Source organism: Oncorhynchus clarkii, chromosome 10 (genome assembly GCF_045791955.1).
Source record: "Oncorhynchus clarkii lewisi isolate Uvic-CL-2024 chromosome 10, UVic_Ocla_1.0, whole genome shotgun sequence".
In the NCBI taxonomy this organism is placed as follows: domain Eukaryota; kingdom Metazoa; phylum Chordata; class Actinopteri; order Salmoniformes; family Salmonidae; genus Oncorhynchus; species Oncorhynchus clarkii.
This window is the reverse complement of record NC_092156.1, coordinates 43,391,247-43,450,449: the sequence shown is the minus strand read 5'-3', so window position 1 is coordinate 43,450,449 and position 59,203 is coordinate 43,391,247. Positions and strand designations below refer to the sequence as shown.

The window sequence follows — 59,203 nt, the reverse complement described above, 5'->3', positions numbered from 1 at the left end:
CCACTGTTAATTGAAATTCATGCTTGAGTATCTGGATTTTCCAACGTAGTTTTTTCTTTCTTGGATTTTAAGGCTATCTCGCATTTAAATTGTTACACTTGGCCTCAGGTTTGGTACTGAAATAAAGCAATCCATTGAGAATGTTGTGACTTATGTTTTTCAAATGGATTTTAGTATGATTTTTTTTCTTCTGACAATGCTTTGAATCTGTGAAGAAAACCATTGTCCTTTAGGAATTGTTACACCATTACTGAATTGACATACTCCCCTCTTAAGTATCTCACCTACATTATTTGTCAGAGATTCTGCAGACTGTTCACTCTCCCAAACAAATGTTCTAGGTTTATAATGTACCCATTAATTTCTGTTCTTCATGGCTGTGGATGTTTGCATTTGACGTTTTGATTTGTGACTATTTTAATTCTGTTTTTTTTCTGTTTTTTTTCTTCAATTTAACAGTAGCATTAGGTGCCAATTGGCTCAACTCTGTTCTATATCTTGCGATCTGATTTGTTCTTTGTTCAATCATTATTTTGTCATTTTGTTTCTCAAAGGCGACTTGGAATTTTTGAAAATGTGTAAACAAACATGGATGCCTGGGTCCAGTTTAAGAAAGTTGTAAAACAAAATATCTAAATGTTTGTGTCAATAATAACTAATATAAAAATACAAAGGTAGTGTTTTCAGAAGGATACACATTATGTAATGTCACTTTGTCTGTCATATATAGGTACGGTTCGGGAGGCATTTTGTCTGTCATATATAGGTATGGTTCGGGAGGCATTTTGTCTGTCATATATAGATACGGTTCGGGAGGCATTTAGAGTATCACAATTTAGAGGATGTAAAATCATTGGTGGTTGTTGTAAAATGAGCAATACAAGAAATTACCAAAACTCTGTTTCACATTTCCTTGTATAGTCACAATGTAAATTCAACATAAACAGTAATAATAATAATAATGACATTTAATAGTAGTACTAAAGCTTATAACATGGAAAAGTTCAAATCAATATTTGTATTTTTAAAAAATACTGTATTTAAAAGATTAAATTCTATTTTTTACTCAATTTGCTGATATTTGTTGATACTCATTTGATATTTTGTGTGGGTTTAAGTCAAATGGCTGTGAATGTCTGTGTATGTATGTACTGTTTTTCAGTAAGCTACAATAGTTATTTTGATGTGACTGTCCAAACAAAATTATTAAATTACAGGTGCATTATTACTATGAAGAAAAGACAAATGCTACACTGAAGTAAACAAGGGGTAGATTAAAATATTGTAGGTGCTTTGTGTTTTGTAATAAATTAACACACACCATCACATTTCATTGGTCTCGTACGTCTTCTGTCATGATTTGTTTGTTAGAATGTTTGTCTGTCTGCTGCTGTCCTGTTTCCCAGTCATGTTATAAACTGTTTCCTGTCCTGCTCAGCAAAGTTCATATATAAACACAGAGATCCTCTTAAATGAGTTATAATATGCAATTCTATGGATTGTGCCTTCAGAAAGTAGTCATACCCCCTTGATTTACTTTTGGTTGTGGTACAGCCTGAATTCAAAATGGATTACATTCTACACACAATACCTCATAAGTAAAAAATACGTTTTTAGAAATGCTTCTGAATACAGAAATATCTAAGTATTAACACCCCTGAGTCAATACTTTGTAGAAGCATCTTTGTCAGTGATTACAGCTGTGAGTCTTTCTGGGTAAGTCTCTCAGACTTTTCCACATCTAGATTGTGTTACGTTTGGGAACAATCCAATACAACACATCACTGAGTACCACTCTCCATATTTGAATTCACCTTTCAGCAGGATAATAACCTAAAAAACAAAGCCAAATCTACACTGGAGTTGCTTAGTAAGAAAACGGTGAACATTCCTGAGTGGCTGAGTTACAGTTTTGGCTTAAATCTATTTAAAAATATATGGCAAGACCTGAAAATAGTTGTCTGGCAATGATCAATAACCAATTTGACAAGAGTTTGAAGAATTTTGAAAATAATAATGGGCAATTGTTGCAGATTACAGGTGTGGAACGCTCTTAGATACATACCCAGACTCACAGCTGTAATCACTGCCAAAGGTGCTTCTACAAAGTATTGTGTGAATATCAGTGTGAATACTTATTTAATTAGATATTTCTGTATTTCATTGTCAATAAATTTGAAAAAAAAATCTAAAAACATGTTTTCACTGTCATTATGGGGCATTGTCTGTAGATGGGTGAGAAAAAAATATATTTTATCAATTTTCAATGTGGAATAAGTCAAGGGGTGCACCTGAGTTCAATTTTGAGTCTCCTAGCAAGGGTCTGAATACTTATGTAAATAAGGTAATTCAGTTTTATTTTATTTGATAAATTAACCAAAATGTCCAAAAACCTGTTTTCGCTTTGTCATTATGATGTATTTTGTGTAGATTGATGAGGATTTTTTATTTATTTAATCAATTCTAGTATAAGGCTGTAACACAACAAATGTGAAATAAGTCAAGGGGTATGAATACTTTCCGAAGACACATTTGGAAACTGTTCAGACCCCTTCACTTTTTCCAAATTATGTTACTTTACAGCCTTATTCTAAAATTGATTGAATGTAGTTTTTTTCTCATCAACCTACACACAATAACCCATAATGACACAGCAAAAACCTGTTTTTAGAAATGTTTGCAAATGTCTTCAAAATAAAAAAACTTAAATAATTATTCATCCCCTTTACTTAGGACTTTGTTGAAGCACCTTTGGCAGTGATTACACCCTCGAGTCTTCCTAGGTATGACGCTACAACCTTGGAACACCTGTATTTGGAGAGTTTCTCCCATTCTTCTCTGCAGATCCTCTCAAGCTCTGTCAGGTTGGATGGGGAGTGTCGCTCACAGCTATTTTCAGGTCTCTCCAGAGATGTTTGTTCAAGTTCAAGTCCATGCTCTGGCTGGGCCAATCAAGGACATTCAGAGACTTTTCCCGAAGCCACTCCTGCATTGTCTTGGCTGTTTGCTTAAGGTTGTATTCCTGTTGGAAGGTCAACCTTCGCCCCAGTCTGAGGTCCTGAGCGCTCTGGAGCAGGTTTTCATCGAGGATCTCTCTGTACTTTGCTCCGTTCATCTTGTCATCAAACCTGACTAGTCTCCCAGTCCCTTCCGCTGAAAAATATCCCCACAGCATGATGCTGCCACCACCATGCTTCACCGTAGGGATGGTAGCAGGTTTCCTCCAGATGTGACGCTTGGCATTCAGGCCAAGGAGTTCAATCTTCGTTTCAGCAGACCAGAGCATTTTGTTTCTCATGAGCTAAGAGTCCTTTAGTTGCCTTTAGGCAAACTCCAAGCGGCTGCCTTTTACTGAGGAGTGGCTTCCGTCTGGCCACTCTACCATAAAGGCCTGATTGGTGGAGTGCTGCAGAGATGGTTGTCCTTCTGGAAGGTTCTCCCATCTCCACAGAAGAACTCTGGAGCTCTGTCAGAGGGACCATCGGGTTTTGGTCACCTCCCTGACCAAGCTCCTTCTCCCCTGATTGCTTAGTTTGGCTGGGCAACCAGCACTAGGAAGGGTGTTGGTGGTTCCAAACATCTTCCATTTTAAAATGATGGAGGCCACTGTGTTCTTGGGGACCTTAAATGCTGCAGAAATGTTTTGGTACCCTTCCCCGGATCTGTGCCTCGACACAACCCTGTCTCGGAGCTCTACGGACAATTCCTTTGACCTCATGGCTTTTTTTTTGCTCTAACATGCACGGTCAACTGTGGGACCTTATATAGACAGGTGTGTGCTTTTTCAAATCATGTCCAATCAATTGAATTTACCACAAGTGGACTACAATCAAGTTGTAGAGACATCTCAAGGATGATCAATGGAAACAGGATGCACCTGACCTCAATTTTGAGTCTCATAGCAAAGGGTCTGATTACTTATGTAAATAATTTCCAAAAACTTGTTTTTGCTTTGTCATTATGGAGTATTGTGTGTCGTTTGATGAGGGGAAAAAAGTATTTAATCAATTTTAGCATGGTGAACATTATCTATCTATGTGGATATTAGAGCAGCGGTAACTCACCAGAACTACCAGCATTACAACCAAGAATATGATTTCCCTGGAGCAGATCCTTTGTTCGCTCTCCCCAGAGCAATTGAACTTATTCCAGAGGCCAACTCAAAACATCACCGGTCGAGGAGAGGCACACGAGGTGGCCAGCTAATTCGACTTTGGAGGCGGGCACACCACCCACCGCTTCCGAGTATATTACTTGCTAATGTTCAGTCTTTGGATAACAACGTTTATGAGCTCAGAGCAAGGATTTCTTTCCAGAGAAACATTGGGGCCTGTAACATACTTTGTTTCACCAATACATCGTGCAGACTGTAATAAATATCTTTCCAGGAAGCAGAAGGGCGGAGGGGTGTGTTTCATGATTAAAGACTAATGGTGTAATTCTAGGAACATACAGGAACTCAAGTCCTTTTGTTCACCCAACTTAGAATACCTCACAATCAAATGTGATCTCCCAAGATCCCAAGAGAATTCTCCTCCGTCATTGCCATGGCCGTTTACATCACTCCTCAAGCCGATACCACGACGGCCCTCAAAAAACTTCACTGGACTTTATGCAAACTGGAAACCGCATATCCTGAGGCTGCATTAATTGTGGCTGGGATTTTAACCAAGCAAATTTGAGGACTAGGCTGCTGAAGTTCTATCAACATATTGACTGTACTACTCGCGCTGCTAAGACTCTCAACCATTGCTATTCAAATTTCCAGAATGCTTACAAGGCCCTCCCCCGCCCTCCTTTCATCAAATCTGACCACGACTCCATCTTGCTCATCCCTTCCTATAGGCAGAAACTCAAACAGGAAGTACCCGTGCTAAGGACTATTCAACGCTGGTCTGACCAATCGGAATCCACGATTCAGGATTATTTTGATCACGTGGACTGGGATATGCTTGGGTAGCTTGCGAAAATAATCTAGATGCATACACGGATACAGTGACTGAGTTTATAAGGAAGTGTATTGGAGATGTAGTTCCCACTGTGACTATGAAAACCTACCCTAACCACAGTAGCATTCGCGCGAAACTGAAAGCGCGAACCACCTCATTTAACCATGGCAAGGTGACTGGGAATATGGCAGGATATAAACAGTGTAGTTATTCACTCCGCAAGCTAACAAGCTAAACGTCATTATAGAGATAAACTGGAGTCGCAATTCAACGGCTCAGACAGTATGTGGCGTCGACTACAGACAATCACAGACTACAAAAGGAAAACCAGCAACGTCGCAGAGGCTGACATCTTGCTTCCGGACAAGTTAACCACATTCCTTGCTCGCTTTGAGGATAACACAGTGCCACGGACGTGGCCCGCTACCAAGGACTGTGGGCTCTCCTTCTCCGTGGCCGACGTGAGTAAAACATTTAAATGTGTTAACCCTCACAAGGCTGCCGGTCCAGACGGCATCCCAGTCGCGTCTTCAGAGCATGCGCACACCAGCTGGCTGGTGTGTTTACGGGCATATTCAATCTCTCCCTCTCCCAGTCTGCTGTCCCCACATGCTTCAAGAAGGCCACCATTGTTCCTGTACCCATGAAGGCAAAGGTAATTGAACTTAATGACTATCGCCCCGTAGCACTCACCTCTGTCATCATGAAGTGCTTTGAGAGACTAGTCAAGGATCATATCACCTCTATTTTACCTGCCGCCCTAGACCCACTTCAATTTGCTTACCGCCCCAATAGATCCACAGATGATGCAATCACCATCACTCTGCACACTGCCCTATCCCATCTGGACAAGAGGAATACCTATGTAAGAATGCTGTTTATTGACTATAGCTCAGCATTCAACACCATAGTACCCTCCAAACTCATCATTAAGCTTGAGGCCCTGGGTCTGAACCCCGCCCTGTGAAACTGGGTCCTGAACTTCCTGACGTGCCGCCCCCAGGTGGTGAAGGTAGGAAACATCACCTCCACTCCGCTGATCCTCAACACTGGGGCCCCACAAGGGTGCGTGCTCAGCCCCCTCCTGTAGTCCCTGTTCACTCATGACTGCGTGGCCAAACACGCTTCCAACTCAATCATCAAGTTTTAGACCCAAGCCACCCCCTGTACCCGGACATTGAACTACTCCCCTTTGGGCGCAAGTATAGGGCACCCCTCAGCAGGAAAAACAGAACTAGACAATCATTTGTGCAAGATGTGATATCCCTCCTAAATAGCTTGGGCTAATGTTCCTATAAACTCAGTAAGGCACGCAGGCTAGTCTTTTTTTTTTAATTACAAATGTTTTATTGGTATTTAACAGTTAATAAAGTTGTATTGTCAATTTTGTTTTGTATTTAAACACCACTTTAAACGTGTACATGACACTGCAACAAAATTTCCCCATGGGGACAATAAAGTCAGTAAGTAAGTAAGTAAGTAAGACGACACAACAGTAGTAGACTTGATTACCAACGATGACGAGACAGCCTACAGGGAGGAGGTGAGGGCTCTGGGAGTGTGGTGCCTGGAAAACAACCTCTCACTCAATATCAACAAAATAAAGGAGATGATCGTGGACTTCAGGAAACAGCAGAGGGTGCACCCCCACCCCTGATTTCTACATCGACGGGACAGCAGCGGAGAAGGTGGAAAGCTTCAAGTTCATTGGTGTACACACCACTGACAAACTGAAATGGACCACCCACACTGTGGTGAAGAAGGCGCAACATAGCCTCTTCAAACTCAGGAGGCTAAAGAAATGTGGCTTGTTACCTAAAACCCTCACAAACTTTTACAGATGCACAATTGAAAGCATCCTGTCAGGCTGTATCGCTGCCTGGAACGGCAACTGCACCGCCCGCAACCGCAAAGCTCTCCAGAGGGCAGTGAGGTCTGCCCAACGCATTACCGGGGCAAACTACCCGCCCTCCAGGACACAGGATGATGATGTCACAGGAAGGCCGAAAAGATCAGCAAGGACATCAACAACCACTCACCCCACTATCATACAGAAGGCGAGGTCAGTACAGGTGCATCAAAGCTGGGACAGAGACTCAAAAACAGCTTATATCTCAAAGCCATCAGACTGTTAAACAGCCATCACTAACACATTAGAGGCTACTGCCTATGGGCATAGACTAGAAACCACTGGCCACTTTAAGGAATGGAACACTAGTCACATTAATAATGTTTACATACCTGGCATTAGTCATCTCATACAGTGCCTTGCGAAAGTATTCGGCCCCCTTGAACTTTGCGACCTTTTGCCACATTTCAGGCTTCAAACATAAAGATATAAAACTGTATTTTTTTGTGAAGAATCAACAACAAGTGGGACACAATCATGAAGTGGAACGACATTTATTGGATATTTCAAACTTTTTTAACAAATCAAAAACTGAAAAATTGGGCGTGCAAAATTATTCAGCCCCTTTACTTTCAGTGCAGCAAACTCTCTCCAGACGTTCAGTGAGGATCTCTGAATGATCCAATGTTGACCTAAATGACTAATGATGATAAATACAATCCACCTGTGTGTAATGAAGACTCCGTATAAATGCACCTGCACTGTGATAGTCTCAGAGGTCCGTTAAAAGCGCAGAGAGCATCATGAAGAACAAGGAACACACCAGGCAGGTCCGAGATACTGTTGTGAAGAAGTTTAAAGCCGGATTTGGATACAAAAAGATTTCCCAAGCTTTAAACATCCCAAGGAGCACTGTGCAAGCGATAATATTGAAATGGAAGGAGTATCAGACCACTGCAAATCTACCAAGACCTGGCCGTCCCTCTAAACTTTCAGCTCATACAAGGAGAAGACTGATCAGAGATGCAGCCAAGAGGCCCATGATCACTCTGGATGAACTGCAGAGATCTACAGCTGAGGTGAGAGACTCTGTCCATAGGACAACAATCAGTCGTATATTGCACAAATCTGGCCTTTATGGAAGAGTGGCAAGAAGAAAGTCATTTCTTAAAGATATCCATAAAAAGTGTTGTTTAAAGTTTGCCACAAGCCACCTGGGAGACACACCAAACATGTGGAAGAAGGTGCTCTGGTCAGATTAAACCAAAATTGAACTTTTTGGCAACAATGCAAAACGTTATGTTTGGCGTAAAAGCAACACAGCTGAACACACCATCCCCACTGTCAAACATGGTGGTGGCAGCATCATGGTTTGGGCCTGCTTTTCTTCAGCAGGGACAGGGAAGATGGTTAAAATTGATGGGAAGATGGATGGAGCCAAATACAGGACCATTCTGGAAGAAAACCTGATGGAGTCTGCAAAAGACCTGAGACTGGGACGGAGATTTGTCTTCCAACAAGACAATGATCCAAAACATAAAGCAAAATCTACAATGGAATGGTTCAAAAATAAACATATCCAGGTGTTAGAATGGCCAAGTCAAAGTCCAGACCTGAATCCAATCGAGAATCTGTGGAAAGAACTGAAAACTGCTGTCCACAAATGCTCTCCATCCAACCTCACTGAGCTCGAGCTGTTTTGCAAGGAGGAATGGGAAAAAATTTCAGTCTCTCGATGTGCAAAACTGATAGAGACATACCCCAAGCGACTTACAGCTGTAATCGCAGCAAAAGGTTTGCGCTACAAAGTATTAACTTAAGGGGGCTGAATAATTTTGCACGCCCAATTTTTCAGTTTTTGATTTGTTAAAAAAGTTTGAAATATTCAATAAATGTCGTTCCACTTCATGATTGTGTCCCACTTGTTGTTGATTCTTCACAAAAAAATACAGTTTTATATCTTTATGTTTGAAGCCTGAAATGTGGCAAAAGGTCGCAAAGTTCAAGGGGGCCGAATACTTTCGCAAGGAACTGTATAAACACCATGGGACCACGCAGCCGTCATACCGCTCAGGAAGGAGACTTGTTCTGTCCACTAGAGATTAACTTACTTTGGTGTGAAAAGGGCAAATCAATCCCAGAACAACAGCAAAGGACCTTCGGAAGATGCTAGAGGAAACCGGTACAAAAGTATCTGTATCCACAGTAAAACGAGTCCCATATCGACATAACATGAAAGGCCGCTCAGCAAGGAAGAAGCCACTGCTCCAAAATCGACATAAAAAAAGCCAGACACGGTTGCAACTGCACATGGGGACAAAGATTGTAATTTTGGAGAAATGTCCACTGGTCTGATGAAACAAAAATAGAACTGTTTGGCCATAATGACCATTGCTATGTTTGTAGGAAAAAGGGGGACGCCTGCAGGTCGAAGAACACCATCCCAACCGTGAAGCACGAGGGTGGCAGCATCATGTTGTGGGGGTGCTTTGCTGCAGGAGGGAATGGTGCACTTCACAAAATAGATGACATCATGAGGAAGGAACATTATGTGGATATATTGAAGTAACATCTCAAGACATCTGTCAGGAAGTTAAAGCTTAGTTGCGAATGGGTCTTCCAAATGAACAATGACCCCAAGCATACTTCCAAAGTTGTGGCAAAATGGCTGAAGGACAACAACGTCAAGGTATTGGAGTGGACATCACAAAGCCCTGACCTCAATACCATTGAACATTTGTGGGCAGAACTGAAAAAAACGTGTGCGAGCAAGGAGGCCTACAAACCTGAATCAGTTACACCAGCTCTGTCAGAAGGAATGGGCCAAAATTCACCCAACTTATTGTGGGAAGCTTGTGGAAGGCTACCCGTTAAAGTTAAACAATTTAAAGGCAATGCTACCAAATACTAATTGAGTGTATGTAAATGTCTGACCCACTGGGAATGTGATGAAAGAAATAAAAGCTAAAATAAATAATTCACTCTAATATTATTCTGACATTTCACATTCTTAAAATAAAGTGGTGATCCTAACTGACCTAAAACAGGGAATTCTTTACTTGGATTAAATGTCAGGAATTGTGAAAAACTGAGTTGAAATGTCTTTGGCTAAGGTGTATGTAAACTTCTGGCTTCAACTGTATATAGTCTTATATGTATATAGTCTTAAATGTTGTGTAATTTGTTAGATATTACTTGTTAGATATTTCCTCCCTGTCGGAGTGTGTTAGCCATCTGAGCTAAAAATCAAGGCATATTTTCACTAACACCAATGAAACCGAAATATGTGCAATGGTTAAGTCTCTCGGGTTTGATTGGTTGGATCAGAGAGGACCCTGCTGAGACTGTCCTCTCATTGGAACGCTGGAAGAAGTGCAACAGCTTTTGCTTCCCCTTTGCAGTGCTTTAATGACATTTAGTTCTGCATTTTAAAAAGGTATAATGGAAAGGGGGATAGCTCGTCAGTTGTCCAACTGAACGCATTCAACTGAGATGTGTCTTCCGCATATAACCCAACCCATCAGAATCGGTATAATTTGTAATGATCCTATAAATATAATTTATCATTGTGTTAAGTGATTCACATGTAATGTAAGGTTTAGTGTAGTATTTATATGTGCTTGTTTCAATTTCATGAAATAAAAATAGTTAAATGGGTAAAACAGTTCATAGCGGTTGAAAAGGTAGTGTCAGGTTCCTGCCAGGTGGAGAGGCGGAAGCTTTTAGTAAATTCCTTGCAACCAGACAGACGCTCGAGTTAAACCTGAGGTAATATCGAAGATTTTTTATAACTAAACCAAGATAGACCACAGCCTGTCGTTTCCAACGGGAACAAATGAGTCATAGTGGGCAGAACAATCTATGAGTTTGGCAGAGCCAAGCAAGAGTTAGCGAGATCCTATTGGCCCGTTCTAGTGACATCCCGTTAGGGAACGACTACTTAAAACGTTGACAAAGGGAAAAGTCTACAAAACTCAGTGCACTCTGTTAATAACAGAATTCTCGTTTTGGGAAAAGAAAATTGAGATCAACTATTTCATCGATGAGAACATTTGCAGAATATCGGCCATCTTCTTCCATATTCTCCCCCTGCCGGACACTGGGCTTCCTCTACTACCATATTTGGTAGTGAGTGGAAACGCCAAGCGGATGATTCACATTTATACATCCGGTGAATATCTGCCTCATTGTTCTATCTGTGGTAACATTTGTAAGCCAATTTTTGTGACAGCCACACTGAATTTGCGGCAGCCAGCCAGTCTGACCTCTGCTACCACTCGAACAACGTTAAAGGGGCTCGTCTCAACATAGGCCAATGATTTCCAGCTCAGCATTCCTCAAAGGGACCCGTGCGGTCCAGTGCTTCAGACCGTTACACACCACACTCATTGCCAACATGCCTATCAAGGTAAGAAATGCCGTCAGAAAAATGTTTGATCTAAAAATAACGCTCCTTCATGACCTTGACTGCAAACTCGATTCAGTTTAAAAAAAAAATTAAACACGTGATTCTTCTATTTATTCTCCTTGTTGTCCATGATGTAAACATCCTCCATGCTCAAGCCGCATTATCTAACGTTACTCGATGGCCACAGTGCCCTGATGATGGATGGGTAAAGCATGATCGACTGGTGCATTCAATCAGTGAGCACGGTTACATGCACACGCAAACGAACTATAATCTGACTAAAACGTTTGACATGCTTTGCAAGAATTCCATTTTCCTTAATAATCATGTTTACATGACACATCTGAAATAAGGCTAAAGTTACATGATGAGACGTTTTAATACATTCAGAAAATCACCAAGCCAAATAAAAGTTATACTACACATGTTATTTTTGCGAAGTCTATTTGACTTTGAGTTCGGACATATCGTTTTCACATACACTTTATATAAAATGCATATACTTTCCTAACTCACTTCACTTGAGCATAATACCCACCAGATGCATGCGTTTTGTTTTTACAGATGTCTAGCCCGAATTTAACCGAACTTGACGCACATGCGCTTCGCTTTTCAACTAGCTAGCAAAGCGGAAGTGTGCGGCCCAATTCGGCGGAAAATCTATTTCTCTTCAGCAGGTAGCGTTTTTTAATTTCGCCCATTTATTGCCTATTTGCAACATGAGATTTATTTTATGAAAGTCTATTCGATAATGCTTAAGTTAAAAGTGTACTTATATAAGTAGGACACGTGACATCTTGGCAACTTTGAGAAAAAAAAACACTTTATAGGAGTTGGCTATGCATATTCATAATGAGGCAAGTAGCATAGCATCTTCTCCATTGAATTACAGGCGGTTGATGTCAACAATCCTCATCGAATATTCAAAAAATGATTACAGTAATGATATGTATCCACCAATCCAAACAAGGGATAGGCGTGATGCTGTACAGTCTGCCATGCCGCTTTGTGGACAACTACTCCCATTGTTAAGTGTCTTGTCAGTATATCTATAATCTTTGAAGCTAGCAAGTTGGAGTCTGTGTGTACTTCCGTTTGTGTCACGGTGAAGCCAACACATGACTTGTTGAAAATATTGAACACAAGCAGTACACAGAACGAGGCTTCATGCCCACCAGATGCATCGAGCTCTGCGTTCCAGTGGAAGTCATTCATTGTCAATGGAGCAGTCTGCAAAGCTGCGTTGGGGGGACCGCATTATGTTCTGTGTACCTCATGCGTTCAATGTGTTCAACTCGTGCGTTGCTTTAATGTGTGGGGGTACAAACAGAAGTACAGACCCCAACTAGCTAGTTGAAAAGCGAAGCACATGCTCGTCAAGTATGGAAAATGCGGGCTAGACATCCGGCAAAACAAAACGCATATGCATCTGGTAAGCCTCGTTCACATTACCACTAAGCGTTCCGTTGCACTGGATGTCATGCATTTCAATGATGACGTCCACAACGGAGTGTAAACACAACGCCCCTTTGCGGTTGAATGCTCCATTGCGAGACGGATGATGTTGCATACTTTGAAATTGTTCAAATTTTGCATCTTCAGTCCAGCCAGAGTCCGTCGAAGAACCGGAAGTTACCAAAGTACAGAAGAAGATGAAAATATGTGGTTTTCGGTGATGGGTTTTATGGGATAGCTAGCAACTTGGAAACAATGACCCATTCCTATAAGTGAGTACTATTTTAATAGTAATGTTAAAATACACGTTGGCTGTTAAGCTAATTATATTATATAACTGTTGCCTCCCGTTTAAGTTTATTGTGATGGTAATGGCGTTTGTTTTTGATCATTATTAGGTGGAGGTCGCTAGCTACAATGGTATCTTCAGCCTAGCTTTTAGCTAGCTAGCTGCTCTGCAGCACAAATCAAATTTATTTATATAGCCCTTCAAACATCAGCTGATATCTCAAAGTGCTGTACAGAAACCCAGCCTAAAACCCCAAACAGCAAGCAATGCAGGTGTAGAAGCACGGTGGCTAGGAAAAACTCCCTAGAAAAGCCAAAACCTAGGAAGAAACCTAGAGAGGAACCAGGCTATGTGGGGTGGCCAATCCTCTTCTGGCTGTGCCGGGTGGAGATTATAACAGAACATGGCCAAGATGCTCAAATGTTCATAAATGACCAGCATGGTCGAATAATAATAAGGCAGAACAGTTGAAACTGGAGCAGCAGCACGGCCAGGTGGACTGGGGACAGCAAGGAGTCATCATGTCAGGTAGTCCTGGGGCATGGTCCTAGGGCTCAGGTCCTCCGAGAGAGAGAAAGAAAGAGAGAAGGAGAGAATTAGAGAACGCACACTTAGATTCACACAGGACACCGAATAGGACAGGAGAAGTACTCCAGATATAACAAACTGACCCTAGCCCCCCCGACACATAAACTACTGCAGCATAAATACTGGAGGCTGAGACAGGAGGGGTCAGGAGACACTGTGGCCCCATCCGAGGACACCCCCGGACAGGGCCAAACAGGAAGGATATAACCCCACCCACTTTGCCAAAGCACAGCCCCCACACCACTAGAGGGATATCTTCAACCACCAACTTACCATCCTGAGACAAGGCTGAGTATAGCCCACAAAGACCTCCGCCACGGCACGGCACAACCCAGGGGGGGGGGGGCGCCAACCCAGACAGGATGACCACATCAGTGAATCAACCCACTCAGGTGACGCACCCCTCCCAGGGACGGTATGAGAGAGCCCCAGTAACCCAGTGACTCAGCCCCTGTAATAGGGTTAGAGGCAGAGAATCCCAGTGGAAAGAGGGGAACCGGCCAGGCAGAGACAGCAAGGGCGGTTCGTTGCTCCAGAGCCTTTCCGTTCACCTTCCCACTCCTGGGCCAGACTACACTCAATCATATGACCCACTGAAGAGATGAGTCTTCAGTAAAGACTTAAAGGTTGAGACCGAGTTTGCGTCTCTGACATGGGTAGGCAGACCGTTCCATAAAAATGGAGCTCTATAGGAGAAAGCCCTGCCTCCAGCTGTTTGCTTAGAAATTCTAGGGACAATTAGGAGGCCTGCGTCTTGTGACCGTAGCGTACGTGTAGGTATGTACGGCAGGACCAAATCAGAGAGATAGGTAAGGAGCAAGCCCATGTAATGCTTTGTAGGTTAGCAATAAAACCTTGAAATCAGCCCTTGCTTTGACAGGAAGCCAGTGTAGAGGCTAGCACTGGAGTAATATGATAATTTTTGGGTTCTAGTCAGGATTCTAGCAGCCGTATTTAGCACTAACTGAAGTTTATTTAGTGCTTTATCCGGGTAGCCGGAAAGTAGAGCATTGCAGTAGTCTAACCTAGAAGTGACAAAAGCATGGATTAATTTTTCTGCATCATTTTTGGACAGAAAGTTTCTGATTTTTGCAATGTTACGTAGATGGAAAAAAGCTGTCCTTGAAATGGTCTTGATATGTTATTCAAAAGAGAGATCAGGGTCCAGAGTAACGCCGAGGTCCTTCACAGTTTTATTTGAGACGACTGTACAACCATTAAGATTAATTGTCAGATTCAACAGAAGATCTCTTTGTTTCTTGGGACCTAGAACAAGCATCTCTGTTTTGTCCAAGTTTAAAAGTAGAACGTTTGCAGCCATCCACTTCCTTATGTCTGAAACACATGCTTCTAGCAAGGGCAATTTTGGGGCTTCACCATGTTTCATTGAAATGTACAGCTGTGTGTCATCTGCATAGCAGTGAAAGTTAACATTATGTTTTCGAATAACATCCCCAAGAGGTAAAATATATATATATATATAGTGAAAACAATAGTGGTCCTACAACGGAACCTTGAGGAACACCGAAATTTACAGTTGATTTGTCAGAGGACAAACCATTCACAGAGACAAACTGATATCTTTCCGACAGATAAGATCTAAACCAGGCCAGAACTTGTCCATGTAGACCAATTTGGGTTTCCAATCTCTCCAAAAGAATGTGGTGATCGATGGTATCAAAAGCAGCACTAAGGTCTAGGAGCACGAGGACAGATGCAGAGCCTCGGTCCGATGCCATTAAAATGTCATTTACCACCTTCACAAGTGCCGTCTCAGTGCTATGATGGGGTCTAAAACCAGACTGAAGCATTTCGTATACATTGTTTGTCTTCAGGAAGGCAGTGAGTTGCTGCGCAACAGCCTTTTCTACAATTTTTGAGAGGAATGGAAGATTCGATATAGGCCGATCGTTTTTTATATTTTCTGGGTCAAGGTTTGGCTTTTTCAAGCGAGGTTTTATTACTGCCATCTTTAGTGAGTTTGGTACACATCCGGTGGATAGAGAGCCGTTTATTATGTTCAACATAGGAGGGCCAAGCACAGGAAGCAGCTCTTTCAGTAGTTTAGTTGGAATAGGGTCAAGTATGCAGCTTGAAGGTTTAGAGGCCATGATTATTTTCATCATTGTGTCAAGAGATATAGTACTAAAACACTTGAGCGTCTCTCTTGATCCTAGGTCCTGGCAGAGTTGTGCAGACTCAGGACAACTGAGCTTTGAAGGAATACGCAGATTTAAAGAGGAGTCCGTAATTTGCTTTCTAATAATCATAATCTTTTCCTCAAAAGAAGTTCATGAATTTATCACTGCTAAAGTGAAAGTCATCCTCTCTTGGGGAATGCTGCTTTTTAGTTAGCTTTGCGACAGTACCAAAAAGGAATTTTGGATTGTTCTTATTTTCCTCAATTAATTTAGAAAAATTGGATGATCGAGCAGCAGTAAGGGCTCTTCGGTACTGCACAGTACTGTCTTTCCAAGCTAGTCGGAAGACTTCCAGTTTGATGTGGCGCCATTTCCGTTCCAATTTTCTGGAAGCTTGCTTCAGAGCTCGGGTATTTTCTGTGTACCAGGGAGCTAGTTTCTTATGAGAAATGTTTTTAATTTTTAGGGGTGCAACTGCATCTAGGGTATTGCGCAAGGTTAAATTGAGTTCCTCAGTTAGGTGGTTAACTGATTTTTGTCCTCTGGCGTCCTTGGTAGACAGAGGGAATCTGGAAGGACATTAAGGAATCTTTGTGTTGTCTGTGAATTTATAGCACGACTTTTGATGTTCCTTGGTTGGGGTCTGAGCAGATTATTTGTTGCAATTGCAAACATAATAAAATGGTGGTCCGATAGTCCAGGATTATGAGGAAAAACATTAAGATCCACAACATTTATTCCATGGGACAAAACTAGGTCCAGCGTATGACTGTGACAGTGAGTGGGTCCAGAGACATGTTTGACAAAACCCACTGAGTCGATGATGGCGCCGAAAGCCTTTTGGAGTGGGTCTGTGGACTTTTCCATGTGAATATTAAAGTCACCAAAGATTAGAATATTATCTGCTATGACTACAAGGTCCGATAGGAATTCAGGGAACTCAGTGAGGAACGCTGTATATGGCCCAGGAGGCCTGTAAACAGTAGCTATAAAAAGTGATTGAGTAGGCTGCATAGATTTCATGACTAGAAGCTCAAAAGATGAAAACGTCATCATTTTTTTTTTTTGTAAATTGAAATGTTCTATCGTAAATGTTAGCAGCACCTCCGCCTTTGCGGGATGCACGGGGGATATGGTCACTAGTGTAGCCAGGAGGTGAGGCCTCATTTAACACAGTAAATTCATCAGGCTTAAGCCATGTTTCAGTCAGGCCAATCACATCAAGATTATGATCAGTGATTAGTTCATTGACTATAATTGCCTTTGAAGTAAGGGATCTAACATTAAGTAGCCCTATTTTGAGATGTGAGGTATCATGATCTCTTTCAATAATGACAGGAATGGAGGTGGTCTTTATCCTAGTGAGATTGCTAAGGCGAACACCGCCATGTTTAGTTTTGCCCAACCTAGGTCGAGGCACAGACACGGTCTCAATGGTGATAGCTGAGCTGACTACACTGACTGTGCTAGTGGCAGACTCCACTATGCTGGCAGGCTGGCTAACAGCCTACTGACTGTGCTAGTGGCAGACTCCACTATGCTGGCAGGCTGGCTAACAGCCTGCTGCCTGGCCTGCACCCTATTTCATTGTGGAGCTAGAGGAGTTAGAGCCCTGTCTATGTTGGTAGATAAAATGAGAATGATAAAAGCTAGCTTGATTTGCAATGAAATAAAAACAGTTGAGGAAAAGGTTACTAAACAAAACATGTTTTATTATCACCTGAAACAATATATTTATCATGTCTTGAATGAAAAGGTCATATTGGTCAATCTCCCAAAATAAATGCTTTCTCTGACGAGAGGCAGTTGCAGTGTGTTCAGTGTGGTGCATACGTTGGCTTTATCGAACGTATGCTTAAACTGTATGCGTAGATGGCTTGACAGAAATGGTAGCAGAAGGTGAATGTTGCATACATATCCAGATGATGCTGCATACTATTTTGCGCAGTGGCGGTCGGTGTGTTGGAAGTTTAAGACTCTGAAGATGATGTACGGGCGTATTGAAATGTGTCACGGTGTAAACAGGGCATCAATGGGTGGCTTGGACATGCGCACATCAAATCCCCCGCGGGAACTCAGATTTATAGTGTTTTCATTGTCCTAATCATTTGAAAGATTGCTCAGAAAACCAGATGTTTTTATCGGTGTATGCTTACTTTGATTTTGACTTTACACCGATTTAGATAACTAATGACTAATGCCATACTCAGCCTTCAGTTGAATATTTTAACTATTAGTGTGAATGTAAACATACTCAGTCTACCTTTTTTTTTTATAGGTGCAACATTAGATAACCGGATGGGGCAGGTTTGGAAACGGTTACCACATCATTTGTAGGGAATCAGATCTGATATATAAAGGCATATGGCACGAAATCAGCTTTTCTACTTACCACTTTAGACCCCTGTCCTTAGATTTTTCCCAACATGCCATTTTTATTTGTGGTAATATAGCTGAGTCAGTGGTAGACATACCAACACTGTGCATGACTGAGCCAGCTGCTGTTAGTGAGTGCCCCAGAGAGGACTCTGCTTTTGGCTCTACACATTCAGCAAAGTCACGATGCTCCAGTAGTAACTTTTCAAGGCCGTTGTGGTGGCAAAATGTCCATAACCACTCCCTGCAGGTCCAATACATTATTCAAATGTTGCTATACAGAGTCAAGTTCCAAATTCAATATCTGTGACTAATGGAATGGGGGTTGCAGAACAGAATAAGATTTTTAATTTTTCATGTATAACTTGATTGACCATCAACAGTGTTTGACTGAATGCTTCACACTCACTAGGTTGGAGAAAAACTTCCGGCAGTGGAGGTTCATGAGAATGAGCCAGGCAATAAGGTGTCGATGGACCAACTCTTCAAGGGGAAGAAGGGAGTTCTCTTTGCTGTGCCAGGAGCTTTCACGCCTGGGTGCTCCAAGGTAACCTGCTTTCAGATCATCCTCATTTCAATGAATTTACCTGGATGTGCATTCCTCTTTATTGTTTTTTAAAACGTTTGTTCACTATGTACGTTCTGCATGCATCATCTGAAACCACTGTTTCACCGCAAGTCCTTTCTTGCTCTTATCCCTCAGACTCACCTTCCAGGATTTGTGGAGCAGGCAGCAGCGCTGAAGAGCAAGGGTGTGCAGGAGGTCGCCTGCATCTCCATTAACGACGCATTCGTTATGGCTGCCTGGGGGAAGGAGCATGGAGCAGGCGGCAAGGTGCAAAATGCTGTTTGAAATTAACAAGCTGATACCTTGACCTTCAGCCTTCTGAATTGTCTGTTCTTGTAGTCTACATAGTGCATTATTCAGTCCTGGGCTGAATATCTCCCTTGTTATTCTGGTCTCCAGCACTCTACTAGGTACAGGAAATCTTAGTCATCTGGTTGCAAGTCTTTGTCCTAAGTAATCAATCTGCAGTTGCTACATACATTTTTTGACTTTTAATGGAATTATATGTACCCAGTGATGAGCTAATTTCTACTGTCCTATACTATCAGAACCCCATATATAACCTTTTCTTACTCCATTGTTGATAAACAATGTAATTGTAAACAAACACTCTAGGCTAAAAAACTTGATTAAAACTATAATTTTGAGCTCATAGATGGCCTTGCATCCATAGCTGTCTAGGAATTTGAATGGTTACATTTCCCAAGCCCCATCCCTCAGCAGTGTACCAAAAACAGTGGCGGGGTGTACGGCTTTGATGTTTTAACCTCAGATTGCCTCTTTAACATTCATTGGAAATATCTTCTTTCCCAGAGAGATTATTACAACAAGCCCAGAACTGGTTAAATTATAGTACCAGTCAAAAGTTTGGACACACCTACTCATTCAAGGGTTTTTATTTTGACTATTTTCTACATTGTAGATTAATAGAAGACATCACAACTATGAAATCATGTAGTAACTAAAAAAAAGTTAAACAAATCAAAATATTTTTTAGATTCTTCAAAGTAGACACCCTTTGCCTTGACAGCTTTGCACATATGTTGAGCACTTGTTGGCTGCTTTTCCTTCACTATGCAGTCCAAACCATCTCAATTGGGTTGAGGTCAGGTGATTGTGGATGCCAGGTTACCTGATGCAGCACTCATCACTCTCCTTGGTCAAATAGCCCTTACACGGCCTGGAAATGTGTTTTGGGTCATTGTCCTGTTGAAAACCAAATGATAGTCCCACTAAGCGCAAACTAGATGGGATGGTGTATCGCTGCAGAATGCTGTGGTAGCCATGCTGGTTAAGTGTGCCTTGAATTCTAAATAAATCACGACAGGGTCACCAGCAAAGCACCATCACACCACCACCTCCATGCTTCACGGTGGGAACCACACATGCAGAGTAGGATTATCTCCGCATCTCACAAAGACACGGCGGTTTGAACCAAAAATCTCAAATTTGGACTCCTTACACCAAAGGACAGATTTCCACTGGTCTAATGTTCATTGCTCATGTTTCTTGGTTCAAGCAAGTCTTCTTATTGGTATACTTTAGTAGTGGTTTCTTTTCAGTAATTCACCCATGAAGGCCTGATTTCAGTCTCCTCTAAACAGTTGATGTGTCTGTTACTTGAACTCTGAAGCAGTTATTTGGGCTGCAATTTCTGAGGCTGGTAACTCTAATGAACTGCAGCAGAGGTAACTCTGGGTCTTCCTTTCCTGTAGCGGTCCTCATGAGAGCCAGTTTCATAGTGCTAGACGGTTTTTGTGACTGCACTTGGAAGTTCTTCGAAATTGTCCGGATTGACTTGTTTATCTTTGCTTAGTTGAAGTGTTGCCATTATATGGACTTGACCTTTAGTCCTATTTGGTTATCATCTGTATACCACCCCTACCATGTCACAACTGATTGGTTCAAATGAACAAAATTCCACAAATTAACTTATCAAGGCATTCCAGGTGACTACCTCATGAAGCTGGTTGAGAGAATGCCAAGCTGTCAAGGCAAATATTTTGATGTTTATCACAATGTAGAACATATTCAAGTTTTTTTTTTTTTTTACTGAATAGGTGTGTCCAAACCTTTGACTGGTACTGTATATTGAGATCTTTCAGTCTAGGCATGTTCTTGAACATGTTGCATCTCGTGTTAGGCCGGGAATCAATCCAACTTTCAATGGCAATATTACGTTTGCGAAGATTGCATTCAAGGTAAAAGCTGCAGATGTCGGTTCAATTGGAAATGACCTTTTAATTCATTGCCATGAATGCTACGGCTTGGTTTCGGATTTAATCCCGGCCCTAATCTGCACAGGAGTGGATATAAAACATGTATGCAAGCATGAAATGAATATACAGTTTGTAGTTTAATCATACAGCTAGTGTACCCAATTTATACTTGCGTGTGTGGTGTCTACGGCCTGTCTTTTGCAGGTGCGAATGCTGGCTGATCCTACTGGCGCATTCACTAAGGTCAGATACGTCTTCAAAGCCTTGATTTTTATTAGTGTACACTTTGTACACTGAATGTAACCCCCATTTTATTTACAGGCAGTGGACCTGTTGCTAGACAACGATCAGATTGTTGCTGTGCTTGGAAACAAGCGCTCCCAGAGGTGAGGTCTTTTCTCATATCAGTGTTAACTTGCTGCAACAGAGTGGGTCACAGTTAACACTTCTGTTTAGTCTCAACATTTGGATTTCACACTGCAAAAAGCATAATCAACCCCAATAAAGTAATTCATATTCCTTATGTCTCTCAGGTACGCTATGTTGGTGGAAGATGGCGTTGTGAAGAATATCAATGTGGAGCCTGACGGTACTGGTCTGACATGCAGCCTGGCCTCTAATATGCTCTCTGAGCTGGTGTAGGCCTGTTGGGACTAGCTCACTCCAACCAGACAGCAGAAGTCTAACCTTAAGTTACAATGCACTTTCATACTACTTTACCTGACCCTTGTCACATGCCTGTGAAGATAGATGTGGTTTAATGGACAGACATTGTATGGTTCATGAACTGTAATTAAAGCAAAACATGTAGACTGCAAAGATGTTCAAGTTTTTTTTCCACCTGCTTGGGGACTTTCTGGATGATGGCACGGCAGTCCAACTTGATGTTACTGGAGATAATGTTACTAATGTTACTAATTGCCAAATTCAACATGAACTCATCCTAGAGGTTTAGATATGCTTTAAAAGGCATAGCAGCAGTTCATTTGAATCCTTAAGGTTTGTGCAATCAACAATGCAAAATGACTACAAGCAGACATGAATACGTTCACTTTTAATTATAATGACAGAATGAAATGCTTGTTATCTAGTAATCCAGGAGGGGAATAAGAATCAAAAGGGAATAAGTGACAATTTAAAAAGCTCCAATCATTCCTATTCACTTTATGAAAGCGACATCTGGGATCTTTCCATGAGCCTGAGGAGAAACAGAAGTTCAGTATGAAGCATTCAGTCAAACGAAAGCAACACACATTGCTCCATTAGATATACTAGGATCAAGCATTTACCTTAAGGTCTGTGAAGACCTGCCCTGCTCTGTTGAAATCCCACTCATTGTCCTGCAGGCATCTGAAATACATTGATCAAGTAAGTTAAAACCCAACATCATACGAAGCAGTGTGTCACTACTTGAGCCCACTTAGAATCTAGGCCATGGCTGCAGATCTGTAGAGAGAAGGCACCCAGTGTCCTGTCTGAAGCATAAGCGCTACTGCGTTGCAACCTAGCGGTGGCAAAAGTCCTGGTGTGCCCATGTAAATTACAATAAGCCCTCCCAAAATGTTTTGGGCTGAAACAGACCAATCACAGGTCCCGGTTGACTCAGGCAGTATGAAAACGACTACGTCGACCATGACCCTTTGCTAGTTACAGCCGCTTTCAACGCGATTTTTTGTTGTTGGTACCATTCAGATCATGGCACGCTTCAATTCAAATGCTTAAAATCGGGAGTTTTCCATAGGAACAAGTGGATGACGTCAGCGCTACCACTATCTACTGGTTTTAGTGTCTGTCCACCCCTCGGATCCCTTTTCCCCAGAGCTGAAGATCCTAATCACATTCTGCGCATGTTTCTTTAGATCTACTTCACACACACACACACACACGGTCCCACTGTCAATTGTGAATGATGCATATTACAGGTGTAACGTCCATGCAGCATCTGCATACCAACCATTTGATCTCAATCAGTTTCAAGGGGAGATGCTTTATAACTTGAGTTAAACGGTGTGTTTCGAATTATGTACAGTGAGCAACCTTTACAGCAAATGGCGTAAAACTGTAGCATAGCCTACCTGGGTCTAATTTAATCAATGTACATATTTTGCATAGTGGCGCTCTGTTGAGTTCTGGCTACATGATTACAAAAATGGACCAATTGATCCTCCTAAAATCTCCAAATGAGGTGTTTTTTGTCTTACAGTAACATTATGCTGTTATATTGGGTTCTGTTATGTACAATACTATCATTATGTGATCTTGCAGACATTGATTCAGCTTTGATCTAACTTTATTAGACAAGCAGCATTCACCAGAGTAGCCTGTTCTCTAGAGCACAGACTGCGTAAGTAGAGAATCATGAGCAGACGCTTCAGGGCCTTTAGCTGTCGGGAAGAGGGTCCAGAAAAGTCAGATCCGCAGCCACTCTGTAAAATCTAATGCAAGTTAACTGTGTGCCACTCACTTCTGGGACCATTCCAGGTTCATGCCGGACTTTAGGGAGAAGGCAGAAAGCATCTCTTGCTGGGGAGCTGAGATGGTGGGGACAGGGCTGCTGGATGGTGTGGGGGCGGGTGCAACAAAGGCCCGCCGGATCTCCTCAGTTGTAGCATTACGAACAAAAAGCTCGTCGTTTACTATGCAAAGACTGTTGAAACAAAGACAAACAAGAAAAGACATTACACATTTCCATTATCTTTTATTATAAGACATCTAGCAGAGTCAAGACATCTAGCAGAGTTGTCAAAAAGTGACCAAAAGTATGTGTCCACCTGCTCGTCAAACATCTCATTCCAAAATCATGAGCATTAATACTGCTATAACAGTCTCCACTCTTCTGGGAAGGTTTTCCGCTAGATGTTGGTGACTTGCTTCCATTCAGCCACAAGAACATTAGCGATGTTGGGCACTGATGTTGGGCGATTAGGCTTGGTTCGCAATCGGCGTTCCATTTCATCCCAAAGGTGTTCGATGGGGTTGAGGTCAGGGCTCTGTGCAGGCTAGTCAAGTTCTTCCACACCGACCTCGACAAACCACTTCTGTATGAAACTCGCTTTGTGCACAGGGGCATTGTCTTTTTCTTTTTTGTTTTACCCCTTTTTCTCCCCAATTTTCGTGGTATCCAATTGTTGTAGTAGCTACTATCTTGTCTCATTGCTACAACTCCCGTACGGGCTCGGGAGAGACGAAGGCTGAATGTCATGCGTCCTCCGATACACAACCCAACCAGCCGTACTGCTTCTTAACACAGCGCGCATCCAACCCGGAAGCCAGCCGCACCAATGTGTCGGAGGCTACATCGTGCACCTGGCAACCTTGGCTAGCGCACACTGCGCCCGGCCCGCCACAGGAGTCGCTGGTGCGCGATGAGACAAGGAGATCCCTACCGACCAATCCCTCCCTAACCCGGACGATGCTAGGCCAATTGTGCGTCGCCCCACGGACCTCCCGGTCGCGGCCGGTTACGACAGAGCCTGGGCGCGAACCCAGGGACTCTGATGGCACAGCTGGCGCTACAGTACAGCGCCCTTAACCACTGCGCCACCCGGGAGGCCACAGGGGCATTGTCATGCAGAAACCGGAATGGTCTTCCCTAAACGGTTGCCACAATGGTGGAAGAAAAGAATCGAAGGGGCCTAGCCCAAACCATGAAGAACAACCCCAAATCCATTATTCCTCCTCCACCAAACTTAACAGTTGCCATTATGGTAGCGTTCTCCTGGCCTTCGCCAGATGGTGAAGCGTGATTCATCACTCCACGGAACGAGTTTCCACTGCTCTAGAGTCCAATGGCAGCGAGCTTTACACCACTCCAGTCAATGCTTGACATTGTGATCTTAGGCCTGTGTGCGGCTGCCCGACAAACAGTTCCTGTGCTGATGTTGCTTCTAGAGGCAGGTTGGCACTCTGTAGTGAGTGTTGCAACCAAGGACAAAGCGCTCGGCGGTCCCGTTCTGTAAGCTTGTGCGGCCTACCACTTTGCGGCTGAGCTGTTGTTGCTCCTAGACGTTTCCACTTCACAATAACAGCACTTACACTTGACCGGGGCAGCTCTAGCAGGACAGAAATTCGAACCGACTTGTTGGAAAGGTGGCATCTTGTGATGGTGCCACGATGAAGGCCAGTCTACTGCCAATGTTTGTCTATAGCGATTGCATGGTTGTGTGCTCGATTTTATATACCTGTCAGCAACGAGTGTGGCTGAAATAGTCGAATCCACTAATTTGAAGGGGTGTCCACATACTTTTGTTAACATAGTATATTGAGGAACCATCTCTATGCTTGTGGTCTGGTACAAATGTCTAGACCTACCTTGTCCCTCCAGCCGGCACTGTGATGAACACCCGAGAGAAAGCTCTGACAGAGTCTCGGGATTTACCTTCAACTAGGGTGAAAGAGAGAAAAAGAGACATGGTTAATGACTTTTTTTGTTAATGAAAATGTATATGGGGAAACAGTATAATAAGTTTTAAAAGTTTTAAAAAGCATACCTTCTTTGAACACTCCAGTGACTGTGAACGACAGTAACGTGTTCTGTAAAAGTGGAGAGAGAGAAGAGATTGAAGCTATGAAATCAAGGATGTTCATGCATGCGAGTTGATGGTTAGAAGTGAATTCTACTCACGGTGAAGGTGTTGACGTCCACATTTAGTGATGCAGTGTCATGGTGTGTTTTGGGCAGTTCGTTCAGGAAAGCCACCACATTCAGACGGGTGTGCTTCAGTAAGCGGAATCGTGTGGCTGAAAGAACAGAGGGCAAGAGGGTTTATTTAAGAACAAAGATGTTACTCTCAATGTAGTCTTTTACTTTGTGTATATGAGTGACTTTCACAACCAAGAGGTTTACTTTATTCAGAGACTAAATTTGCACTGAAAGAGATGACAATCAACCATTACTTCTCAAAACTTTGAACTAGAGAATCAGAAGAGACTCACAGGGATCTTTGAGCTTTTTCAGGTTCCGAGTGTCTTTATGGTAATCTCCGAGACTGCACCTAGAGACAGTGACTGACTATGTTAGAAACAGGTGACAAATAGGTGCTGCTGAGCACGTTTATAATACACTGTTTATGCTGCTGGAGACATTAACAACTAGCCGAGGGGGTACCTGGATGGGTTCTGCATGGTAATGAACATGCTCAAGGAGAAGGTCGCTCCATCATGGTAGGCATCTAACAAAGGTTGTCTGTCCCCGGAGTCATACACACTGTAGTATCTAAAAAAAAAAAAGGGGGGGGGGGGGGGGGGGGGGTTATTTTATTTTTTAAAGTTACATCAGAAGAAACATAAAACTTACATTTCCAATCGGTACAGATAGATGTTCTACCTATTGCAGATCAATTTGTCGTTTAAAGAATAATCCAAATTACATCAAATCATTCTCCCCTTTTGTTCTAACCATTTATAACAATAATATACATTGTAGCGAGTCAGTGTTTTGGGTTCAGGCTTAGTGTGTACAGTAATAATCTGTATCTGTGGTTTCCATCGTCTTTCCCTGTTACACATATAAAGAGCTAAGTGCAAACTCACTGTTGTAGGAAGGCGAGGATGGGAGTCTTGATCTCTTCTGAGCAGAAGTAGCTGGCCTGTGACAGCAGTCAAAAGTAAAGAAATTGTAAAGTAAAGAAAAATCTCCTATTTTGACAAAGGTGATTATATGCACAGCCCCGAATGATAAACAATTGGTTGTATGTATTACCTTGCAGGGTGGAAGGGCAGCAGGAGTCACCTCCACATCAAAGACTATAGGAGGGGGGAGATCCTGACCATCCTAGTGAGAGACAGAGAGAGGTCAACGAGAGAACTAAAATAACTCATTAAAGAGTTGAAAAGGTTTCACAAATACAATTATAATAATATCAAAAACGGAATGGAAAAGGATGAATTTAGAATCCTTACCAGTTTGAGAAGCCTGGGGAACCTCTCTCTCACCGTGCTGTCCGACATTCACAAAAACACAGAAGATACAAGAGACGGGAGTTAGTGCTGCTGACCAAATATAAGAGACTCGGAGTCATCCCCCTGAATACCATTTAACCACACACACACACGTTTGCTCATGCACTCACAGCCTCATCCATGGATAATAATCTCTAATAGCTGCCCAAATGTTGATATAATCCCCGTCCAGACAATTAACAAAAATTAGGGGAGGAATTTGGCCAAAGACCAATGGACTTGATTCGTCATTATCAGGGTGGTTTGAACTTCATATTTGATTGTTCAGGATAGACCACACCCATGCCTGATCATCTCTGCATATCAGTGAAGAGGTACTTAATGTTACACGTCCTCATGTACTAATATGAACAGGGATACAGATAATACAGATAAATCAAATGTCAAATAAATCTACGGCGACAGTCCCGATTTCGCCACCCACCCCGGCCCCCTTTCCTGTGGCAATGTACTCACCCCTTTGTGATACTCACCGTCCCCCCTACACGCCGAAACACACTGACACACGCTGTCTTGGAAGGGGTGGTAGGGGTAGGGGTGTGAACGTTGGTTGTGAGCGCTCATACCAACAAGAGAAAGATCAGTGCTTTTCACACGCATAGGGGAGTGGGCTGGTAATTCAGACGTGTGATGTGGCCAATGTGATTGGTAGAGTCCACAAGGGTGGTACCGTGGTAAAACTAGATGTTGCATGTTTGAGCTGTCCGATACACACGTCATAGAACCAAGAGATAGTGAAATGGAATCTAAAGACTGCAGGGATGAGATGTAGAGGTGATGATAGAGATGTTGGAGATGACTGAATTCCATGAAGCAGGGTTATGAGGGGTTAATCCGTTACATAAAGGCTAGTTAAAGTTACACCCTGTCGTTTCATGTAGAAAGCAACTACACACTTGCCATCAGTGTATTTCACCAAAGCCATAGCGATATGTAGAACAGAGGGGGATGAAGGGAAGCGCTAGACTTATGGTAACATAGAACAAGACACGAGTCGCCGTATCAAACCAAAACAGCAAAGGGGAGTTCACGAAAAGCTTTGATAGATGATGCAATGTCACTAGGAGTAGAAAACGAGTAAGTTGAGGAGGCCATGCACAGCATCCCCTTCAGATGAAGAAAATACACACAAATAGAACTGAAAAGATAAACAGAGTGATAGAGAACATGGAAGTTGGGCCCTGAGCACCACTACAGACAGAGCACTATTGGAAGTAGCTCTTTGTTGCTAGCATTGATTGACGTAAGAATGACACTGCATCTCACACAACGCATTTTGTACCAGAATAAATTACATTTTGGACCCCACTTCAACTTTAACATTCCGGGGGTGGTTAAAAATAAATAAGGCAAAAAGGTGTTTTTGTTTTATATTTTTAGGGAAACATGTTGAGAGCGATATGTGAGGACTTGATCAGTGAACATTGACATGACTGCATGTCTTTATGCCCACAGAAGCTTTAAGAGTCATATCCTTAAAAGGAAATCAACTTCCTATATTGAAATCCCACTGATTGAGGGTCTCTCAATAAATGCATCTTTGTGTCCCTCATTTTCAAAGCTTCTCCTTCTCTCTGGCTGTTACATTCTGAGGACGTGTCCACCAACCTGCGAAAAACAAACAAGCCTTGAAGTAAAGGCATGTTAGATTTAAGGGAATTATGAGAAAGCTTGTATTTGGGGACTCTGCTTGGCTTTGTGGAAACCTCTCTCCCTCTCCAACCCCAGGCCTGTAGAGCAAATCTTCACCTTCGTTTTCTTCTTCACTTCAATGTCTTCTTTGCTTAGCATATACTGCATGTACGTGCGTGCGTACGATGTGGCCAGATGCACGGCTGTGCCTGTCTTAGGTTGTCCCGGTATCAAAGGTGGGATCTTACCCGTCATTGGCTAACCAGCCCTCTTCACTGGCCACATTTCAAGACCCGTTATAGGGGAGGATGGAAGGAGGTACCATCAGCCCAATCAGCATGTAGCACAAGCAGATAGTAAATACCATGTTTCCCATGTTTCCCATATGAATATTTAAGGAATCCCTTTCCACAATGCAATTTTCTTAATCCAAGCTCCTCCCAAAGTATGGGTCTCAATGACTACTACGGGTCAAAATGCTGTGGTCAGTATTATCCAAGATAAGTGTGTGTGTGTGCTCGAGCGAATACTTCGACATTTAAATTATATGGATTTCCTTTTTTTATGTAAACATTTTATACAGAGGTGTCTGTAGGGGGCACAGGGCCATCTCCACTGCAGAAAAAGATGGAAGGTAAAGATGAGCTGCAGAGTTTCGGAGAGGTAGAGCGAGACAGACAAAGAGCACTCAGACAGTTGAACCTGCATCTAGAAGGGGAGAGGGGTGGAGAATAATTAAAGTGATAGATGTAGCCATTATCCTCAAATACACCATGTGTTAAGCTGGTTAATGTTGAGGTATATGGCGTGAAGAGGTTAATGGCTTGATCATGTCAAAACTTTGGCAGGTATGGCATGCATGGACCTTAAATTAAAAGAATCATAAAGGTGGCATTACATTTGAATTCTGGTGCTTCCCCACAAGCATTGAGTAGGGTATTTGTACGAATCCAACATAAACCAAAACATTGTCAAAGAACAGATCATCTGAAATCTTAACTTCTTCACCACATATGTTATTGTAGTAAAGTGGGAGGGCTCAGTGAGAGGCTCTCTGATAGGATGGTGTTCACTAAGCCACTCCAGTTCTTTCAAATTTGAGCGGCGCGTTACTATTCAGTAGTACCACACCCAACATGTCCTTCCTGAATCATATAATTCATAAATAACATGTAATTTCCCGCATCACGGGAATTTTCTGAATACATTCAAGTTCCTCCCTGAAATACAGGGAATAGAGAGCTAAACTACCCCCCCCCCCCCTCCCATACACCTCACAACACACTGTCAGCATCATACTATTACCCACCCACCCATCCTGAGCACAGACTGACCTTATGTAAGAAGCATGGTCCTTGAAATAGTCGCAAAGGGGATTCCTCTCCAGCCATAGCTCCACCAGCTTAAGACCCTTGATCCTATCCAGCTCACGCTCTGTCTTTAACTGGAATGGTAAGGACAATAAAATCTAATCAAACAACTAGTAGCCTAATTTATACTCTAAAGACCTGACAGAGAGAGAACTCATAGTCCCCAAGAGTAGTCAATTTACTAAATTAATTATGTGGATAACTGAAAAGCAACAGAACTTTGTGCAATCCCAGTAAAGATCAGTGTTTGAGTAACAACCCATTGTGCCTCAACCAGACCCGATCTCCTCACCTCATTATGAGAAAGATTGAGTGTCTTCAAGTTTGGAGCCTTGTTGACCAGCTCTGACAGGTCATCCAGCCTAAACAGCTTGTTGTTGCTGATGTTCAGGCAAACAAGCTATGGAAGGAAACAAGTAGGGATCAGTGGAAAGGAAAGCATACATATTATTCAGCTACAAGTAAGGGCCACATCCATACCTCTGGAATGTTCTCCTCAATTATCTTAATAACAGCGTGCATAGAGTTCTTTCTGTTCAATGTCACATCAATGTTCTGGGAAACCAGGTCTGTGAAAATCAGGGAAGCGTAGGACTGTTAGATGGCACTACCAAAATCCATGTCATATAATGTAAATGTACAGTGGAAAATATTTGATGTGACTAACTGCTCTTGCCGTGTGCTTACCTGGGTCTATCCGGATGTTGTTCAAGTCCAGGGCTTGTTGAGAGTGATCAAAGCGTTTAGCCATGCATTGCTAATGAGGGGGAAAAGGGTTTTAATAGACATTCAGCCCATACATCTCCATGCATAATAATATACTTTATTAAAACCCATCACTCCATCTCCTATTCATTAACAGCTGGTCTCCTTGTCTTACCTTTAGGTGCTCCAGATCTGCTGGCTTTAGTTCAGACTGAAGACCGGGGGGTGGAGGACAGGGATTCATCAGTACAGTCACCTGGAAAGATGGAAGTTGGAGGAGTGAATGGCATGTCTTCTAATGAGTATCCCCTAGGGGAAATGGTTCTCCTTGAATTCCAATTGGAAGCCCTAATCATTAACCACCGCTTGACCCCTTCTCAAGATCCTAATGATGGTCCTATCCTTACTGATTTGCCATCCTCAAACCATTAACCTGCCCTCAGCTGTTTTTATATCAATATCAAATCATTTCTGGGTAACAATTAAGTACCGTACTGTAATAATCTCCATTAAAATGGGCAAAAATAACCTTTGAGCGAAAAACTATTTCTCAATAAATACTTTTGCTAGGACTGCCTGGCTGTGGTGTGAGTTGAGAGGAAAACTGAAAACTAGCCGTTATTTGGACGTCTTTGTTATTGTTCTAAAAAAACAAAATTTACCGCATGGTGATGTCACCATGCAAAGCCGAAACTCCCACCCATGCAAATCTGCTGATTAGTAGGTCCTGTGTAGTCCAGCAACAATCAGGAAATATGATTTTTTATTTATTTTTTACATTTTTAAAATCTCACTTCTACAGTGTTAGTTTCATCAGATGTTGTTGTACAATTTGATATAAAAATAGGTCTGTCCTTGACTAAAACAGAAAGTTCTGTTCTTTTGGCCAATCGATTGGTCAAAAAAATAAGAACATGTACGTGTATTTCTCCATATACACACACACCCTGTGTTTTAGTAAAATCAACTATATGTATTGAGCTCGCGGTTTGATGAAACAAGACATACCTCAAGAGGGTGCCAGAGATCTAGATAACCAGAAAAAAAAGGGGAAAAAAACTTAACCTGACCCAATTTTTCTCCTCACTCAGATTCTGCTATTGCGCTCCTGAAGTTGACAGTAATAAACTACGTGAGGAGTCGGCAACCTTTCTCATGTTGAATGCCAATTCATCTTACTATTTCTACCGGTCTGCATGCCAGTTATGGTTTTCAGACAATGACTAAATTGACAAAACTCGTAAATGAAATAAACCAAAACTTGATTCTCACAAGTGTAGTATACAGTGGTTCCTCCTTTAAAAGTTGCGTCATACTGCGGCACAGCTTGTGTGCTTCCGCAGCACGTCATTTAATTATCAGCCATTTTTCCTGTTACTGCAAGTTATTGCTAGTTTGACCACCAGAGGGCATTCCGTATTGGCATTACCAGAGAATTTAAAACCTTTTTTGTAATAACATAGTATATGGGATTAATTTTAATAAATGTGGCTCAATTTGATTAATATTATGGTGAGAGAAAAACGAAACTCTCAGGGTGGAATGGAAAATATGGTGATGCACAACATGACTGTCGGGAGTAGGCTACAGGATTGGATGATTCTAAATTGTTTGCCTTCATTAGACAACTTTTTTCCAATATTTCTGTAAATCAGTGATATTTATTCCCATAGTAATTCATTATGGATCCATAACTAAATCAACATCTGCTTTTTGAAAGTATTTATCATTATTTTATTAAGGAAATTTGTTTTTTTTTTGGCTACTGTGCAGTCAACAATACATACTATAGAAAACATGGGAAAGTCCCTAATTCCTTATATAAGGGAGAGCAGGCCATGTCTGTACAACATAATGCAGGGCACGCGGGAGACCGGGGTTCAAATCCCCGTTGGGGAGGAAGGAGTCGGCTGTCTTTGTAAATAGGTATTTGTTCTTAACTGATTCTGTGTGTTATTTCATAGTTGTGATGTCTTCACTATTATTCTACAATGTAGAAAATAGTAAAAATAAAGAAATCCTGGAATGAGTAGGTGTGTCCAAACTTGACTGGTACTTGCTTAATTAATTTGAATAATATTATGGTGTTTCTATACCCTCAGGGTTTCTGTTAGGATGGAATGGAAAATATGGAGCTGTAAAACTGCATTTTGAAAGAGTATTTATCATCATTATTTTATTAACAAAATGTGTTTTAGGCTACTGTGCAGTCTACAATACATACTGTAGTAAACATGGGAAAGTGTCTAATTCCTTACATAAGGGAGAGCAGGCCATGTCTGTACTACAGAATGTTGGCCACGCAGGAGACCAGGGTTCAAATCCCCGTTGGGGAGGAAGGAGTAAGCTGTCCTTGTACTGATTCCATAGTTGTGATGTCTTCACTATTATTCTACAATGTAGAAAATAGTAAAAATATAGAAAAATCCTGGAATGAGTGGGTGTGTCTAAACTTTTGACGGGTACTTGCTGGAACGGAAAATGACGGTCGGCAGTACAGTACTGGGCTATTTACGAGGAAGGAGTAGGCGGTCATCTTAAATAAAAATGTGTTCATAAATGACTTGCCTAGTTACATAAAGTTTGCACTAAGATCATAACATTTCTGCACCCTAATTTTCTAATTCTTGTCTAACCAATACCCAAATGGAGATTAAGTGAAAAATAAACATCCGCATTTGAACGTCCTTTTTTCTCGTTATTTTATTTTATTAACGAAAGCATAAAGATGTTGAAGAAATACTGTACTGCTGTTTTGAGTTAGAAATGTAACACTTTAGAGTACTTAATCATCGGATACATTGGAAGTTGAGGGATTTTCACAACAGTAGCCAGGCTATAAAAAGTATATTGTCCTGCTAATAGGAAATATTTGCATGATGGGCTACATTCTTTATTGTAACCACAATGTCACACATCATTTGTATCTACCTTTCCAATTACTTTTAGAGTTTGGGAATTACAAAATGTGCGCTCTCTTTTTAGTTACACTGTTTTAGTTTGAACGTGCAGACTTAAACTCCAATTAATCCCTCTTGTTGTTTGTAAAGTCAAATTCAAAAAGGCACTCGCACATCTGAGCGATCTTTTTTGCAGGTGCAACAGCCGGATAAGATGAGGAAAAAGAGGAAGGAACCCGCACACTGCTCTTGATCGTATCACTGATCTTTAATAAGCTTTACATATCGTCCTCACAGCCTCCGTCAGAGCTTTTGTGAGTTTTTTTTAATTAGCACTGTTATGTAGACCTAGCCACACATGTGGCTAGGCCACACAAAAGTTCATTGCATCGAAAGGGGTTGGAGGCGAAGTTAAACAAATAAGTGCTACCAAATAAAACAATATGCATTTAAAAAATATTCAAATCAAGTGTGTACATAAAACGTATTAAACACATCTGTAAAACCACAATGGGGACATCGACCTACCAAGCAAGTTCTCATAAATCCTTGGGTACAGTGTAAGAAAAACGTCATAATTCATGTTCAAATTTGCAACAACATACATATGCATTTCATCATTAAGACCTCTAGTAAATAATGTCTGGAGGGTGAAAATCCCAAAACATTCTGGCTGATTTTCTTTTGTGGCAGGCAGTTGGCACGGACCAATTTATCACGTAAATAAAACATGCCAGTGTTTCTTGACCGCATCTCCCACTTTTTGCGAGTTCAAAGTATATGTAGTTGTGAACATTACAGAGGGTTCTTTAGCGGGTCTTTTTGGTTCATCTCGTGTTTTCCCCAATGCCAAATTAAGAGCTTCATCCACACATTGTGGAGAGTAACCTCTTCTTAGAAACCTATTGCACATCTCTGCTGCTTTTTCTAGACAGTCCTGAAAATGATTTGTTCCAAGTTGGGGAGGAGGGGCGGTTCACACCTAGCTCGGCTATTAGACAATTCTTTAGTAAAGGTTGAATAGTCTATTGTTCAGCTAATAGCCCATCCTACTACGCTTGTGAAAAACAAATAATAATACTTTTCCCCCTTTCCACGTTAAAGATTCCAATTGATAGTGTTTTTAGCCACAATCGGCCCCAACGAATACATTTGGGCACAGTCGATAGCATGCTGGACTTCGGGCTAGAGTGTTGAGGGTTCAAAACCTGCTCCCTGCTTGTTATAATGATACACCTGGTATTGGATATGGCTGGGGAAAAAACTTGCTAAATAGGGATTTTCGTAAATTAACTTTGACAAAATAATACGCACAATCGTTTGCCTACATTAACATATTCCTCTCAATTGTACAGTTTTTGCTGGACTAGTTATGACGCTATAACTACATACATTTGCTTCCCTGTAATGTTTTGTCAGCCATCTTTGCTGAAGTCACACTCGATATGATTAGTCATATAAAAACCTTGGGATCCAAATGCATAATGAGTGCTCTAATTCCTCCTTGTGGTGGTCTGGAGCAATGAAGCCGTGACACTGGGTACCTTCAAGTCCCGCAGTGTAAACTCGCAACTTTTAAAGGAGGAACCACTGTAGGTTGTGCACTCTGCCAACAATGTGTCCACTACGACAATGATAAGGGAAGACTGGAATAATAATATTGAATGCATTAAGATAAATTCCCAAAATCAAAGTAACAAACACTGTAGATTAGAAATTATAGGAATTAACGGTAAATGTACAACTGGTGATATATGTAATGGGGAATTGAATACACTAACAATTCACACAATGAAGTTATGAAATAATATACGTGCACAAATTGGTGGGAGAGAGCGCATTTTGGAGAGAGAAGTGGTATATCCGACATCTGCATTGGCCATGCAGCATTTATGACGATACGGCCTCAGCAGAAGTCAGGGCATTCATACTTCTTGAGCTTTGTGGAGCAGTTGTCAATGAAGTGAGTTTGTGTTTTCTATAGGATAAACCGCCCCTATCTACCGTCAACCAATCATGTCAATGCAGAGTTATACAGAGCCCTCCGCATTGTTACAAAATTTGGGAGGTGTAAGGTGATGGGGTACTGAGCTCGATTTGGCCTCTGCAGGCTCCGCAATTGCTTCACACCCTGCATATGGTGCATCCGACCACATCTTCAGATCAAACATAAATTGTCTTTTAGTTGAGGCCTCCGCAATGGATTAGTTTACTGAGATGGGTGCATACACATACACATATATACATACACACATTCACACACACATATATACACACACACACACACACACACACACACATATATATAGATATACATATGTTACTGCTCCACTAAAACAATCGTGGTCCACTAATGGCCTAATGACCAAACAATCAACAAGTCGATTAATTGGGAGTCAGCCCTATATAAAACACAGGAAAAATACAATTCACTGCACTGGGCCTTTAATTTAAAAATCCTGATGACATAATGTGTTTTTATGTCTGGTTCCCAGTCTGCCAAAATCTTCCACTTAACACTAATTGATAAAACTGGCAAAGATCTTGTGGAAGGGAAAAAAAAATTGTACCTTGTAGCCTTCTTTGTCTGTGATCTTCCGAGATATCTTTAACAAGGCATTCGCAGTGATGGAATCGTCAATATAGAACTGTGCTCGGTTGCCCTCTACTTGGTACTTTGGAAAACAGAGGTGTAGTTTAGGTTATATTAAAAACAATCAAATGAAACAATTTCAAGGGACATGGGAATTAAACTATTTATGGACTAACTTGCCAACGCAAAAGAGCCATTAGGCAGTGGTCACTTACATTTACTGGGGTGAAGGGTATAGAGCAGATACTCTGCAGAGCTGTTATGAGCCAGTCTTTGTCATATTTCTTTCCATAGGGGACCTGTAAGAGTCACAAATTAGCATTGGTTAATTACAATCCAATCGATGACAGCTTAGTAGATCAGTAAAGCCACCCAATTCATTCACAATGTTGACTCACAAATATCTTGAACCAGGTATTGCGGCCATCTCCACCTCCATCCCCTCTGTTATTACCACGACCCCTGTGACCTCCTCCACCGCCACCTCTGCGGCCACGATCAAAGCGGTCATCACCACGGCGATTCGGCCTTCCGTAAGGGTTACTGGCAAGGTAAAACCATGAGAGGGTTAAAAGGATAACTTCCATGATAAAACCTATAAACATTTTAAATGAAATATTCCCCTTAATTTGCATGACAAACCCACAATCTGTGTTGGGAGGACCCATCTTGGGAGTTGCTGTCTGTCATTGCCACATCTCCATCCTCATCGTCAAATCTCGCTCTGGGTCCCTGGCCGCCACCGCCTTTTTGGCCACCACGATATCTTGTTCTTGTCCCTGGTGCTCCTGGCCCCTGGTCACTATACATATGGGCCCTAAAAGGACCCCTGCCTTTGCGGTTGCGAAACGTTTGTCCTCCAACTCTGTCATCGTGATCTGATGGACAAAGTCACAAAAATTTGTTTTTGCTTTCACAGAATAAGTACTTCAACAAGGTCACGGCAATTAGCCTGGTAATGGCCCATATTTATTGTCATCGTCGTCTGTTATCATGCATGTTTGGCAGAAGCGCTAGCTAATGCACTCTTTTACTACGCCAACACGTTCAGACTTGCAGCCACGTTACGATGTAGTTAGCTAGCTAGCTATGGAATTACTCAACGTTGCTGTTGTCTAGCCAGCTAGTTACCTAACGTTACTTCTGTCACAAGATGTGTGAATGTTAGCTAGCCAGATATATATGCTGTCAGAGTGAGTATCAGCATGCGAGCCATGGGTCCCAGTGTAATAAAATAAAAACAGTGCTAACTTACTTATAAACCACAAATAGCTGGCTGGCTAGCTAGCTACAGTATCTAGCTGCTTTCTGCGGATAACCCCTAACGTTCGCTGGCTAACTTGTTTATGTAGCTAGTTAACGTTAGCTACCTACGTATCAATTGATAGTTACTGTCGTATTACATTTAGTATTACGAAAAAAACTTTAGCTGACAAGGAAGAACATTTCTGTTAACAGGTTTGTTAGCGAACGTCAGTTAGCTAAGCCACAACAGCTAGCTAACGCGTTAGCTAACTAACCCTCATCGTACCGTTGTGGTAACGTGAATCGTCGGCTGTTGACATAATCAGGAACCGAACACACACTTAACACGAATACGTAAGTCCAATAATACTGGATATTATCACTTCTATATGTAGATCAATTCGAGTTTATCATCCGTAGCTAGCAAAGACATTCACTTTGTTCGTAGCATGCAATGTATGACCCCGCAGTCTGAGCATGTGCATTCGATTTGAACTCGTTTTGCTCACAACACGCTCTGATAATGACGTCATGAACACTTAATTCTCTAGCATTGTCTTCAATAGAAAGAAGTATTATGTGTGTGTAGTCCTCAGATGTTGGATCTCACACTGATCTCAGTGTGTGCATTTTTTTTATTTTTTTGTTTCATAGTAGGCCTACCTGGGCCCATATTCATAAAGCATTTCAGAGTATGTGCTGGGCTGGCCTAGGATCTGATGCCTAGTTAAATAAAAAAATTAAGAATCCGTTTGGCCTTTAGATTATTATGAATGAACAGTACCTGATCCTAGAGATGACCAGGAATGTTCTCTTGAAAAGTGCGTGAATTGGTCCATTTTTTGTCCTGCTAAGCATTCAAAATGTAACGAGTACTTTTGGGCGTTGGGGAAATGTATGGAGTAAGAAGCACATAATTTTCTTTAGGAATGTAGTGAAGTTAAAAGTTGTCAAAAATCTAAATAGTTAAGTACAGATACCCCCCAAAACTACTTAAGTAGTACTTTAAAGTATTTTTCTGAAGTACTTTACACTACTGGCTTTTTTCAACATTGGTGTGAACTAGGTACAAAGAAACCCCTGTCATATTTCACATCAAAAGCCAGGAAGTTAGAGCAACATCACAATACAGACTACCATCCTACTGCTAGGACAAAATTAACTAAAACTACTTCACCAGAAAATAACCTCATATTTGTTGTCTATCCTTAACATATGTAACAGATGTATATGTACTCTCCATGCGTTGTGTTTTCTCAAAATAAATCACTTCGGCCAGTGGTCCCAGTTGAGCATCATTTATTTCTGCTGTTGTTAAATGTGAAACAGCACGTTAGTTGTGCAGGGCTTAACGGTATTGACGGTTGTCGATGGCAAAATCATTTTTTAATAAATACTTTTAAGTGCTATCCTCTGGGAATACAATGTACATCTTGCTGAATATGTTTCGACCCAAATAAATTAATTTCAATTCAATACGTGGTGGTCCTTGTAACAGCTCTAAAAAGCATATTTGCTCAAGGAAAGTCATACAATAATGTATTGCAAAGGTGTAAACATAATGCATGTTCCTTATGTTTAAAAATAACAACTATACTGCAAGAAATGGAGAAACATTACATTTGTAACAGTGTAATCTTCAGGGTCAGCCTTCTGCAGCTCAGGGCACTCTGATTTATATGGTAACCATAATAAAATCAATCAAATCTATTTATAAAGCCATCTTTACATCAGCTGATGTCACAAAGTGCTATACAGAAACCCAGCCTAAAACCCCAAACAGCAATCAATGCAGATGTAGAAGCACGGTGGCTAGGAAAAACTCCCTAGAAAGGCAGGAACCTAGGAAGAAACCTAGAGAGGAACCAAGCTCTGAGGGGTGGCCAGTCTTCTTCTGGCTGTGCCGGGTTGAGGTTATACCAGTACATGGCCAAGATGTTCAAACGTTCATAAATGACCAGCAGGGTCAAAAAATAATCATCATCACAGTGGTTGTAGAGGATGCAACAGGTCAGCACCTCAGGAGTAAATGTCAGCTGGCTTTTCATAGCCGAGCATTCAGAGTTAGAGACAGCAGGTGCGGTAGAGAGAGAGAGTCGAAAACAGCAGGTCTGAGACCATAGGCTTCAATCCCAGGCACCAAGACATTCTCAACTATGTTGGTGTACCTGCTCAGTCACATTCCTTAAGATTTATAACATAAAAACCTACCTGCATATTTGCCAGCTATGCCACTCCTTGCTGTTGTTGAACCATGGGAAATGCACAGGAGAAAACTCTCCGTTCCAACCAGGTGGCAGATTCATCAAGTAATTTGATGTTGAAATATCCACCCCCACCCGACTGACATATTCAACACCTGCGTGAAGGGGTGGTTCCACATCAATGGGAAGGTGGCAATAGTGGTCCTCCTGCCAAAGATTAATCCACCGAGCATTGACCAGCTATGGTCTGTCTAGCTCACGCCCCTTCTGGCAAAGTTGTGAAGGTTTTGTTGCTGAATGGGTGACACAGGATATCCAAAATAACATCTTCAACCAACAGTTTGGCTGCCTCAAGGGATGCTCAACCACCCAGTGCCTTGTAAGCATGGCAGACCAGTTGTACAGAACAGCAGACACCAGAGGCACCTCCAGCACATGGGTCCTGACAGACTACAGCAAGGCCTTTGATCGTGTGGATCACACCATCGCAATGAAACACATTTTGCAATTATCTGTCCGACCAGAGATCGTGCCATGGGTTTGTAACTTCCATTCCATTCCAGCAATACAGTACCATGATACTCTCCTGTGGCCTCCCCCAGGGCACAAGGCTTGGTCCAATTGTATTTGTGGCTCATGTCAAAGGTGCATCAGAGGGCACCCTATCCAACTCCCGGGCCTTTGTGGATGACCTGAACCTCATCCAATCAAGACCCTTATGTGACACTTCCACCATACAGCAGGACCTCAACCAACTAGCTGACTGGTCAGATCCAAACAAGATGAAGGGAACCGAAGGTTCTTCATGATGAACCATCTTCACCACTTCCATCTCCCGCCGAACACCTGACAGTCTACACCTGCTTTGTCTGTCCATTGCTCGATTACACCGCTCCAGTATGGCACCCAGGTCTCACAACACAATCAACTTGACAAGATCAAACGACGTGCAACCAAAATCATTATGGGCCCCACCTACAGCTCCTACAACTCTGCATGCAGTGACCTGGGATTGCAGTCCTTGGAGTCCCACCGCACCCATCCTGCAGATCCTCTGCCCAGAAGCTTGCAAAACCCCAAGATTACAAATGGCTGACAGTGGCAGATCTACCCAATCCAGTCACAAACTGAACCTTCCCCCTACTCTGACTGACAGACAGCCCGATGTCATACTTTGTGAGACTGCTTAATGCTACTTAACTGTAATATTGTATACTACATCAATTTTTTTTAATTAAGTTACTTGTGCTGCAATTCAACTATTAGCTGCACGTGTAAAATTTGAAATAAACCTTAAATATAACGAAGGCTGAACAACTCTGTCATTGCTACAATGATTCAGGCTAGGGAATTAAGTAAGCATTTCAAGACTGGAGTGTCACGTTGGCATAAAATGATTCGGGAGACAGACGCAGGAATGCGTAATAGTTGTTTTTTTATTCAGCCCAAATTACGACGTGCGGTGTAAGGGAACGAAGACCAAAGAAACACGTAACAAAACACACAGGGTAGAAACCCAAAACAAAAGAGCGAGGAGTTCCTCAAATAAATAACACACGCACAATGATTAACACACGGGACGAGACCCGTAATCTGCGCAATCCACGAGGCCACGAATGCCCAAAACACACAGCACAGGTACTCACACACACCAACAGACATTGTGACAATAATCGACCCCACCATGGTGAACAAAGGGCACATAAATACAAGCAGTAGGAATATGGGCCAGTTGTGCGCAATGGAAGTTCCGGACGGGCGAGTTGTGGCTGCTGAAGTGGCGTTGTCGGACGGACCCGTTGGGGCGACGTCGGACGGCCCAATTGCAGCTGCCCAAATTGCGGCAGCGCTGGACAGATTAGTCACAGCGTCTCCCTTAATGGTAGATTATTATGTCACATTGGCATGGATGATTTGGGAGACAGACGCAGGAATGCGTAATATATATATATTTTGCCCAAATTACGGTGTGCGTGTAAAGGCACGGGGACGAAGACCAAACAAACATGTAACAAAAACACAGGGCTGAAACCCAAACTAAAGAGCGAGGAGTGGTGGTGAACATTACAGAGTGTTCGTGGGTCTTTTTTGTACGAGTTAATCTCGTGTTTTCCCCAATGCCAAATTAAGAGCTTCATCCACACATTGTGGAGAGTAGCCTCTTTTTAGAAACCTATTGCGCATCTCCGCTGCTTTTTCTAGATTGTCCTCTGTGGAGTGGCATATACCGGGCAGTCTGAAAAACTGGCTTCACTGAAGTCCTCTTTTTAATGGTTCAGGGTGGAAGCTGTCCCCCTGTAATATAGTATTTCTGTCTGTTTCTTTTCTATACAGAGTTGTAAACAAGATTCCATTTGATTTATCAATCCACATATCGAGGTAATGAACACGTTTAGTATCACAATCAATAGTGAATTGGAGATTGGGGTCAATGTCATTGAGTAATGCCGTAAAGTCTGACAACTCTTCTCCCGTTCCTCCCCATATGCAAAAAAAATGGCGTCAATATATAGATACCATTTCAGGACTTTATTCAAAAATTGATTTTCGTTTAATGTTAACAAAACGTTCTTCAAAAAGACCCACATAAAGATTAGCATAGCTTGGAGCGAATGTGGAGCCCATCGATGTTCCATTCGTTTGGAGGTAATATTCATCATCAAACCTGAACTAGTTATACATCAAAACATATTCAGCCAACTCTAGAATAAAGTTTGTTGGTGGGTATTTGTTTGTATCTGTCTCAAATAGTCAGCTAGGGCTTCTGGTATGTGGACTCTCGACATATGTGACCAAAGTACTTCTGTTAATCCCATTATTGGTGAGATCTTGTTTATGAAGTCTATAGAGTATTTCACATATGATGGCAATGCTTGCACGTGAGATTTAATAAAATATTCTACGAAGTTCGACAATGGCTCTAGCATTGAGCCTATTCCTGCAACCACTGGTCTGCCTGAATAATTCAATCAAATGTATTTATAAAGCCCTTTTTACATCAGCCGATGTCACAAAGTGCTAATTGCCTTGTGTTTTAGGTTTGTGTAATTTCTGAAAAATGTACAGGCATGGGCATATGGCACATTTGCATCAAAGGTATTCATATTCATGTTTTGAGATAAGGTTATTTAAGATTAAAGCATATATCCCTTTGGAACACCTGTGTGGGATCAAAACTTAATTTCCTATAGAAACGTTCATTACTGAGTTGTCTCAATCTCTTCTTTGTATTTTTCATAGTCTAAAACGACCACAGCACTCCCTTGTCTGCAGGTTTGATAACCAAAGATGAACCTTTCATTAGTTCATTAAGGGCCTGTTCTTCTGAATGCATTCGACTAAACTACAACAGGTATTAATCGAGGAGTTGTTAAATATAGGACATAATTTGCTTTTGGGTTTAAAATGGGTACCAGTTCGTTGTTTGGGTTTCTAGGCCTGAAACAGTGTTTTGAGAAAACATGTGCTTAAATGTAATCTTGCAAAATAATTGAAACAGATCTACTTTCGTATTGTATGGTTTATCTGTTCATGTAGGTACAAAAGAGAGGCCCTAAGATAAGACTGAGACTTACACATCAGTGAGCTCTTTTTTGGAGAGGTTAATTACCGCGTCCTGCTGTTGCTCCGTGTCCACGGCCTGTGATCCTGGTCCCCTCTTTGACCGCTTGCCTCTCCTACATTGTTCATTTTCTGTCGCGGAGCCTTGTTGTGCTGCTTTCGGGCAACAACAAAAAAAACAGTCTGTGTGCGATGGTATCTGGAGTCGCTGTCTGTAGGGAATTCACTCTCAGTGGATGCCTCTGTGGCTGCGTGAAAGGGAAAGGCACGTCGAGGGACTTGTGAGCGATGATCCATGGTTCATAGACTCATCCAGGGTCCTCGTCTCTGACGCAGCAGAGTCCCCTAGCTGAGGCACCTTGGGTCCCGCCACTGCACCTCTATCCTGCAGATCAGCAGGCTCCTCTTCACTTGCATCGGTCTCGTAAATTTGAAGAGCCTCCAGGAGCACTGGGGGCTCATCTGACGACTACTCTAGAGCCGATACAGGGAGGCAGAAGAGACAGTTTGAGTTAGGCTGAATGAAATGAGGCACCATCCTCTACTTTTAAGGTCATTAAATAACCGTCAGAAGATAATGAAGAAATGATCATAATAGTGAAAAGGTTCCTACAAACGACTCAAGAAATTTGAAAGAGTCTGTTACCTGTTTGACACCGGCAAACCCGAAGGCTCCTTCAGTGAACCAATCACATCTGGTGTTTCCAGCTCCAGACAGAATGCAACAATAAAATGTGAACAGCAACTATGCTGAACATAAAAACAGTATGGTAACATTCATAGCATGATGTTACACAAAACATAAACAGAATCCACAACTACTCTTCACGTACAAACCAGCGTGTGACTAAACTAGTAATCTAACACATTGTGAGACGAGTCAGTATAAATTAAATCAGCATCAGTTTATTTAAAATAGCTGGTTTCTAAAATTCTAATAGTTTGCCTAATTTCAGTGTATGTGATAAAACAAGCAGAGAAAGTAGAGAATCATTGTACCATCTAAATCACTGAAATATCCCCAAATATTGTATTTTCAACAATAATTTCGTTGCCTATTTTGCCATCAATACATGTCACATATCAGTTTGCAAATAATGTCAAAAAATGTTTTTAAAATCTATGAGTTTATAAAGCCAAAAACAAACATGGTCTCTTTTTCCTTTCTTGAGTAAGGCAGCTCCAAAATGCAGGTGTTTCAGCCTAGCTGAGTGCTTTTTGTGGTGGTGGAGAAAATACAGAGTGTAGGGGTTGGTAATGTTATCTAGTTGTGCCGTGATTGGCTCAGTGTTCTGTCACTCATGGGGATACTACGTCATCACAAAATCTACATAGCTCGAAAATTGAAGCTCCTTGGGTGCTACCACATATTTACATTAGAAGTGCCCATCCAAGAAGGCTCAAGGTCATTGGCTACAGATAAAATGACGTCAAATCACGTTATATCTACCGTAGCTTTGATTGGACTGATTCTTTAAAAATCTTAGCTAGAAAGCTAGACTAGCAGTCATCATCATGAATCAAGTCGATCATTTACTGGCAAATCCTTTTCAATCCTTGTCATATGAAGAAAAATGATAGATAAACCGTATCGGTACTCATCGGCCATAAACAGACAAGTTGGAAATCACAAATTCAACAATGAGTGGTGTGGAAGGAATCAATGGCTAACTGCAAGTGTTGCAAAGCAATCACTAGCCTGCTACTCAGTGGAGAGGGTGTGTGGTCCATGTCTGAGTTTAAGGGTTTATTTTCCAAGCTTTAAAGGATAAACATTCACATGCAATACCATAGGCCAGAAAAGGTTGAATACATTGGCCATGTTGTCAATCCAGCATGACTTCTGCCGCATCCAAAACAACTGGAAACTCGGAAATCTCAGACTTCAGTGAGTTCACCTTCCTGTTCAAGTGAGCACAGCACAACAAGGTGAGTCCAAAAATGTATTGTATGCTGCTGCATAAATTATGTAATATGCTGGGGAGATATGTATACTGTAGCTAAGAAAATAATACTAAATGTTTGTTGTGTAGTAAGCTGTTATTATTAGGGTGAGGCACATGGGCTACTTTGGTCCCTTTCCCACTCATAACTTAGACTTCTGTTCTGACATGGTGGTGCACATGTAGCCTATAGCCTGTTGAATATTGTAAGAGCTTTCAGTGTCTGCTTATATGCCCCCTTTATTTTTCCTACGGTTCTGACTTGGTGTACAGGGAGAATACTGTAAGAACGGCCCATGTCCTGAATTCTGTCGCTGTACATTTGAAAAATGGTGAACAAATAGTTATATTGACTAAGTTATTCTTAGCTTGCTCATCAATTTCATAATTGAAATTTACATTCTAAAATCGCCACTGCGCACAGAACAGATCTATCGCTTCTTAGACTTGCTTTCAATGAGAATTACACATTTATAACTCACATTTCTATGTAAATTTGGTCAGGTTGCCAAAAAAGTTTTGGCAACATATTGGTTTAATATACTCGTGTATACACTTTCATTCACACATTCACACCCTCACCTTTCTGTATTACTGATGCTTCTTGTCTAGGTTCTTCCAACTGCTCAGCAACATGATCATTGTCTTTCTGGGGAATTTTAGCTAAAACACATTCAGATTAACCATGTTATGTTTGTTTTACACAATACGTGTGATGCCTGTTGCAGAGTAGAACTCACTCACTTTGTGAGAAGGACATGCGCTTCCGAGCCTCTTCTCTTCTCCACTGCATGCGAGTCGTGTCTCCCATCATAACCTACGGACAAGAAAAACAAAACAAAGTTGATGTGCTGAGGATCACCTCACAGCAGTTATATTTTAATGTAAGATATAGATGTACTACAAAGATGGGGAACGTCCTATTACAGAGAAAATGAGACCGCATCTTACCCTGACTCTGACCTGCTCGGGAGGCCAAAGTCCCCCCCATACAAACTGTAGGTATCCAAAGAGCACAATGACACTGAGGAAGGCAAAGTTGCTGGCCACACCGATCACTGCAGACGTCACCGGGAAATTGTACAGGAGGTATCTATTAAGACAAAGGGTTCAGATATAGGAATAGAAGAGGATGGGAAATAGGAGGAAAACAAAAAAGATACAACAGTAGGTAAGAACAAATGACATTCCATATATTTGACTTAATTGGCCTCAAATAATCTGGATTTGAAACAGAAAAAAATTGATACTATTGGAAGGACCTGATGCCAGTGAAGAAAGCATGGATCCTGAGCTGAACTGAATAGACCTGCACCCGCTGAGACTGAATCTCAATGACAGCGCCAACAGTGGGTTGATACTGTAGCGAGAGAAATGTACAGGTAGAGAGAAGCAGAGATCAATAAGAGAAAAATATTGACCTTATTACCTAAAAAGACTAGTCTGAGTTGGCCAGTCTTGCAGCACTGAACAAATGCAAGACTAAGTGGTCTTGCTTGCAAGACAATTAAAAGTCTAATAAAATGGGAAACTCATTCTTATTTTGAAAGAGGACATTTTATTCCGACAGGTTGTATGTGTCTGGACTATTTAATAAATGAGGTCTGTCCAAGTACGGTTTAATTGAAAGCACATGAACATCAAATGCTGCTGAAAGGGAAGCATGCTTCGTCAGGGAGGGTTTCACAAGTACATCTAATTACATCAAATAAAAATGAAATGGGTTGAGTGGAGCTGAAGGGTGGAACTAAAAATAATAAGTTAACTAATGTCAAATATGTGTCTGTAAAATGTATATAGGTTCAGAGCTTGTGTGAAACAGCACAATTGAAAAAGACACTGCAAATAGGATCACGGCACAAGGCAAGACCCAAATGCAGACACAGGAGGCAGATGGTTGGAGTTTTGCAATGTTTAGTCATCCAAAGGAGTAGGCAAGAGAATTTGTCTGTCCACGACCAAAGGTAAAAACCAGATCGGAGTCCAGGAGGTACAGTGGCAGACAGGCTCATGGTCAAGGCAGGCAGAATGGTCAGGCAGGCGGGTACAAAGTCCAGAAACAGGCAAGAGTCAAAACCGGGAGGACCAGAAAAAGGAGAATGCAAACCGCAGACGAACAGGAAACCAGCTGGTTGACATAGAAACACACAAAACAAACTGGCACAGAGAACCAGGAAACAGAGGGATAAATATACTGGGGACAACAAGCGACACCTGGAGGGGGTGGAGACAATAATGAGGACAGGTGGAACTGATCAGGGTGTGACAAACAGAAATCAAAACTTGATGGTGATGGGACAAAAGAGAACTATTGTAAAATACACTGTGTCCCTAAAATGAATATAGTATGTATAAGCTGGGAGTAGAAGCCTAAGTGTTGTTGTCCATTAGTTTACTCCAATTGGGGGAGGGGTGGAAGGGTTAGGGGAAAATAATAAAGGAAAAAATATACATTTATATATTTACAAAAAAAATATAGATGATGCAGGGCATTACATTGATGGAGCCACAATCTGCAATATTAAAGCTGATCTACCACCTCCCCTAAATAAATACAAATATACAGATAACTTGCAAATGGTAATCACAAGATCATGATGATCTGATTCAGTAAGAGGGCACAGTGAACTAAGTGCAAGCTCTGTGGGAGAGGAAAACATATTTGACATGCACAGGCAACCACAAACAGCACTTACAGAATTGGCCTTGTAGTCTGAGAAGAGCTCAACCTCAACGAGCTGCTTCTGCTCCGTCATCCCAGTCAGCAGGAGAGGAGAGAACAGTAAAGTATTCAAGGTCTCCAGAAGACTAGAGCGGTAGTGCAGCATAGCCTGTTGGAGGAAAGAAAACAGTCACTCAGAGGGCCCCACAATAATCGAATACATCACATTGTGAAGTATGAGAGGATATTTTATGTGGGGAGGAAACGGAAGGAACGGACACGTTATGTTCAACCAAGAACAAACTGGCGCTGAAACGCTTGGAGAGGCTCAATAGTGAGGTTTGGTAGGAAGACAAACAGAATAAACTTGGCACTTTAGCACTCACAGAGCGCACCACAGCTGCAACTGTCTGGCCATCGTTGGTGTAGCAAGACATCTTAATCGTGAACATGCCAAGCTGTTTGTTGACAAGCGACTCAGGCATTTCCAGCTCCAAAGAGATTCGATATGGCTGACCATAGATCATAACCTAGGAAAGACAGTGAGGGATAGAATACTCTGACAATGAGCATACCTGACTACAGTGATCATTTCTTAGCATATTGTAATTATATTAGCATCTACCTCAGGATAGACGGGGTGAGGGAAACGATGGTTATGTGTGAAGAGCATACCTGGTCTTTGCCATTCTTCAGCAGTGAGATGTTAGCCACAGGGAAAGAGCAGAGGACGGAATTGGGAGCATCACAGTCGGAACTAGAACAAACAGCGGCCAGGAAAAAAGGTGTGACGTCATGGGCCTATGCTTTTTACCTTGACATGGTACTAACAGCACAAAATAAAAATCAGGTGCAACAGCATAGAGCATTTTGTTAAGTGTAGCTAAATGCTAATGCAAAAGCAATTATTTGTTTTTAAAATAATCCATTCAAAGTGAGTGAAAGGAGTAGAAAGACTGGATTTTACTACAATTTGAAGAAAAAAAGGCACCAAACAAACTTTCCATGATGTCTCCCAGTACCTGTAGTGGTAGTGCACTGGTGCAGAGAAGCTGACGGTGGGCATATAGGAGTAGTAGAAGCTACCATAGAGGAAGACGGCCACCCAGACCAGCAGCGCTAAAATGCAGAAGAGGATAGCAGCCTGCAGTAAAGTACGACGGGCTCTGTGGAGAGTTACCCCCAACACAACTTGCAGCCACAGGAAAACTGGTCCCGTTACACCACCCATGGTGACCAACCCAGAACTGACTCTTTCCAGACGTTCCTCAGCACTAGCTGAGATCTCACTGCCTTTTATTCCTGTTGCTCCTGTCAAAAGCCCCTCGCTATCTCTTTCTCTCTCTCTCTCTCTCTCTCTCTGTTTACTTGGAAAATGAGTTTATATTTTGAAGGTCCTGTTCATTGGAAGACGCCCACTCAACAATGCCAACATTGGCCTGCTCATTTAAGTGAACTGCTGTACGGAATTATATCTATATATTTGTCACATCCCTTAATATAACATTAATTATTAGCTAATTTATCTTTTCTTTGTCTACTGCAAGTTTAACATCTGTTAATGAGCTGTTGACAGGTCTATAATATTATTTCTGTAGCAAGCTGTAAAATAGAAGATAATAGCATTGAGACTTTAATGCAGATGGATACGGAATACAAAAGCACCATTCAAATCTACATCAGTCGGAAGATATAAATCATTCTGCTTTAGGAATTTCTAGGAATATAATTTCTAGTGCATCATACAATGAGTTTTAAGACTTTTTTTCTACACGGCCAATGGACATGTGAGTGAGCAATTAGACATACACACACACACAAGACAGATATGAAACTGTAAAAGATAAAGGACTAGGGACTCATTCTATGACAAAACATTAAGTATAGCCTCATAGCTAGCTACACTACATGACCAAAAGTATGTGGACACCTGCTTGTCGAACGTCTCATTCCAAAATCATGGGCATTAATATGGAGTTGCCTCCACTCTTTTGGGAAGGCATTCCACTAGATGTTGGAACATTGCTGTGGGAACTTGCTTCCATTCAGCCACAAGAGCAATAGTGAGGTTGGGCACTGATGTTGGGCGATTAGGCCTGGTCGGCGTTCCAATTCATCCCAACAGTGTTCGATGGGGTTGAGGTCAGGACTCTGTGCAGGCCAGTCAAGTTCTTCCACACTGATCTTGACAAACCATTTCTGTATGAACCTCGCTTTGTGCACGGTGGCATTGTTATGCTGAAACAGGAAAGGGCCTTCCCCAAACTGTTGCCACAAAGTTGGAAGCACAGAATCGCTGTGAATGTCATTGTATACTGTAGCGTTAAGACTTCCCTTCACTGGAACTAAGGGGCCTAGACCAAACCATGAAAAACAGCCCCAGACCATTATTTATCCACCACCAAACTTTACAGTTGGCACTGTGCATTGGGGCAGGTAGCATTCTCCTGGCATCTGCCAAACCCAGATTTTTCCATTGGACTTCCAGATGGTGAAGCATGATTCATCACTCCAGAAAACGCATTTCTAGAGGCAGTTTGGAACTCGGTAGTGAGTGTTGCAACCGAGGACAGCTGATTTTGTTGTGCTTCGTGGTTCAGCACTCGGCATTCACGTTCTGTGAGCTTGTGTGGCCTACCACATCATGGCTGAGACGTTGTTGCTTCTAGAATTTATAGGAATATGGTTTCTAGTGCAGCAGCATACCACCCTGCATCCCACCGTTGGCTTGCCTCTGAAGCTAAGCAGAGTTGGTCCTGGAGGGGAGACCTGATACTGCTGAAAGTAGTTTTGGATGGCCAGTAGGAGGCACTATTTCAACTGGTATAAATCAAAAATCCCAGGACATTGATTGGGGACATTGCCCTGTGTAGGGTGCGGTCTTTTGGATGGGATGTTAAACGAGTGTCCTGACTCTCTCTGGTCACATGGCACTTATCGTATGAGTAGGGGTGTTAACCCCGCTGTCCTGGCTAAATTCCCAACTGGTCCTCATACCATCATGGCCACCTAATCATCCCCAGCTTCCAATTGGCTAATTCCTCTCCCCTTGTTGCTGTAAATGAGAATCTGTTTTCAGTCAACTTACTGGGTAAAAACTATTATAGGCCTATTTCTGTTTTTCCCTCTGTGACATGTGAGAGAGCAGTTAGGCATAACAAAAACATTAATGCCTCTACTGATCCTACAGCTTGTCACGACTTCTGCCGAAGTCGATGCCTCTCCTTGTTCGGGGCGGTGCTCGGGGGTCGACGTAACCGGTCTTCTAGCCATCATTGATCCATTTTTCATTTTCCATTGGTTTTGTCTTGTCTTCCTACACACCTGGTTCCAATCCTATTCCTTATCCTGTTGTGTATTTAACCCTCTGTTTCCCCTCATGTCCTTGTCAGAGATTGTTTGTTTGTTCATGTAGTTTGTATTAGTGCGCGTTGGGTCCTCGTACCCACTTTGCTTTGATTATGTATTATGGTTTTGGAGCTGTGTTTTTAAGTTATTAAACTACTCCATTATACCAAGTTTGATTCTCCTGCGCCTGACTTCCCTGCCACCTATACACATGTCGATGACACAGCTATTGTAATTAGTTATACTGTTAACAGTTATACTGTTAGCACTGAGGCGGTGTGCCCTAGGAAGTCCACTGTGTGCAGCTCACCCTGCACAAACATAAATAGCATGAACATGTCTATTTCTGCTAAGCTTCCCAGTAAAGCAATGAAAACAAGCAAGCATCCCAGAAAAGTGTGAAAAATAGCCCACGTTAACATATGTAGCTTAAGAAACAAGGTTTATGAAATCCATAATTTGTTAGTAACAGATGACATTCATATTCTGACGATCTCTGAAACTCACTTAGATAATATCTTTGATACAGTGGTAGCAATACATGGTTATAACATCTACAGAAAATACAGAAATGCCAAAAGTGGAGATGTTGCTGTTTATATTCAGAACCACATCCCTGTAAAGCATAGAGATGACCTCATGTTAAATCATGTTGTAGTAATAAGGTTACAGGTTCATCTGCCTCACCTAAAGTCCATTCTGGTGGGAAGCTGCTATAGAACACCTAGTGCTAACAGTCAGTATCTGGATAACGTGTGAAATGCTTGATAATGTATGTGATATCAATAAAGAGGTATATTTTCTGGGTGATTTAAATATTAACTGGCTTTCATCAGGCTGCCCACTCAAGAGGAAGCTTTAAAATGTAACTAGTGCCTGCAACCTGGTTCAGGTTATGTCAACCTGCCAGGGTAGTTACAAACAACACAGGAATTAAATCATCAACATGTATTGATCACATTTGACTAATGCCGCAGAAATTTGTTTTAAAACAGTATCCAAATCCATCGGATGTTGGGATCACAATATTAAGTAGCCATATCTAGGAATACCAAAGTTCCAAAGGCTGGGCCTAATATAGTGTATAAGAGGTCATACAATAAGTTTAGTTGTGATTCCTATGTTGTTGATGTAAATAATATTTGCTGGTCTGTGGTGTGTAATGAGGAGCAACCAGATGCTGCACTTGACACATTTCTGAAATTGCTTATTCCAGTTACTAATAAGCATGCACCCATTAAAAAAATGACTGTAAAAACTGTTAAATTCTCATGGATTGGTGAGGAATTGAAAAACGGTATGGTTGAGAGGGATGAGGCTAAAGGAATGGCAAATATAGTGCATTCGGAGTATTCAGATCCCTTGACTTTTTCCACATGTTGTTACATTACAGCCTTATTCTAAAATGGATTAAATAAAACAAATGATCATCAATCTACACACAATACCCCCTAATGACAAAACAAAAAGCGTTTTTTTTTATGTTAGCAAATGTATAAAAAAACAAAAACAGAAATACCTTATTTTCATAAGTATTCAGATTGTTATGAGATAACAACATTGACATATAAGCTGACTCGGTGAGCGAGTTTATTAGCAAGTGCATCGGTGATGTTGTACCCACTGTAACTATTACAACCTTCCCTAACCAGAAACCGTGGATTGATGGCAGCATTCGCGCAAAACTGAAAGCACGAACCACCACTTTTAATCAAAGCGACTGGAAACAAGACCGAATACAAACAGTGTAGCTATTCCCTCCGCAAGGCAATCAAACAAGAAAATAATCAGTATAGAGACAAAGTAGAGTTGCAATTCAATGGCTCAAACACGAGACGTATGTGGCAGGGTCTACAGTCAATCACGGACTACAAAAAGAAAACCAGCCCCATCGCAGACATTGATGTCTTGCTCCCAGACAAATTAAACAACTTCTTTCTTCTTTGCTCGCTTTGAGGACAATACAGTGCCACTGACACAGCCCGCTACCAAAGCCTGTGGGCTCTCCATCTCCATGGCCAACGTGAGTAAAACATTTAAATGTGTTAACCCTCGTAAGGCTGCCGGCCCAGACGGCATCCATAGCCGCGTCCTCAGAGCACACCAGCTGGCTGGTGTGTTAATGGACATATTCAATCAATCCCTATCCCAGTCTGCTGTGCCTACATGCTACAAGATGGACACCATTGTTCCTGTTCCCAAGAATGCTAAGGTAAGTGAACTAAATGACTGTCGCTCGGTAGCACTCACTTCTGCCATCATTAAGTGCTTTGAGAGACTAGTCAAGGATCATATCACCTCCAACCTGCCTGATACCCTAGACCCACTCCAATTTGCTTACCGCCCCAATAGGTCCACAGACGACACAATCGCCATCACACTGCACACTGCCCTATCCCATCTGGACAAGAGGAATACCTATGTAAGAATGCTATTTATTGACTACAGCTCAGAATTTAACACCATTGTACCCTCCAAACTTGTCATTAATCCTGTCTCAGAGCTCCACGTACAATTCCCTCATGGCTTGGTTTTTGCTTTCACATGCACTGTCAAATGTTGGACCTTATGTAGATAGGTGTGTGTCTTTCCAAATCATATGAGCGGCTCGCTTAACCCGGAAGACAGTCGCACCAATGTGTCGGAGGAAAATCTTACAGCTGGCGACCGAAGTCAGCGTGCATGCGCCTGGCCGCCACAAGGAGTCGCTAGAGCGCGATGGGGCAAGGACATCGCAGCTGGCCAAACCCTCCCCCAAACCAAACGACGCTGGGCCAATTGTGCGTTGCCTCATGGGTCTCTTGGTCACGGCCGGCGGCGACACAGCCCGGGATCGAATCCGGACTGCGCCACTCGTGAGGCCTACTGCAACACTTAACAAAGAGCTGCAGTTAGTTTCAGAATGGGTGGCAAAGAATAAATTAGTCCCAAATATTTCAAAAACTAAGAGCATTGTATTTGGAACAAATCATTCACTAAACCCTAAACCTCAACTGAATCTTGTAATAAATAATGTGGAAATTTAGTAAGTTGAGGAGACTAAACTGCTTAGAGTAACCCTGGATTGTAAACTGTCATGGTCAAAACATGCTGATACAAGAGCAGCTAAGATGGGGAGAAGTCTGTCCATAATAAAGCACAGCTCTGCCTGCCTTTTTAACAACACTATCAACAAGGCAGGTCGTACAGGCCCTAGTTTTGTCACACCTTGACACCTGTTCAGTAGTGTGGTCAGATGCCACAAAGAGGGACTTGAGAAAATTACAGTTGGCTCAGAACAGGGCAGCACGACTGGCCCTTAAACATACACGGAGAGCTAACATTAATAACATGTATGTACGTCTCTCATGGCTCAAAGTGGATGAGAGATTGACTTCATCACTACTTGTTTTTGTAAGAAGTGTTGACAAGCTGAATGCACCAGCTGTCTGTTTAAACTACTAGCACCCAGCTCAGACACCCATGTATACCCCACAAGACATACCACCAGAGGTCTCTTCACTGTCCCCAAGTCCAGAACAGACTATGGGAGGAGCACAGTACTACATAGAGCCATGACTACATGGAACTCTATTCCACATCATATAACTGTTGCAAGTACTAAAAACGGATTTAAACAGATACAAAAATACACCTTATGGAACAGCAGGGACCGTGAAAAGACACACACAGGCACAAACACACATACACATGATAAGATACGCACTCCACACACATGTACACATGGATGTTACATGGTAAATATGTGATAGTGGAGTAGATAATTGGCCCTCTTTCTGGGACTCACCCACAAACAGGACCAAGCCTGACCTGCTGAGGAGTGACGGACTCCATCCTAGCTGGAGGAGTGCTCTCATCTTATCTACCAACATAGACAGGGCTCTAACTCCTCTAGCTCCACAATGAAATAGGGTGCAGGCCAGGCAGCAGGCTGTTAGCCAGCCTGCCAGCATAGTGGAGTCTGCCACTAGCACAGTCAGTGTAGTCAGCTCAGCTATCACCATTGAGACCGTGTCTGTGCCTCGACCTAGGTTGGGCAAAACTAAACATGGCGGTGTTCGCCTTAGCAATCTCACTAGGATAAAGACCACCTCCATTCCTGTCATTATTGAAAGAGATCATGATACCTCACATCTCAAAATAGGGCTAATTAATGTTAGATTCAAAGGCAATTATAGTCAATGAACTAATCACTGATCATAATCTTGATGTGATTGCCCTGATTGAAACATGGCTTAAACCTGATGAATTTACTGTGTTAAATGAGGCCTCACCTCCTGGCTACACTAGTGACCATATCCCCCGTGCATCCCGCAACATCGGAGGTGTTGCTAACATTTACGATAGCAAATTTCAATTTACAACAAAAAAAATGATGACGTTTTCATCTTTTGAGCTTCTGAAATCTATGCAGCCTACTCAATCACTTTTTATAGCTACTGTTTACAGGCCTCCTGGGCCATATACAGCGTTCCTCATTGAGTTCCCTGAATTCCTATCGGACCTTGTAGTCATAGCAGATAATATTCTAATCTTTGGTGACTTTAATATTCACATGGAAAAGTCCACAGACCCACTCCAAAAGGCTTTCGGAGCCACCATCGACTCAGTGGGTTTTGTCCAACATGTATCTGGACCTACTCACTGTCACAGTCATACTCTGGACCTAGTTTTGTCCCATGGAATAAATGTTGTGGATCTTAATGTTTTTCCTCATAATCCTGGACTATCGGACCACCATTTTATTACGTTTGCAATGGCAACAAATAATCTGCTCAGACCCCAACCAGGGAGCATCAAAAGTTGTGCTATAAATTCACAGACAACACAAAGATTCCTTGATGTCCTTCCAGACTCCCTCTGTCTACCCAAGGACGTCAGAGGACAAAAATCAGTTAACCACCTAACTGAGGAACTCAATTTAACCTTGTACAATACCCTAGATGCAGTTGCACCCCTAAAAACAAAAAACATTTCTCATAAGAAACTAGCTCCCTGGTATACAGAAAATACCCGAGCTCTGAAGCAAGCTTCCAGAAAATTGGAACGGAAGTGGCGCCACACCAAACTGGAAGTTTCCCGACTAGCTTGGAAAGACAGTACCGTGCAGTATCGAAGAGCCCTTACTGCTGCTCGATCATCCTATTTTTCCAACTTAATTGAGGAAAATAAGAACAATCCAAAATTCCTTTTTGATACTGTCGCAAAGCTAACTAAAAAGCAGCATTCCCCAAGAGAGGATGGCTTTCACTTCAGCAGTAATAAATTCATGAACTTCTTTGAGGAAAAGATCATGATTATTAGAAAGCAAATTACGGACTCCTCTTTAAATCTGCATATTCCTTCAAAGCTCAGTTGTCCTGAGTCTGCACAACTCTGCCAGGACCTAGGATCAAGAGAGACACTCAAGTGTTTTAGTACTATATCTCTTGACACAATGATGAAAATAATCATGGCCTCTAAACCTTCAAGCTGCATACTGGACCCTATTCCAACTAAACTACTGAAAGAGCTGCTTCCTGTGCTTGGCCCCCTATGTTGAACATTATAAACAGCTCTCTATCCACCGGATGTGTACCAAGCTCACTAAAGGTGGCAGTAATAAAGCCTCTCTTGTAAAAGCCAAACCTTGACCCAGAAAATATAAAAAACGATCGGCCTATATCGAATCTTCCATTCCTCTCAAACATTTTTGAAAATGCTGTTGCGTAGCAACTCGCTGCCTTCCTGAAGACAAACAATGAATACGAAATGCTTCAGTCTGGGTTTAGACCCCATCATAGCACTGAGACTGCACTTGTGAAGGTGGTAAATTACCTTCTAATGGCATCAGACCGAGGCTCTGCATCTGTCCTTGTGCTCCTAGACCTTAGTGCTGCTTTTGATACCATCGATCACCACATGCTTTTGGAGAGATTGGAAACCCAAATTGGTCTACATGGACAAGTTCTGACCTGGTTTAGATCTTATCTGTCAGGAAGATATCAGTTTGTCTCTGTGAATGGTTTGTCCTCTGACAAATCAACTGTACATTTTGGTGTTCCTCAAGGTTCCGTTTTAGGACCACTATTGTTTTCACTATATATTTTACCTCTTGGGGATGTCATTCGAAAACATAATGTTAACTTTCACTGCTATGCGGATGACACACATTTCAATGAAACATGTTGAAGCCCCAAAATTGCCCTCGCTAGAAGCCTGTGTTTCAGACATAAGGAAGTGGATGGCTGCAAACTTTCTACTTTTAAACTCGGACAAAACAGAGATGCTTGTTCTAGGTCCCAAGAAACAAAGAGAACTTCAGTTGAATCTGACAATTAATCTTAATGGTTGTACAGTCTTCTCAAATACAACTGTGAAGGACCTCTGCCTTACTCTGGACCCTGATCTCTCTTTTGACGAACACATCAAGACTGTTTCAAGGACAGCTTTTTTCCATCTACGTAACATTGCAAAAATCAGATACTTTCTGTCCAAAAATGATGCAGAAAAATTAATCCATGCTTTTGTTACTTCTAGGTTAGACTACTGCAATGCTATACTTTCCGGCTACCCGGATAAAGCACTAAATAAACCTCAGTTAGTGCTAAATACGGCTGCTAGAATCCTGACTAGAACCAAAAAATGTATCATATTACTCCAGTGTTAGCCTCCCTACACTGGCTTTCTGTCAAGGCAAGGGCTGATTTCAAGGTTTTACTGCTAACCTACAAAGCATTACATGGGCTATCTCCTACCTAATCTCTCTGATTTGGCCCTGCCGTACATACCTACATGTACGCTACGGTCACAAGACGCAGGCCTCCTAATTGTCCCTAGAATTTCTAAGCAAACAGCTGGAGGCAGGGCTTTCTCCTAAAGAGCTCAATTTTTATGGAATGGTCTGCCTACCCATGTGAGAGACGCAAACTCGGTCTCAACCTTTAAGTCTTTACTGAAGACTCATCTCTTCAGTGGGTAATATGATTGAGTGTAGTCTGGCCCAGGAGTGTGAAGGTGAACGGAAAGGCTCTGGTGCAACGAACCGCCCTTGCTGTCTCTGCCTGGCCGGTTCCCCTCTTTCCACTGGGATTCTCTGCCTCTAACCCTATTACAGGGGCTGAGTCACTGGCTTACTGGGGCTCTCTCATACCGTCCCTGGGAGGGGTGCGTCACCTGAGTGGGTTGAGTCACTGATGTGATCTTCCTGTCTGGGTTGGCGCCCCCCTTGGTTTGTGCCGTGGCGGAGATCTTTGTGGGCTATACTCGGCCTTGTCTCAGGATGGTAAGTTGATGGTTGAAGATATCCCTCTAGTGGTGTGGGGGCTGTGCTTTGGCAAAGTGGGTGGGGTTATATCCTTCCTGTTTGGCCCTGTCCGGGGATGTCATCAGATGGGGCCACAGTGTCTCCTGACCCCTCCTGTCTCAGCCTCCAGTATTTATGCTGCAGTAGTTTATGTGTCGGGGGGGGGGGGGGCTAGGGTCAGTTTGTTATATCTGGAATACTTCTCCTGCCTTATCCGGTGTCCTGTGTGAATTTAAGCCTGCTCTCTCTAATTCTCTCTTTCTCTCTTTCTTTCTCTCTCTCGGAGGACCTGAGCCCTAGGAACATGCCTCAGGACTACCTGGCATGATGACTCCTTGCTGTCCTCAGTCCACCTGGCCGTGCTGCTGCTCCAGTTTCAACTGTTCTGCCTGTGATTATTATTATTTGACCATGCTGGTCATTTATGAACATTTGAACATCTTGGCCATGTTCTGTTGTAATCTCCACCCGGCACAGCCAGAAGAGGACTGCCCACCCCACATAGCCTGGTTCCTCTCTAGGTTTCTTCCTAGGTTTTGGCCTTTCTAGGGAGTTTTTCCTAGCCACCGTGCTTCTACACCTGCATTGCTTGCTGTTTGTGGTTTTAGGCTGGGTTTCTGTACAGCACTTTGAGATATCAGCTGATGTACGAAGAGCTATATAAATAAATTTGATTTGATTTGGAGTAGTGGCCTGAGGGAATACACTAAATGTATTGGGTACAGAGTTCAGAAATGTAATATTTTAAACTGTATATAACTGTCTTAATGTTGCTGGACAGCAGCTAATGGGGATCCTTAAATGGGGATTCTTACAAGTACAGAATACAAATATATTTGTTACATCCCTTAATATAACATTAATTTCTAGCTAATTTACTTTTTCTTTGTCTACTGCAAGTTTAAAATCTGATAATGAGCTGTTGACAGGTCTATAATATTATTTCTGTAGC

The 59,203-nt window shown here is 42.1% G+C and overlaps 2 protein-coding genes and 1 pseudogene across 3 annotated transcripts; 1 reads left to right on the top strand and 2 right to left on the bottom strand.

Moving 5' to 3' along the window:
- Positions 1–10,966: 10,966 nt before the first annotated feature.
- On the top strand, positions 10,967–21,661 carry LOC139418524 (peroxiredoxin-5, mitochondrial-like). Of its 2 annotated transcripts, XM_071168064.1 has the most exons (6): positions 10,967–11,206; positions 18,468–18,602; positions 18,759–18,890; positions 21,047–21,085; positions 21,164–21,228; positions 21,376–21,661. In XM_071168064.1, exons 1-6 carry the CDS (start codon positions 11,114–11,116, stop codon positions 21,482–21,484), a joined length of 573 nt encoding a protein of 190 aa, XP_071024165.1. In that variant the 5' UTR covers positions 10,967–11,113; the 3' UTR covers positions 21,485–21,661. The 2 variants fall into 2 exon arrangements, with proteins under 2 accessions (XP_071024165.1, XP_071024166.1); XM_071168065.1 differs by lacking the exon at positions 21,047–21,085.
- A 216-nt stretch (positions 21,662–21,877) lies between these two features.
- Positions 21,878–37,762, bottom strand: LOC139418523 (nuclear RNA export factor 1-like). The gene is made up of 21 exons (XM_071168063.1): positions 37,535–37,762; positions 36,650–36,881; positions 36,402–36,546; positions 36,219–36,302; positions 35,981–36,085; positions 30,686–30,766; positions 30,493–30,562; positions 30,286–30,374; positions 30,098–30,205; positions 29,770–29,879; positions 26,744–26,780; positions 26,544–26,615; positions 26,375–26,430; positions 25,950–26,057; positions 25,778–25,836; positions 25,467–25,582; positions 25,333–25,375; positions 25,154–25,226; positions 23,307–23,489; positions 22,132–22,192; positions 21,878–22,040 (listed from the first exon to the last, which is right to left on the bottom strand). The coding sequence occupies exons 1-21, from the start codon at positions 37,566–37,568 to the stop codon at positions 22,002–22,004; spliced, it is 1,905 nt and encodes a 634-aa protein (XP_071024164.1). The 5' UTR covers positions 37,569–37,762; the 3' UTR covers positions 21,878–22,001.
- Positions 37,763–43,313: 5,551 nt separating this feature from the next.
- LOC139419573 (seipin-like) lies at positions 43,314–48,849 on the bottom strand (annotated as a pseudogene).
- Between the last annotated feature and the right edge of the window lie 10,354 nt (positions 48,850–59,203).

Bases quoted from the DNA above. Each gene is read 5' to 3' on its own strand.
- LOC139418523 (XM_071168063.1), bottom strand. From the start codon at position 37,568: ATGTCAACAGCCGACGATTCACGTTACCACAACG. The intron at 26,616-26,743 runs GTAAGGATTCTA...GTCTCTCACTAG, and splicing joins TCCCCAGGCTTCTCAAACTG to GATGGTCAGGATCTCCCCCC. The intron at 22,041-22,131 runs GTAAATGCTTGA...GTTTCTCCTCAG, and splicing joins AGGTCTTCACAGACCTTAAG to GCTCATGGAAAGATCCCAGA.
- LOC139418524 (XM_071168064.1), top strand. From the start codon at position 11,114: ATGATTTCCAGCTCAGCATTCCTCAAAGGGACCCGTGCGGTCCAGTGC. The intron at 18,603-18,758 runs GTAACCTGCTTT...CTTATCCCTCAG, and splicing joins TCACGCCTGGGTGCTCCAAG to ACTCACCTTCCAGGATTTGT. The intron at 21,229-21,375 runs GTGAGGTCTTTT...TATGTCTCTCAG, and splicing joins GGAAACAAGCGCTCCCAGAG to GTACGCTATGTTGGTGGAAG.